Below are 72,089 nucleotides of genomic sequence, written 5' to 3'. Positions count from 1 at the left end.
CTGATTGATTTTATCGCGGAATATCAGGATATACCAATAATCTACAATTTTATGAATTCTGGATAAATACTGGGATTTTAACTTTCAAGGCCCAGCAGTTTTTAGGCTGGAAATGTTTTGCGAATATGAGTATCTGGAGAACCTTCTTTCAACAAAAATTAGTAAAAAATGGGATGCGTGTTTCTCCGCCTTTTTTCCCAGAAATAGCGTCTCAAGAGGAGCATCGCATTCATCTTAACAGTTTCAAGTTTAACTTTGTGGAATTCCTTCATGATTAAAGTAAAAAAGGAAAATTTGCACTTCCACACAGAGATTTAATATTTTACGACAATGATTACGATGAAGCGCATCGTCATCAGCTGATCAGCATCGAAACCATGGTCGTGAAATATTAAACCTTTATATGGAAGTGAAAAGTTTCCTTTTTTACCCTCATCGCAGTTATCGTCTTGTTAAAATACTTAAAGCGAAATATTGTTATTGAGGACCTTGGTAAAAATTACCCAGTCACGTGGTTGGCGCAAGTCATTAGCTGCGAGAAAAGGGAAATCGCCTGGAGACGAGAGAATTTCAATTCCGCGCAGATGGACACCTCCAATTGATAAATGATGACTACCGACGAAGCCAAGCAGTGATGTCTTACTTCTCTTACTCACCGGATCGTTGGTATACTCTGACCATCAAAGCAGTATCGACTACCGAAGATTATCAAGTTTATTTCCTTTTAATCGGCGCATGCTTGTTCCAGCATGTCTCGGAAACCCAAGGATAACGGCGGACTGGATGCAGGTTTTCAGACAAGAGTTGTAACTATCCAATATAAGGCGTTTCAAAAACTAACGAGTTTTCATTGATGACTCCATAAAGCCTTCAAATGATGAAAAATTACTATACAAGTTTCATGGGATCTTCCGTCGCTTTTAAAGTGTAAATTCTCTTTAAAAACGTCGTTGAACATTTTCCTCTCTTAAAAACAAACATATCATGCTCATCTACATCTTACCTTTCAAGCTGTCTAGAGGATTTCAGCAACATGCCAGGTTTTGAAATTATGGGAAAAAATTTATGAAAGACCTTGAAAATTTCCATTAATTTACGCGAAATTCCTGGTCTTTTTCCGATCGAGGCAATTACCCAGACTTTCTCCGCCTCTCGGTTTTACCGGACGCTGTCTGCCTTGACTTCACGCCTGAAGCGGAACATTTAGCAATAGAGCACAAAAAAGATAAAGGGCGCATTCAAATATTGATAACTAATGATTAATACAAATTTCAATTAAATTATATGAATGAAAATTCCAGAATGTAATTTAAATATATATATGCACCTATGTATGTATGCATGTGTGTGTGTGTATGTAGTAAATATATATATATATATATAACAAAGATACAAGACATTTTTTCTGAAATTTTTGAGGATATATATATATATATATATATATATATATATATATATATATATATATATATATATATATATATATATATCCTCAAAAATTTCAGAAAAAATGTCTTGTATCTTTGTTAGGTCAGAAACTATTCAGTATTTATACTCAAATATACACACATGGGTGGTCTGAAAAGTGTCCGACCTAAAAAATATACAAGACATTTTTTCTGAAATTTTTGAGGTCGGAAACTTTTAAGACCACCCTCGTATTGCATATGTATATATGTTTTTATGTATATATGTATATATATATATATATATGTATATATATATATATATATATATATATATATATATATATGCATCTTATATCATCAGAAAAAACTTAGGTGTGTCATTAAAAAATTTTCCCACATAAAAAAACGTCAAATCACTATTTTTCTGTATTTCATTATAACCCATGGAAAATATCTACAAAAGTCCACATCTGCATGCCAATTCTATTAAAGTGAACTTGAAAACGTTGTTCTTATAGTTGAGTTGATTTTCTAAAGGCATCTACACTAGATAACAACTGAAGAACCGAGCGATGGACTACCATTTGAAAAATTGAAATGTAATTCACTTTAATTTCAATACACGATCAATGAATTCATATATCCATTCATATTATTCATATTATACTCATACAATTCATATAACAATGAATTTTATGAAATAATTATCTTTCCTACTATCGTCCCATGGAATTTTAGATTTAGTTGCTTTATTTCAAAGCACAACGATTGAATAAGATCAATGATTATCGAAAAAAAGATATTTGGTAATCACCCGTATCTTGCGCTCGGTCCTTCAGTTAGTCATCACAGCCAACGTGGCAATAATCCATTGTATGTTGAACAAAGTGTTGATTAGGAAAATGACGCTCAGAAAACTGCTGTAATCACTGGCGGGGCGAAATTAATAATAAAATCAGGAAATTATCGGCAACCAGGCAGTGAACATCGTTCCCCGGAACCGTTCCATTAGCCCGAGGCAGAATTTCCCCTTGAATTACTCTTTTAATCCCCTCAGTGCTCCCGAGGCCGTGGTCTCCGGCACCCTCAGTGTCCTTCTCATTTCTCTGAATTGAGTAATGCCGTAAGTGGAGATTCTGTTCTCGTCAGAGCCATGAGTGGCATTAACTACTCTCGGGTTTGATGTTAGAAAAAGGCATTCTCATGGCAACATGGTGACTACAGAATGCCTAGTTATGATTAATGCTATGTTAAATGCAAATAACTTTCACATTAGCTGCTAAAGTTATATTTTAAGGTTTGTTGAGGCATTTGAAACCAATAAAAAACACTAAAACTTTTACTTATGACACCTGTGACGATGAAACTCCCGCATCATTATTTATATGTCACGCATATTTTTTCAATGTAATCAATTCGACCTTAACTTAAATAACAGGCATTAAGAATTCAGAGCTTTGTGTATTTTCAAAATTTTGAACAATTTTGCAAATTGCACTCGAATTTTGTTTGAATTCTGTTTTTTCGAATCAATTCAGTTGGTTTATCCTTAATTCCACCTCCAAAAAACAAAAAAATCAACCCGAACTTTGGTTGTATATGTTAGTGCTAAGCCCAATAGCTTCTGAAATTCACACATCAGGATAGGGGGTAAATGTTTTTCCCCCATCCTGCCTATGGTTTCCCAGGAAGATCTGGTACGTGAAAACTCACATTACGCTTGCGTGAAGCTGAGGGTACCCAAAGAGGTCACCTGGAATCAAAACCGGGTTTTCCGGTCGGTAGACTTCCGCTCTACCTACTGCATTACCTCATCGTCTACCTTCGAGTCCTACCCGGTCAAATGCTGCTGAAAATACTATTTCCCTATTGGCAATCTAATCAGATCTCGGCTAATGAGCATCGAAATACTAATTACCATCTGAAGATCATCGGACCAAAAAATGTTTTTAGCTTGGTTCGGGACATCATTTGGATTCGAGTACGGGATTTATGATTCAGCAATGGAGTGTTTCTCCTAATTCTATCATTCCACGGCTCCTGCTATTGGTAAATATTCGTGATTCATCATACATGAGTCAAACCTCAGCAAACGCCTAGTAGCAGTTTATGAAAATTGAGAGAATTGAAACTAAAATTCTAGAAATGAGAGGAAGAAGAAGGTCCTAGTACAGAAGAAAGAAGATGTAAACAGATGGGGATCGGGATGGTGCGGGAGCTAACGTACTGGCTTCTCACCTAGAGGGCCCGAATACGAATCTCTGTGACGGCAGATATTTTTCAGTGGTTTCCCGATCCCTACTTGAGGTCCTTTGTGGAGGGCACTTTGAGTGAGTACGCCGTCCGTCGGATGGGACGTTAAGCTGCGGGCCCCTTTGCGCCTTTCCTTGATAGTAGGCTAATGCCGACGCCGGGTTTCTTTCCTCCTTTCATCCATTCCTGTACATCCCCTCAGCTGCCATATTGCTACTATGAAAGCAGATATTGGGGAAAGAAATCACAGCAATCAGATCCATTTATCTGCCCAAGAATTAATATAAGATGGGATGGATAACGAATTCAACGAAAAGTTAAACGAATATGAAAACCGATGAAACTTTCGTAAATAAGCCATCTACCACGCAGGATCTCTTTCATAATAGAAGAAGATAATCTTAAGTGGGAGGAAGAGCAGACCAAAGCAGAACCTAAACCTTAAACCCGTGGTTGTGGACGAGGATTCTAAAAATCAAATGGACGGTTAAAACGAAAAATTAGGAAGTATACAGTAGAATAGTAGGGAGAGAGAAAAGGAACGAATACGTTCTTAAAAAGAATTATTAAATACTTTGAATACACAATAATTAGTTACTAGGAATATACTATATGGCGGGAAACAGTAGAAAAGGTCCCATTTGGAAAGCTACGAGACGAAAATGCTTACATAGTAAAGAGGAATTTGAGTTGAGCTGTTGGAGAGTAAGAGAATTTGAATTACGAGTAAGACAAAAAATAAAGCAGAAAGTGGAAGGCTGCAGTCAAACAATTTCTGGATGAAATTCATATATATCAAATGAAAGCGGATGATCATCATGTATTTTAAAATTTGATGCGTTTAACATATAATGTCCATAGAGCGTGTAACGTGAGTTACGTCTGGAGTTACCGCATTGAGCGCCATCGCGATCTGAACTCACATCTCGGAGCTGAGCGGATCCAAAGACATCCAGATTTGACTCCGGGACCTTCGGTCAGCAGCCAAAAAGTAGCCCAGCGCTCTAACCACTGGGCTACCATGTCCCTTAATACCCTGATTGCTGCGATAAAAACATTAACTTAGTCTCATTTTATTATGAAACAACCCTCTTACAAACTTATTCAGGTTATAAGTTTTAAGAGTTTTTCTTACTAAATTGGGCGAAAAATGACAAAGTTTACTAATTCAGTAAACTCCTTTTCCTTCGCAAAAAAGGAGCAGTGGCTATTGTTTGCTTCAAAGTTGATGGTCAAATTTTTATAAAATTAACAAATTATAACGATTCTGTTGCCGTTATTGAAGTTCTCCAGTGATTTTATTTTCAACAAAATATCAAATTAAGACCAAACATAAATTTTGATGCAAAAAGTACACCCAGATCTTTTAATAAAGAAGGAAATAGAAAAAATCTGCATTATTAAAATTAATACGTTATTAAAATATTGACATCTTTGGTTGATAAAAATAATGGTTTTAATGGGAAGATTTGACAAATTTCAAAATTACATAACATTGCGTTAAAAATTAGACTCCTGAAGTCTGCCATGATACTCGTAACACACCATCCACCAAATAATCAGTTTATCCCAAAAAAATTCCCCCAAAATACTGAATTACTTAAGCAAAGCTGAGGTTGTTGCGTCCAATGAAGATTTCAGTATCTTTTAATGCACAAAAAATGTCATTGGAGCCTGAACGTGCGTAGTCTTTCCTGGTCAATTACGTTAACATGGATTTCAAATTCAAGGGTTTAAATACGGTCAGGGATAAATAAAAAAATACACGCACCGAAGTAGTAGGTAAAAACTGCTTGCATTTAAGTGAGGCACCAGTGTATTCAATCTACGAATTCAATGTCTACAATGAATACTTAATTCTCTCGGTGCATATTAGATTTTGTTTGAGCAAAGAGAAATTGTGCCTTTATAAAGTCATACATGACCATAATTTTAACAACGCAGATGATCTCAGCTCTTACAATATCTTACAATCACTGGATTAGTTTAGATGGTATGAAATCACGCATCTGTGTACCTAACCATCGATTGAATAACACGATTGGTCTCGGATGTTTCACGATTCTCACAATGACTAAAATCGCACCCCTGAATGTCCATTTCCATTATAATCTTTTTAGAGATCATTTTCTTCCCACACCTTTTTTATATGACCATCCTCATTTTCTTCGATTCACTTTCAGTTGCGTATATAATGACCCAAGTACAGCTTTTTTCCGGTCAATTGGAGGATGATGAGCAATGATTCCTAGCGGTTTCACGACATTGGTCTCATGCCTTAACCCTACATTTCTTTTGCTCCTCCATGGATGAGAGATGTGGAAACAGTCAAGGCCGTCACCTGTGACCATTTTTTCAACGCCTGGAAACGGTATAACACTGTTACCGCTTCGCCAGCCATCGACGAGGCTTCGTAATCTTAATTTACGTCCATTCACCCGCGGGGCCTCAACTGTTCATTCATCTTTCTCCTGCCGTGTTGAGAAATGCAACACCATCCGTGCTGCGACTAACAAGGACCAAACACACAAGGTCAAGAAGTGATTACGATTCTGGTTAGACGTGCGAGTTTTGATAGCTTTCAATTTCCCTTCAGATAAATAATGACAGAAAAACTCTTCCTTTGATTTCGCCACATTGATACCATGCGAGAAATTTTCCATGGGAAAATCTCTCTATATAATCAGAGCCAATGGTAGCAGATAGGGAAAAGGGAAAATTATTGCTTTCATGATAAAAAATCGGTTACGGGATTTTACGGAAATTCAAATTTCGATGTCCTCTGAACAGGTTTTGGGTTTTTTTCGAAGTATATGTGTCAGTGATAATTATTGTTTTTCCTTACACTGGCTCAAAAACTATTAACTTCGGTATCTCGACACATATATAGTTTCCATATTCTGATTAGATTTTTGCCAACATTGGCTGCATCTAACTTTCCGTACATTTTAGCAATAACGGCCACATAAATTTATGAACTAAAGATATCAATGCGTAAATTTATCATCACCTGCAACTAACTCAGTGTTACGTTATTTGACTCGTCGTACACAAGAGAAATACTGCTGCTTTTGTCCTCTTCAAGCTAATTCTCCCATCCCATTTAAAGCTTTTTCGAGGCGAATCTGCTCAATGTTCACCAAATTATGCCTCCGGTGATGAATATTTCTCCCGAACTGATTCTCATTTTACTAAAAAATCGTTTGTCATTTGTCTTACGAAATGTTTCTTATTTTATTTTTTTCTCGTTGATTCACTTAATTTGTTTTTTTGCTAATAAGGATGGCAATGCAAAGCATGAAAGTAGACATAATGAACATTTCGTTATACATGTCGGCTTGGGTCAAAGGGAAGTTATGAATCTTCCCATCATTTCACGGATAATAACGTCTAAAACAGTCAGACCACGTATGCCACCACGTATGACCGCACTCACATCTCATAAGTAACCGTTTACTAGATGCTATTATATTGGACAAATTTCTATGTGTAATATCTCAACAAAAAAAACACGAAGGCGATTGAAAGGTCTTCTTCTAACCGTTATGCTAATTATTTAAAAATATTAAAAAAATGCATAAATTTTGAAATTCACTATCATTGTAAATCAAAATCGTCGCTATTCATACAGTCTTGAGACCGTCGAGTTAATGAGCAAAATCCATTACATCCTCCCAATTCATTATTTAAGACCGATGTTGTTGCCAAGTGAAAGACTATTTCTGAAAGTAAAATCAATTTCATTCTTCCACACATTTTTTATAAAACCATCATACTTATATAAGGAATGCAAACCTAAAAAGGACAGTAAAATTGATATATCAGTGAAGTTTTCTTATCTAAGTCTTAAATCCATGTCCATAAATCAGTTACGACACTTGCTACATACTTACATACCTGAAAGACTCTCCATTCTCGGGATATCACCGCGTAGGTTGTTTTTCTGACAACAGTTTCACCCGTGTTTCAACGAGTGTCTTCAGGTCGAAGACGCTCGTTGAAACACGGGCGAAACTTGTCAGAAAAACAACCTACGTGGTGACATCCCGAGAATGGAGAGTCTTTAATCTGAACGCCGCGAAAATCTACGGTCCCATATTACTTACATACCTGTATTTCATAGAATGTTATAAAAAATATTTCCCAATATTATATGACAAAATTGTTGCCAATGACTATGATACATGAACTCGTAACAGTAGCAGACTAGTTTGTGCTAATTAATCACAATGAAAAAGCATGTAAATATTCGACAGCTAATTATTTCGCACGACGCGTTTCAACGCTCAGGAATCATTATTGGGAAAAATATAAGTTTTTAAGTACAGATATATGAGGTCTGTACAGAAGGTATCCAGCCATGCAATATGTTAATAAAAATAGTCTACCTAGAACAACGAGGTCTTAGTCCCTTCAAAGCACTCCCCTTAGGACCTCACACACTTATCCCAGCGTATCTTCCACTATTCAAAACAATCGGCGAAGTCCTTTTCTGGAGTGGTCATCAGCTGCCTCGTCGCATTCTCTTTAATCTCGTTAAGGTCAAGACTTTCGGGCAGCAGTTGCAGGGGAATTGCTCAAAGCCGCAAACGATGACCCAGGTCTTACAAAAAAAAGGTCATAACTGGAGATGAGTCAGGGACCTACGGCTATGACCCTGAAACACACGCCCAGTCTTCCCAACAGTCGGTTGACGAGATAAAGGAGAATACGACGATGCAGCTGATGATCATTCCGAAAAAGGACTTTGGCGATTGTTTTGAAGAATGGAAGGGACGCCGGGATAAGTGTGTGAGGTCCCAAGGGGAGTACGACTTCGATGGGGAGTAAGGCATCATTGTTTTAGGTAGGTTATTTTTCTCAAAATATTGCATGGCTGGATACCGTCTGGGCAGTTATAGTCATTTTCCAGCATATGCAAGGGTGCATGCAATAGATACGAGAATAAAGGAAGACCAAGATTACAGGATGGCATAAGACTCATCAGAGTTCATCTACTTGGGAATACATGTACACAGACTCGTATACCTCTCCGTTAAATTAAAATATCAAGGTAGGGGGGTCAGATGCTTTCCCTATGCCACCTGTGGTTTCCCAGGAAGTTCTAGAATCCGAAAAATAACACAGCTCGGGTGAAGCTGAAGGTGCCCAGTGACGTGTCTGAGAATGGAACTCAGACCCTCCGGTCAGTAGTATAAAGCTCTACTCCCTGGACTATCACTTCCTCCTATTTAAAAATATAGCATAAAATAAAGATAAACAATAAATCATGCCACTAAAAAAATATGAGCGCTATTTATTATACAGCTCTCGTCTGCACATAGTGCCAAGTCACACAAAGTAATAAACAACAGTCATGTAACGAATGAAATAACAACTTAATTTAATTTAGCCAACATAATTCGGTATTCGACGCCCTTGCAGGATCATCGAAATGATATTGGCTGAATTCTGACATGAAATGAATTTAATTATTTGACCCTAGGGTGCAAAGTGACCCTAATTGTCAGAGTATCTTAAAAACTAAATCACTTCTACTGTTTTATTACCATTGCTTCGATTATCCAAGTCATTTCCTTGAATCTTCGAATACGGACTCTGTTGATCAATACTCCTTCGCATACGTGCTAGAGAGAAACCCCTTCTTTCTGAGAGAGTTTATGTCAAGGGCTTAACCTCCCTGGCCAGTGCGGTGTCTCGGTTTACCACAGCAGGCCACAGAGCAAGGATGAAGGCCGTTCTTGATAGGCATTTCTCCGGGGTGACTTGCGTTTCACACTAGCTTCATATCGTACTTTAACGTGTTACTTCGAACACAATGCATATTTCAATGAGTTTTCTCGGAGTGGCAGTAATGTGAGATGTGAGTCTTCCGAGGTCATTTGCGGCAAGAAAATACGTCAACAATTAGGACAAGGTAATAAATACGAAGAGGAGGAAAGGAGAAGAGAAACCCGGCGCGAGGATAATTCCACGAAACGAGCGAGGAGATTAAGTATCTCTTTCAAAGCGTTGTGGATGTTTAATGTCTCAAGAGTTTTCCCCACTCGACAGTCAAATGGGGAGAGGAATAGCGTGGTAAATTAACAGGCCATTTTAGGGAAACAAACCTTGGGAAGCTGTAATAGATATAGTCCAGCCCACTACCACTAGCAATTAAATCGTATTCTTTCGCAGTACAGTTTGCAATCAGGTGACTTATGAACCAGCTCCAATGATTCCCATTGATCCCATTTACCAAAGGTACTAGTCAGTATTCTAGTCCTCGTAGTTCACTCGCACAAGAACTAATGATGGAAGCGATTAAGTTCCAACACTTATCATAAGAAAGCTCAAGAAATAGTCTCTAAAATTAACCAAGATTCGCTTAAAGAGTCTCCACTTTCAGCAAAATACGTCGAAAAAATAGTCGCGAGTTTGAAAAAAAATAGTATGTTCCCGTAGAGAAAATATATACGTATATTTCACCACTTCCTCGATACACATTTTCAAAAATTGTCAATGGAGGCTGAAGTATGACATATTTGCCGTGTAATATAGAGGGTACATTTAACTGTCCTCACAATCATACATAATTTGTCACTTGCACCTAGTTGTTCATAACTATGTTAATTTTGATATTATTAATCATGGAGCTCGTTCAGCGTTCGGTGGGCTCGGTCTTCTTCAAAGAAAAAGGCTGTCTTACATCGCAGGACGTGAGCTGCGCGTACTTAAACAGGAATATTTCGTTCAAAGGGATATTTTCTATAATGAAGTCCTACCGTTCTACGCGCTCAACAGCTACATGGGCTAATGGAAATGTAAGACCGTTTTCTTATATTTAGATATTGGCGGGTCAGAACAAAGTTGTACGAATGCAGACCCATCTATTGATTGTTTTAGAAGTCGCTTAAGTTATTGTTTTGATTCATTAACCTTTGGACTGTCGGTGAATGCACATAACAGTGTCCGCGAAAATGTTCACGCCAGTTGAGAACTGCGTGTTGTGCTTCGATTTTTGTGTTCAAGAGAGATCATCAGATACCCATATTCATCGGTAGATGTACGTAGTTAATTCAACAATAGTGATTAAAGGACGGGTTAGGCAATAGTATCGAGACCTCAAAAATGACCGCATAGTTGTTAGTGATGAAAAGCTGAGTGTCAGGCCCAGTTTCCAGACCGTGGATTTTTTTTAAGGTAATCTACCGGTTAAGGTAGGTTTTTGGATGAAACAACTACCAAACAAATATTTTATTACTCCTAAGAAAACACAAAATCCATCATCCTACTCTATATCAGGTCCCTCTTCATCTCTGAGTACTTTCTTCCTCCCTTCATCCCGTCCAACATCCCTATCCTGTTCCTTCCCTTTCCTCTTTTGCCCAACATTCTACCCTCTATCACAGTCTTCAACATCCCACTGCCGGTCAATACCCCCTTCATCCACTTTCCTGCCTCCACAGGATTTCTCCCAACAAACCCCTCTCTTCTCCCACCATACCAAGTACTTCCTCATTTGTTTTCTTCTCTGTCCATTTCACCTTCTCCATTCTTCTCCACACCCACATTTCAAAAGCCTCCAATCTACGTCTATCCTCCTGCTTCAATGACCACGTTTCCGCACCGTACATAGCTACGCTCCATATCAAAGTTTTTACGAGTCTTTTCTTAACATCCTTACTCAAAGTCCCTGTCATCAACTCCCTCCTCCTTGTGAAAGCCGGATATCATTCAAGAAATGGACTACGAATTGCGGTATGAACGTTAATTGACGATAATTGCTCTGGCTGATGAATTTCCTCTTGAACGCAAAATTTTTTGTTGTTATGGCAAAACTCGGGTATCGCAAATAATGTGAAATGTGGATAGCGGAAATGCTTACCGATCAGCACAAAGATCGATGAACGTTGAATGGACGAGTGTTTTTGGACCACGTTCGACAAGACGGTGATGACTAGAGACGATTAATTTCTCCTATTGCACTGGCTTGGTGGATAAAAGTTTGAAGGCAATGAGGAATTCCAGTCCGCCATTTTCAATTGGTCCTATTCCCAGACGGCGAACTTTAATGAAAGCGATTTAAGAAGCTGGTGCACCGTTACCAAAAGTGCTTAGAAGTGAACGGCGATTATATAGAAAAGTGAAGTAGATTTTTAGTAAACTAAAAACTTCAATTGAATAACTTTCTTACGAATGTGTTTTTTATGGCAAAACAGCCCTCACTTTTCGAATATGCCTCGTAATTATTGAATAAATATTGTGTTATTAAAACAGGAGAGACAGGGGTGATTTATGAATAAAGGTGGATCGGATGCACCTCTCTTGGACAAGTACTCATCATACCCGTATGTATCATCATACCCCTACCTCGGGGGCAATGGGGTCTCATACCCGCCCGTTAACCACGAGATCGCGGATTAGATTACCACCTAGTTTGGTTTTCCATCATCTAGGGATTGGGTATTTGTGATTGACCTTTTTACTCTTTTTTTAATAATTTTCCGTTAAATGGTAAAATTAGTTTTATTTGAGATAAGTTCCCTTCAAAAAAGCTGTAGAATAAAATATGAATTGGGGTTTTTATGACCAAACGGTCCTAGCTTAAAAAATAACCCTTGTAATATCGAAAGAAGACACTTGGCTTTTCCACATAATATAGTTTCATTATGACCCAGGTTTCATCACATCGAAACATCTTCAGGTCGGTTCAAACACAGAAATGATCTTAGTGCAATTGGCGCCGTTGAATTAAATATCTTTGAGAAAATTCACGGAACAACTGATGATTTGTTGCCGACATATTTGTGAGAGAGGGAGGAGGTTAAAATTATAAAAATAAAGATGTTTTTGAAGCGTATCTGAGACACGTATGCGCTGTCAGTTTAGAGAAGCTAATTGTTATTCGATGATACATTTGTTTAAATATTGAGATAAGGCTTTGTTGTCTCAGGCCTAACTTGATGGAATTTACATAACGTATTGAAATGAAATAATTTACTTTGTAATTCCACACACTTTATTTTAAAAAAAACACGACCGAGGTTTCGACGTTGAACGTCATCATCAGGTGACCTGATATGGTGGCATTACAAAGTAAATTATTTCATTCCATTTCAATTGAGATAGCATGTTTTTATTTGGTTTAAATATTTCCATTTACTATTTGTCCACAAAAAAAGTATTTATTCAGTTCGAATAATTTTCTTCTTTCGTCAATTTTTTATTTACTAATGCAGACCTTTAAAAATCTTTAGACCATATGTGACATTAATACCGGGAAGATCATCTCCAAATATGGCCAGGGAAAGATACGCTGGGAAAACTGGGAGGGATTTGCAATTTAGACAATGGGATGGGCACTAGCAATGGAAGAAGCATATGGATTACGATAAGCACAACTGGAATGGTCAAGGAAGGCTTTTTATTAAAAGAAGCTATTGCTAATGGCAAATAGTAATAATACGGACAAAAGATAACGAGCGATTCGATTCAACTTAAATATGGTATCCACTCTTCCACAGATGTGAGATATGGACAATAGGGACAGCGATGAAAAGATTATCCTGGGCATATGGCGGTAAAGAAGGATAACATAAATATAAGGGATAGCTAGAATGACAAATGGAGACGCATGTACTTCGACTAGCGGGTGAAGAGAGTAACCTATGGAAGAGACTCACAGGAAAAGAGAAATTAATTGGACACATCCTGAGGCACAATATTTTACTTGACATAATTGAAGGAAAGAAAGGAATAATTACATAGTAGGGTCAAGGATGAATGGCAAGAAATGGGCTAAGGAAGGCATTAGCGCAAGGAACTAAGAAAAAAGACAAGATTGAGGGCTTAGGAAAGAGCTTAGAGCGGTGTTATAAACCAATTGTCGCATTAATATCCCATGATGATGATGTTTTAGATCATATGCTGTAATGGCGAAAGGTATTCATTGCCGACTTCGGACAGTATATCATGCATCTCACCGATCTCACTATGCCGACATCTTTGCCACCTTGATATTCTCTTTATTTATTACTATTAAATGGGAACAAGCCCATCGCAAATGACTTGAGGAGTTTATGTGTATTTTATTTTGCCCATATTTTTATCATTCGTTTTATATCTTTATTTATTCATTAATATGTCCTCACAAGACGTCAATCGGCTTGGTGACAAAAGTCAAAAGAATGCACCCTCGAAATGAAAAAAAATTAGTACTTCAGAACTGTTTTCACTTCCGCTTATTATTCCATTGTCATATGAAGTTATTGCCTTTATTATTTAAAAAAATAAGAAAAACATTAATTTGTTTTATTTTAATTTATTTATGCATAAGAAGAGGTTAAAAATATGCCAGGAAACTTACTCCATGCCTTGATTCGATGATTTATTGAGGAATTTTTCGATGAAACCTTTTTCTTAAGTCTACGTCTTATTTTGTACGCATGCTATTTTATTAATTCGGAAAATGCCTTTCATACTGGAGATTGAAAACTTATGCTTCAAGCCATGAGGAGAAAAGGGATAGACTACAAAGACAGGAAGTTTATATTTCAGCTCTATCAGAACCAAAGCACTTTTATAGAAGTAAAGGGAAGTAAAAGGAGCAAGACAAGGATGTCCACTTTCGCCTTATCTATTCAACTTATATTTTGAAGAGGCCATAGAGGCAATGAAGGAGAAGAAGAAGAATATTTTAAAGATGAATGGAAGAAAGATACACTGCATTATGTTTGCTGTTGATTTTGTGACCCTGGTAGAACCAACCAAATATATGAATAGAATGCTCAAAACTCTGTTCACACCTTTGAAAAAATGGAAACTGAAGATAAATGTGGACAAACCCAAAGCTATTTCTAGAAATAAGACAAAACCCCGGTTAAGTTAATGATAGGGGAATCAATGATAGGCCATATAGAAGAGTTCTGCTACCTTGGGAGTGTTATTACAAGACACAACAGATGCACCTCTACAGTGAAAAGAAGGGTAGCCTTGGCAAAGAAGGCATATGAAAATTAAAAAAATCTTTTTGGCAATAAAAACGTGAAATTATTAATTAGAAAATTCTTTTCAAAAACGTTTATTTCAAGTACAATATTATATGACAGACAAGAAAAGTTGCACAGAAGTATTGAGAGAAATCAAAGAGGAAAGGAATCTAATAAAAGAGATGGAGAGAAGGAAAATTAAATTTGTTGGGCATGTTCTCAGACATAACAACTTCCTGGAAAATATAATGGAGGGGAAAATAAATGAAAAAAAAGGAAAAGGAATGTCAAGAAAGAAATTTATAGATGATATAAAAATTACGATGAGAGTAACAGCATACAAGGAACTGAAAATAACGGAAATGGAGAGAGACCAATGGCTGCAACGGCAAGGCTCAGCCTTTAGAAGATAATGATGATGCTATTTCCATCCTTTGTGATTTGAATTTCCTAGTTTTTCAGCCAATTCCTTCAGAGCCTTTTTTTACCATTTTAAAAATACTACTCAAGTCATTCATCTTCTTTCTCCGCTGGAGAGTTTCCCGTCATAAGGACTACAGCATAGCTGCTACACTAACTGTCCTTTCATGTTTGCCTAAAAAATCCCAGAGCACTTCCCTTTGAACTTTCTCCATTTTTTTCAATTGACATTTTAATTGTGATTCCGATTTCCGATCGAATCTCGGATTTCACATCAAAAAGCGATAATGAATGTGGAATATCTCACAGCTAAACCACGGAGTTAGGAAATGCTCTGTGTGTATTGCTCTCCGGTACCAAAGAAGCCAATCTTGAATAGTTGGTGTAGTAATAAGCTTTTAATGTGCGTCCGAGTGCAGCATACAGCACCGGAAACTCATCAATATAAAATCCATTTCAGCAGTACAACATCCATTCTAATAGGCTAGGATAAGACTTTCGACCTTTGTGCCTTCTAGTTTTATCGGATTTGATTCGTTTATAAAATAAGTCACGATTATTTTCCCATTATCAAACTGCTTCTTAATACATAGTCACGCAACTTAACGGTAGAACGAGCTCTAAGCTAAAACCTTAGAGATAAATATGATTCGCATTTTGTACAACAGTCTCTTTAAAAGGAGACTGGAAGAGTAACTGTGAATAATTTTATTTGATTTTCTGATTTTTCTTCACCTCCTAGGAAATGTGAGAACTTCATTTTATTTCAGCACTTAACAAAAAACTAAGACCAATACCCCTAGTAATATGGAAACATATAGATCATACTTTGAACCTCTGCGCTGGTAAATTTTAGGGTGAATCCTTTTAATCCGCGCTAGTTCTAAACATTAAGAAGTTTGTTTGAAGTGAATTGATATGAATATTACTATCGGTAAACGATGCCGAATTAAAAGATTATGGCCCTCATGATTAATCAGAAATATAGTATAATTTTATGTTTTAGGCAAAAATATAGATGAAAAAGTGGAATTAATAGGGAAGTAGATTGATCTATTGTTTAACTCATCCGCCATAACGCTTCGTCCGTTAGATTTTTTTTAAAAAAACCTAGTACTGCCGATGAAATAATCCTGTGATAAACCATTGTTTCCTCGGACAGAGGCATTGGCGGTCTCTAGGATTATATTTGCCAAACTTCATACAAATTCGTGCACATGCATAATTCAGCTCATTACTGTTAAACATGAAGCACTGCCTTAGTACGACGACTCAAAGTTGCTAAATGTGCAACCGTAATGGAGCCCGCTAGACTTTTGCTAATGGTTTGATTACAGGAACAATTTCAACAAATGCAAAACTACCTCAAGAGAAAAATATGCGGAACGGGATTGGGGTGAAACCATTGTAACCTTTCGGCCTAACTGGCCATTTTTAGTGTCTTTTTAAACGTCTTCAATTACAGAACCAGCCAAAAAGACGGAAAACGACGGGAATTTATTTGGTTTTGTAGCATCTACTTAGCTGATAACCAAACTCCTCCCGCACCTTCTTGAGGGAGTGCTGAGCAAGCTGAAAAAATACACTATTCCTCCTCTCAGGCCAGTGACATCATTTCTGATAAGTCTTACGAAGAGAACTGTCCGAGTTCAGAATGGAGAAGGAGAAATGAATGAGGGAATGGTTCTTTGAATGAGTCAATGCGTCATGTCGTCACAGAGTGTCACGCTGAGACATATATCCTATCTCCTCTTATGGACATTTTCTCAGCATGGTATTTCTGGACGCTCCTTACCCAAAGAACTACCCGATTGCACAATGAGTTAGGGAGGAGAGATGAATGAGCGAATAAGTTGCCGCTGGCTTCCATCGACTGGGAGGAGGGGAAGGAGTGGGGGGCAACGAAGAAAGGTCGGCTCGCCTTGAACCCACCTCCACGGTGCGTTTACCCGTGAGTAATTTTCCGCCGCGTTTCGTTGAGCGCACCTCGCCCCACCGAAGCCGCACCTTTTCTCCTTCCCTCAATAAGACGCTGCGTCGATAGCCACATTGACACGGCGGCGCTAATGAACTCCCTGCCATCACTGCACAGCTTCTTCTACTTCCGCCCCGTGGGATGCTGCAGACGGATCTAGCGCGAGACCGGCCAGTTGGCAGAACAAAGGTTTTGTGAATGTGCCGAATAAATTAACTCAATATATAGCCATGCTGATGGGAGGATGCTTTCACTACCAATACATTAATGCCAAAATAATCAACTCGGAAATATAAAAAAAATTTTTATAAGTGTCGGGAGAGTTCGCCCATATGGCGTGAAAAATTCTGTTGCATTCTTGAGCAAGAGGGGGAGCAGGTTCTTTCCCTGTACCATTCTCGGATTCTCATTTAGTATTGGTATCCGGAAAAATCAACAGCGAGGATAATCAGTGGAGTTTGTCCTGAAATATCAAGGGGTATTAGAAGACGGGGCCAAACAGATAGCGGTCGATATTTTAATACCCAAGCTTCTTGTATCACCCCACTTTGTTTTTTCACATATTTATCAATATAGATTTTAAGTCTACTAATGTTTAATTCATGAGGTTTTGAAAAGTACAATATCGGGAGTAATATAGAATTATTAATTTTGGTAATTTGTTCGGATTTATTTCTTACTGATGGTTGTTTGCACAAAATTATTCATTTTTTCATAGTCCATGAATGTGGATTCCGAGTTCGATTAGAGATGCTATGGTATGTAGTGGGCAGGCAGTTTGGCTACCTACCGGGCGCTCTAGGATGGTGATCAAGGTGGTCAAAAATATTCCCACTACGTCTTTTTGTGTCTTTTTCACCTGAAAGTTGTTCTTTTCGGGTCATATCCTGATAAATTTCATTCAAGGAATTCTATATGTTTAAATGTAGGTTTTGAAAGGATCCAAACGACTATTCACTACTAAGTTTCGAGAGAACTCCCTCTTTCTTTTCACCACATCATTTTTTCTTCATTTCTTCGTAACTTTTGCCTGCATTCGTCCTGTCTAAAAAGTCCACTCTATTCCTTCCTCTACCTCATATGAAGGTACCTCCTGTACCCAAGTTTTCCCTCCTATCACGACCTTCAACATACTCGTAACACTATATTTCAGTATTTCCCTCCATCTCCTTCCTCTGTATTTTTCGGATTTCCCCCAGTAGCTTCTTCCATTCGCCCATCCGATTTAAAACCTCTGAACTTGTCTTCCTCACCGGTCCAAGATATTCCCTCCATCCTCTGCCACACCTTCGTCTCAAAAGCCTCCAATCTACACCCATCCTCTTGCCTCGTATACTAGGCCTTACATCCGTCAAGCACGATACTATCATTTTTTGATTTATTTGTTCATTTTCATGATATGAATGACACGTTTATAATCAATATTATACCAACCAACTACTAAAATCAAAGAATATCAGATGGAAGTGGAACTTAACCTTTCGGGCATGAGGATTCACACGAGTGGGCGGTGGAGGGGTTTTTTTCCTGGGAAAAACTAGGGCCCGTTTCTCAAAGCTATAAGTCGATTTTAAAATCCTCTGAAAACTCTTAAATGTAATAAAACTTTAAAATTCGTGACCACTGTGCAATTTAGGTATGTTTAAACTGTTCCACTCTCAAATACCGATAGTACGTGTAAATTAAAAAAACTTATAAACTGATTTATTGCTGTGAGAAATGAGTCCCTTGTTACCGAAAATTCTTCCAGTTCGGGTGAATGAGGTAATGGCGCTTGCAGGTGCCAACCGAGATCGAAATAGGACCCTCCAGTCAGTAGCCAAGCACTCTGCCTTTTGGACTACCTCGCCCATAATCTTTTACATTTTATATTTTAAACAATTAGGCACTCATCAAATGTCTAAGTAATGCCTTTCTTCGTTTTGTATTGGAATCCTCCTTCAGAGACCATGTAACACACACTATTTAGGGGAAAATTAAACATAAAATAACGTTAAAACCACCATTAATAAAATTTCCAATGAATGAAACCTAATTCAGAATTTTTGTTTGAAATTTGAGAATTTTTGAACTGATTTACTCGGCAAAACCGCCATAAAGACTGCGAATACGCAGAAAGGCGCGGGCTTCTTCCAGCAACAACTAAGTGACCATAGAGTTTCTTCAAAACTGTTTTCATTTTCTTATTAACTTGCTTGCTTGCTTTATTCCATAATATAAGGATTGATTCAAGACGATCGATACCCGAAGAATCCGACCTCCTGTTCCTCGACAACTCGATAGTACTTAGGATAACATGTAGGAGACACCATTATGAAATTGCGTTTACGAGAAATGTTCGATAGAGAGTGATCATATGTTTATCCGCATGATTCACAGTTCAAATATTTCATTTTATGCTTCATTGTTAGCTTAATGTACAATGTATATGTGGTATACGTTTTATTGACTAGACTACAGAGCTGCGTCAGCGGCAGCCGTTGCAAGTTGCGACATGTTTAGTTCACATACGCCTGCTACTGATAAAAACTGCTTTCCTTGAAGGTGATTCTGCCCATTGGAGAACAGAAAAGAGAGTCACGTGGGGGTAGTTCTGGGCTATAGTGAGGACGAAGAACACACTTCATATTGATTTTCGCGGAATATTCACGATTTCCCAGAATAAACCTCTCACAAACACGTCTCATGTCTATCGCCAACGTGTAAATGTCACCTCAAAAGTTTTATTTCTTCTGATAGTGCTTTTCACATTATTTGACGACCTGCTCTCACAATGGCATCAGTGGTGTCACTCTTTAGGTACTTCCTGACTGGAACTCCAGGTCCACCTCTCTCTTTAAACATTTAAAACAATCTTTTAGCTGTTCTCCAGGGAAGAAAGGACGCTCCATAACCCTGCTGTATTATTTAACAGGCCTCGACTGAGGATTTGTTCAGGCGAAAGCAAAATCTTAACGCACAGTCGCGTGTTAACTCCAACGTTGCCGTAGGCTAACCAAATACGTTTTAACTTGCGGTGACAGCCACTGATGCAATAATGGAATCTCATAAATAAACCTAATGCTACATACACATAACGCCTTAAGCTAATAATACATGTATAACATAAATTTAACTATCCGCGCAAAGAATTACGGAAACAAAATGGTGTGAGCATTATTCATTGTACAGTCCTCATTCAAATACGGGGTGATGTTCTTCCTTTTCTCGAAGATTTTTTTTTGCGCCCTGATTAACGCTTATCACTAGAATTAGTTTTCTTTGTTCTTCCTAACTCAGAGAGTAATTAATATGAGCGTAGAAATTTGTAAAGAAAAGCCGCTCCATAGGCGAATATTATTGACATATAAATATTGCCATCAATTTTATTTAAAAGGCTTTCCGGTTCATATTCAAAGCTTAAATAGAGATGAAGAATGTGGCTTAGATATGGAAGCTTTGATTTAGGATAACTATATCGAGCAATAAGCGAAATGAAGTCGAAAAAAAGACAATATGATTGATAATATCCCCGCAAAATAACTGAAGAATTCAGAATAATATGGAAGGAAAAGTTTCTTTGAACTTATACGTAGTTCTTATGTGGCAGGAATTTGGCCTGACGATCTCCTTGATCATTTTTAATCAACATCGAAAAATATAAGGCGTCAGGATGTGAAGGCTGAAGCGAAATTAGTTTAATTGCAATTACAGCAAAGGTCTGAGTATCATTAAGTTCAGTACAGTCGTTCTGAGTATCATTGAAAGAAGATAACAAAATTATAATCCATGAAAGCAGCTACCTATGCGAAGATCATTTTAGAATAAGGAAGGGAAGAGGAATACATGTGACCATCGTAGCGTTCAGAACATTTGCAGAGTGGAGCAATTGAATATAATCCGGATGTCCTTGTGTGCCTCACGGATTTTGAGGAGTTCGACCGTGTAGAATCGGTATAGTTGATGGAAGTACTAAAAGATACGTATTCCACTCGGTTTAGTGGTGTTAAAGGGCTCCAAATTAATTTGGCTGAAGGCCGAAAATTTGCACTTACGATAATGTGCTTTGCTAACAATACTGCCCATCCTCCTAAGTATGTTAATGAAGGGTGGGATTTTATTGACAGTTTTAGATCAATGTTTTATATCAATAGATCGTTTTCCATTCAAGACTCAATGATTCCCTCATTAATCGAGCCCTATCCATAGAGTTGGGCCTTGAAATTTCGAAGGAGAGTCAACGGCGATTTTGATTTTTATTTTGCTTCCTTTCGTGCTTCAGGAGAGTCCTTGAACCCAGACAGCGATTGCTGACTCACGAGTGAATGGAACAGGCTTGATTTTTACATCTTTTTCACGACCAAAAATAAAAGTGCCGAACTAAAAATAATTTCACACCATCTCTGAGGCAGAGGGGAAGAATTTCCGAGGGAGGCCACGCGTCCAAGCAATCAATGCTTGCACATTTCAAGCATGAGGTCGCTGGGGATTATCTTTCGTTGAATTTCCTCGCCGTCCTTTCTTTTAGTCTATGGAATCAAGGCGGTTGAGGGAGGGGAGAGAGAGAGAAGTGCCAACCTAGCGGATTGTGGACAGCCGAGACTTAATTTAGCATCACATCCAGCTCCTAGTTACGTGATAATCGATGTATTCTCACCCAGCAGAGAGAGTAATTTCGATTTATTAGCATGCATAGGCGAAATTCCAAACCCATGGAGTGATCCAAGAGAGTCAACTGCTGTAAGGACGACCTGCGTGATGTTCCCGAACAAATGCGGGTTTAGCTATTGCTAGCATCTCTTAATGAGATGCCTTTAGCAAAGGAGTTACCAAAAATATTTTCCTGAGACCATACATTCGAAGAAGGCAGGACACAAGTGGGTGCGAGAGATACTGGGAGGCAATGAGATGCGAAAGAAGATAATGCGATTGGTGGGGGAGAATTCCTGGAAGGTGAGGTAGAGGGAGGAAACTAATGCCTATTTTAGGTTGAATAAAGGGAAATAGGAAATATGCAGACGTAAATAGTGAAAATGAAATTTGTAAGGTAGGTGAAAGGATATTTTGTACCATGTTATTCAAGGTTTTGGAGTGATTTAGTGTGTAGTTCCGAGCTCCATCAAAAACCAATTAGCTAATCCTTCAGCATGAAAAATATTTTTCATCCGCAAAGTATCACTCAAGAAAAATAATCTTCAACCTTAAGGACTTAATCACTCTTAAAATTAAAGTATACATTTGAAAGTTCAATATTATTTCGGCTAAGTACGCTTTAATCAGCCAATAAGTTTGATTATAGAAAATAAAACCACACTAGCCAAATATTCATCTGGTTATATTTCAAGGGAGTTTCGTTTAGGGATTTCCCACAGTGTTGAATTGTTTCTTGATAATGATAGTTTCCCTGATCAACCTGCTGGGATCTTCGGGTCAAACTTCGACATTTAATCATCTGAAGATACTAGAAGGATGGAAAGAGAACCTGATCGTCGTCATCAGAAGACAAATAAACACAGAATGAAACACGAAAACGAAGCAGTCTCACATTTCAAAACGCCGAGGAAACCTGAGAATCAACTTTGGAGCATATCATTATCCTCATACGTAGTCCTCCGATTAGAGGTAGATATTGGACGGTCTCTAACGCCTACTTATGTATCACCGTGGACGCCCTCCGACCTAAATTCTTGCTTGTCCTACATTATCTTATTCTTCAGTTCCTCGTACTTTCTACCTTCGTTCAAGAAGTCCAAAACGTACGGCACTATACCTTTCCTTCCTCTTCCCCGCTTTCCCAAGATTCTGCCTTCTATCGTGACCTTCGACATCCCTCCACCTCTCAATAATTCCTTCTTGCACCTATTTCCCCTCCGCAGGCTTTCATTAAATAACTTCTTCTCTTCTCTCACCTCCAACAAGAAGAAGTCCGGCGGTGCCTCATCGGGGCTGTAGGGCGGCTGGGGCAGCGTTTCCGCCTTATGCTTAGCCAGGTACATAATATGAAGGCGCCGTGGGACGTAGCGTTGTCTTCGTGCAGCCTTCAGTTGGAAAATACTATATGTCCTCCCTGACCCGCTGCACTCTTTTCCCCCCACCTTCAGAGGACTTCCACGTAACATTTACTGGTCACTGCCTGTTCTTAGCCACAAACCCTTTCTGGATAACGCCTTTTGAGTGGAAAAATGCGACGGAAAGGTACTACCTATTTTTTGGTATAGATCCTGTGTGAAGGGACGAAAAGGTTGGCAGATAACAGGAGAGTTCGGAGAGCTGCCACAAACAAATCATCGGAATGTAACCAATGGTAATGAGATTATTAAAGAAACTGAAATCCAAAAAAACAATAGTGATTAAGGTATTAATAGGTGGAAAAAAATTAAAATTCAAACGCACATTCTTTGCAAGTTAATCTTGCTAAAATCATGATCATGGATGACGAAACTCAAAAACCAGAAAAATCATACTTTCAGGGACAAAATATTCTGCTGGCAACTCCTAAATTTCTAAATGGAAGGTATTTAGCCACATTTATGACTATATAGGTGTCTAACTCGAAACTGTCGACGTGGCTCTTAGGACGAAAAGGGCGTCCATGGTCGAATTTCGCACCTTATGGACTAGCTCGTTGAGGATAGCAGTGAAATTTGGCGATGATGGATGCGTGACACCAGGATTATTAACTGTAAGCCAGGATTTCAATTTTGGAGTAACAAATTGGTTGATAGGGGCAGCCAAGGATATCTTGCGTCTGCGAATGTTGTGTGTACTGCGGAAATCCTTGAGAGGAACTCGTGTTTTTATAATTTTAATTGAGGGGAGAAAAGACATTTATTTGTTTTCTGGAGAAATAGTCTCCAAAGTTATAGATTTTTCGAATCGGTAAATACGAGGGTCATCCGGAAAGTAGTACCCGTTCGTGAAATAAAGACACAAAAGTAAATATTAACAAACATAAAAAATTTTATTTGAAAGAGGATACTTTAAACTACTTCTCAACATAATCTCCAAGCAAATTAAGGCATTTGTCATAACGTGTGACAAGTTTCTGTATTCCTGCTGCATAGTCCTTCGCCGCCAGCTCATTGAGATACGCGAGGGACCCATCTTGCACAAATTTTTGCATAATGCAGATGGTGTTTAACAATTTCATGAACAATTGTTCGAGAAACATTGGGAAAATGCTCACAGATGTCATCAATTGTGACGCGCCGATCGTTCCTCACGAATTCGTCAACTGAGCTCACCAGTTGGTCTGTAATGACAGACGGTCTCTCCGAACGCTCATCGTCGTGTGTGTTCCCCCTCCCCATGTTGAAGTTGCGACACCACCGCCGAACAGACGACTCGTCCATTACATTGTCTCCATACACCTCCTTTAATTGGCGATGAATATCACATGGGCGAACGTTTCTTGCATTGAGGAATTTAATCACTGCCCTCACTTCACAACTGGCGGCGTTCTCAATTTTTTTAAACATTGTAAACAATCACAGAAACAACACAGGCAATGCTAGCGTCACGCAACTTGGCTCAGAGAAGGCAGACAAGCCACTGAAGCTATCTGACCTCGTCCAGCGGCTACTCACGTCGTCAGCACTTCATGCGGCACGAACGGGTACTACTTTCCGGATGACCCTCGTATAACGGTAGAAAGTCCGCATACACAATATGCTATCTTATTCCTCTACCAGCCTTTGGTAACCTCATCGCCTGAGTCACGGTATGCCTAATTTCGAACTCCATGATACATGGCGCGTTCCCAAAGTAATGCAATTAAATTTCCCGCGCCGCTCCTATTGGTTGGAGTGGGATCAAACCCCTTGAAGTAGGTGGGAGGGACGCTAAGCTTTGCCGCAAAACCAGTCTTAGTGCTCTCCAAGCTTTGGAAGTGGCAGGAAGTTAGTTAATGTAAACCTATGCGCGCCGACCGTGTCAGGAAAGACCAACCGAGCGCAAATTTCAAGTGAACTTTTGCATCATATTGAAAATGAACCTGCTTATTTGGACAACTTCATCACTGGTGATGAAACCTGGGTTCTTGAATACGACCCAGAAAAAAAAACGCCAAACTCTGAGTAGCACACGGACCAGTCCCCTAAGCTCCAAAAGGCAATAATGAGCAAATCAAAAGTGAAAACAATGCTCATTGTCTTTTTCGACAGTAAAGGAGCAGTCCACTAGGAGTTTGTTCCTCAAGGATAGACAGTTAACGATGTCTACTACGTGGATGTACTGGAAAGACTCCGAAAAAGGGTCATCAGGACAAGAAAAAGACATCTCCGCTGGCTGGCAACCCCATCACGACAACGCGCCTTGCTACAACGCGCTACGAGTCCACGAGTTCCTGGCCAAACACCAGGTTCCAACGCTGCCCCACCCCCCCTATAGTCCTGACGTCACCCTAGAAGACTTCTTTTTGTTCCCTCGGATTAAGGCAGCCCTGAAAGGAACCTGTTTTTCATCCATAGAAGAGATCCGATCAGCCGTGACGAAGACCTTACGAGAGGTCCCCAGAGACGCCTTCCAGGGCGCGTAGCGGTTATGACAGAGTCGCTGGAAAAAATGTGTATAGGCCCAAGGACAGTACTTTGAGGAATTTTAAGTGTTTGTACAAATCTGCTCAATAAATTACTTTTTAAAAATTATTGCGTCACTTTTGGAACGCGTTTTGTATAAGTATGGTTTAATTTATTTTTCTCTGTTTTTGTATCCCTCAGATGCAAGATCATAGTGCATAACTACTTAGAATTACTATCGTTTTCAAATGCCTTTGGTGCTGACCCAAGTTTTTTTAATGGCAAACGGGACAGGCGGATAGCGGGAGGAATTACGCGTTTTGGGGATCCTGTTATAAGAAGTCCATTGAACGGATCATTTCGTGATACCTAAATAGGCCGAAGTAAAGAGTTCCTAGGGCTCTAGTTTCCCCTCAAAGGTGGCGACTAACAGAGAGGAATGCATAGTTTTATCTGCTCGAAAGCACATGTCCTAACTGCTAATTCAATCTGTCTGCACCGATGCATTTAGTGTCACGATAGCACATCCCTGGGGGGAGGAGGGATGTGCCCTCATAGTGTCGTACCATGTGGCCAATAATTACCAGGGTAATCCCAAAATTAAGGTCTTTGCTTTTTTTTAAACAGAAGGAAACGTTTATTTTCAACAATGGATGCATAATATCAAATTAAAAGGATTCTTCCATATTGCTACATAATTGCTATTTCAGTCAATGCATTTTTATAGGCGCCGGGACAGTTTTTTTTAAAGCCATGGCATACCAGCTCGTCGCCATGTCGTTGAGGAGCCTCATCCTGGACGGGATACGAGGGCAGTTTGAAAGGTTCTCGGAATCACTACCAGATATCAGCGTTAGCGCGACGAATTCCCCGCGTAGTAATAGGTTATTCTATATTAGTAAACACGTAACGCATCAGTGCTCTGGGAAGAGATCTGCGGTGCGGACGCTTCTCTGTTGCTGTTCCCGTGTAGTGATTTTTTGACCTAGTAGGAAAAAACTGAGATTCAAGCAGTGATTAAATACTTCGTTAAGAAATATATCAAAGTAAAGAAAATTCATGCCGACTTTCAGAACACTCTGGGGGGGCTCTGTTCTTTCATACTCAACTGTTGCCAGGTGGAAAAACGACTGTAAGTTTGGTCGGGACGGCTTAGATAATGATCCACGGAGTGGCCGGCCAAAATGTGCCACTTCCATAGAAATTATTGCAAAATTGCATAAAATAGTCATGGGGGATCGCCGACTGAAAGTTCGAGAAATTGCTGAAGCTGTTGGGAAGTCATATGAACGGGCATCTCACATTTTAATGGTGGAATTGGATATTAGAAAGTTATCTGCTAGTTGGATGCCACGACTCTTTACGCAGGATCACAAACGCATCAGAATGGAAATTTCCAAACAATGTTAGACCCGTTTTAAGAGCAACCAACACGACTTTCTGCGGCGGTTTGTGACTACGGATGTAACATGGGTCCACGGGGAGGAAAAGGCAGGAATAGTAGAATAGGGATGTTGGACGGGATGAAGGAAGGAAAGAAGTATATAGAGATGAAGAGGGATTTGTTGTAGCATGGGATGCTGTGTTGTGTTTTGTTTGGAGATATTTAGTTGGTAGTTGTGTCCATCCAAAACCTACCTTAACCGGTAGATTACCTAAAAAATTCTTGAAATTTAGCATTCCGAGATTCAATATAGCATTACTTCTGATGCTACCCTGAATCATTGAAATTAGGTGGCAATATCCACGATCGCATACCTACTAATCTAAGGAGGAAAATCGAGTTAATAATTGCGGTAATGATAACACTCAAAAGTATTTCCATTATCGCGGCTCATGTTTTCAAGGTTCAGAATTCGTTTTTCAAATTTTTTTGCTTCTATATTCATTGCATATTTCCCCCATTGCATTCTAACGGATACAAAAAATATGGATTAATAGAAATTTTTTAAAGTCTGATGGCTCACCCAATAAAAATCCCGTGTATGGTGAAGATATTGCCTTTCTTGTAGTTACGGAACGCTACGTTTAAATTTTATAAATATCTAAATTAATTTAAACCACGTCATGATACCGTCTTGCGCTTTTTACTGCTAGCATTCCGGCAATATGAATTTGTAAACTAGATATGATACTGGAAAAAACTATAGGTGGTGAAAAAAACCATTCCTATTATTGAGTATTTATCAACCGTGCTATTCTCGTCCAAAGAGGTAATTAACTTTTATTTTTCAGTTGAAGTCCGGCGGAAGGTACAGCCAGTCAGTTGTATCAAAGGGCGGAATCAACCTGATTAACTGCACGACTGCTCCATCGAAGCACATACCTGTACCAGCACTCATATGAGAAGCACAATTGTTTACCTACTTGCAGATTACATACCGCCCTGAAAACCTCTACCTCTACAAAAGTCGCTAGCATTGTCATTTGCATTAAATCTAAGTGAAAAAATACATCGGTAATTTTTCCTTCTACTGTCTATTATCCAATAAAAATAAAACTCCAAAATTCAAGGTTTTACTGCTAACTTCCAGATTTTTCTAGGGTTTCTCATTCCAAGTTTCCAAGATTTATGGATGGCTGATAACACAAGGCAGATAGTTGTAGACCCTTACTCCTGGACAGGGTTCAGTTACCCCCCAAAATTATATTTTATCAATTCATACTTGGCTTACATTCCCATGATCTCAGTGCACACTTGGCTACATTTCTCCTTGGTAATACTTCAGGAAAATATTATTCTTTCGCGTATGGTGATATTTTCGTTATTAGGCGGTCAATGTCTCTTACTTACCTTAGATTTTCTCGGAGCACTTATGGCCAAGCTCACACAACACGCCTAGTTAGAGAATTGAGAAATTAAATGAGGAAAGGAAGGAATGACAATTAAATAGGAAGGAGAAAGAAGAAACGCAATGAAAAACGTATACAGGATCTAATAAATTACTACAAAACATTTGAAAGATAGATCCAGATGGAAGGGGGAGAGTAAAATGGTGCCTACGTGTATGTCACCACACCCTGCGGTAGAGTACTTGAAGATTTCGGAAGCAGAATTTCGGTTTCCCTAAAGATGAATAAAAATTAATAAAGATATTCAACACAAGAAAAAGCGCATGATAATAGGGGCTACGATTACGCCTAGGACTTCGGTAGCCAAGGCAAGAAGAGGGACAAAAACAATGTCGTCTTCCTCCTCCCGTCCCGTGAAAGCCAGAGAATCATTTGCAATTTTTTCTGTTTATCTCAAATTCGTGCCACGAGTGCTCGTGTAGTCTCACGATGGGTATTATCCTTGGTTGTCTCATCAAATAACGCAAAGGTATATTCCTCAAGAATAATATTATTCTTAGGTGGAGTCGTTTTAACAGTTCGCAAAAAATTAGCGGATGCACAGGACGCGAAAATGTAACTAAGAAATAGATTCTATTTCATGATAATGTTACACATGTCATTGCAATATAGGAATACGACTCTCTATCGTGACAATACGGCTTCAATCACTCGTAAAGATAGCAATGACTGTTAACGTTGGCAGACATTATGGACACAGCGAATCAAGTAATCGGAGCGAGGAGGGAGTAAGTAAATATTCTGAGTATACTTCCTGGCAAGAAAAGAAAATTGTCGCTGCTATTCAAGAACTAAAGACCTAGAGCTACTTAGTTAAGGAAAGGTGCAATAGACGCATGCACGTGAGGCGTATGAGAACTAGTGTTGGAACACCTGGAATACTTATTATTACACATTTTACACGCCGATGAACCGTTTATTAGATCGCCAATATTTTCACACAAATACATAAATGTCTCATGGAATCAGTTCTTACAACTTCTAAATGCATTTATCCTACTCTTTCCGCAGACTAATACGTTTACCTGGAAATATTAGTACTCACTACAGTCCGAATAACTATTTACGGACAACATTAAGACTTTTGTTAAACCAGTATTTGAAACGAATAAATTGCATAATGGTCGCAATTTAAACTCATATAGTGAGCCAGCTTCTGTCATATTTGAAATGAAGCAATGAAGGGCGTTCCAAACTTTTCTGCTACCGGTGGTTTCCGAATTTTGAAGATGGTGCATATCTGCTTTCTTTTGTCTTGTTAGTTATTAATTTTGATTAAAGAGGACAAGGACTTCCAACATGCCAAAATGCAGAACTTGTCTGTCGTAAATTGTTTGTATAGCGAAAGTAGAACTAAATAGCATATCAGGTGAGTAATTGTCATGGCATTCCATGGTTTATTTTTCTTGGCTTCTATTTCTTACATGTGCGAAGTATTATTTATCTTCAAAATAATGCGGCTTGTTGCAGGAGGCGACAATCTAAAGATATCGCCTTTAGTTTTACACATATTGTTTTTGTTAGTTTCGAGGCTAGTTCTTTAAAGCATACTGTCATAAAATACACACAATGAGCATCCTAATAGAATTATGACTAATGCCTAATAGTATCTGCCAATCCAAGTGGCATCTGGCTAGATTCTTCTTGTTTTCTTGAAGTATTTACATTCCGTTTTCCCCACATCGCTATTACTCCTTACCATCTTCGGTAGATCCTAATGTTATCAGTTTCAATAGGTACATTGAATTTCACTTTTTTTTGTAAGCCGAATTTGGTATGTTGCCACGTCGGCGCACCTCAGAAATATGTCCTGATAAGGGGTGAACAATTAAAGAATGTATGAAAAATTGTAATAGCCTATTTTTTTGGAATTTCGTTGTTTGGTCTTGATTATCTATTCAGTTGTATAAACTTGGAAACTATGTTGATTTTACATTAAAGGTACCTTTAAATTTTTTTTCAGTATATCATCTAATTTTTACTTTCAAATTCACTTCAGCGCGCATGTTTTTGTTTATAATCTCTTGTATTTCATTGTTTTACACTTGTTTGTCCTCTTGGGGGCATGGACAACTTCAATGTTTTAATCCAAATAGAATAAGTAATTCACTGTGAAAGTTCATTCAAACAAATAGTGGAAAAAGTATGATATAGAATTGACAGCATGAAAGTATTATTATTAAGGACCTAGTAGCTAACGGTCTGTTAGTGTTGTCTTATATTTTAAAATACACTCTTAGTTTTATACGGGGTATTCTTCTTTGAAATCTTATGCGTTTTGTCAAGTTCTCTGTTAAATGACTTATGTTAAAATCTGGCAATTTTTCTGGTGGTCAAATTTTCATTATTTATATTTTTTTAGCGTTAATAATTTTTATTAAAGTGAAAGTAAAATATGATGTGCACCCTAAACAGGGGAGATACTTTATTATATTTCGTGCCAATTCTTGTACAATGATCTCGGAAAACAACGCCAATTGTACTGATTGGATTGTTATCAGAGTGGTGTGTATTTCCGATTTACTTTCCAACAGATTTCAGCTTTTGCGGGAAATAGCATTGTGTACCTGGTTGTCTATGAGAAACTGTAAGTTGTGCATTCATGCTGTACAGAAAAATGTGTTGGAGTAATTTTATCAGAATATAGCTTTCAAAAATATTGCATAAAATATTAAGCAATAGTACTGATTATATGCCTACAGGATTTTACCTCATGAAACTCCTGTGCTTTACAATTTTGGCTCCTCCGATGGCTTTTAAAATCAAAATGGTTAATAAAATGTCGTGAATGTATCATGGATAATCCTATTGATATTATTGGTGGTGTTGCCGTACTCTTTGTTAACCAAAGAGGACCAGTTTATATCTTAAAATAATATTAATTAAAATGGTCATACTAGATGTTTGTCATGCTATGGTTAGATACGAATGATGTCCTTCCACACATTATAGCATAATCATTAGTTGATTGATTTTTTTACATGTTCATGAATTTTTTTCCCTTTCACTGAGATTTATTTAATTCTTCATCAATGTGTTCATTTCTGACCATTTTAAATGGCTTTATAATGACCAATTTCACAACACATTACATTTGTTATTCAGCTTAAACATTAAACCTTAAGATCATGTAAATTTTAGTGTAGGCTTTCCCTTCATTCATTTAACCATGCTGACAATCCAAATTATAACCAGCGGTAAATATTTAAAGAAATATTCCTTTAAGTGAAGCCTGAAAGTGTAATGTATATTAGCAGTAATCAAATTCAGTTTCTGGAGGGATCAGTATTACATTTGAATGCAGCAATCGGCAATTATGCCTAAAAATCCAGATTTAAGGCACACCTAACTTCATTTTTTATGAGTCTATGAAAATTCTTTGGCGATAATTTATTGGGTGAAGATCCAAAAGAGTCTTCAATTCATCCTTATTACTTTAGTTTTTGATGATTGAGTCCTTGACCTTGTAATATGGTGAATAGTGATTTCTATATAATTTTCAGTTAATACTCTGCACCTGCCTTTATGTATTCATGTATATGACTTCACTTTGGGTAGTTGATTACTAAAGAAACATAACTTTGTTAAAATAACGTCACATACCACTACTTACTTTTGAATGTTTTGCTTATCATTCTTTAATGGACACATTTTTTTGCAGTATCTCTAAGTTTAGTTAGTGCATACAAGTAATTGGCAGAGTATTAATTGAAAATGATGACTATTTTTAGTGTAGGGTATGGTCATTTCACAGTGTACAGAAATACCTTTACAGTGGACCATATAGTCACATTATCAGTGAAGATTGATAGATCTAAAATACAGTTGAATGATATGTGTTCAAATTATATTTTTGTGGCCAAAGTCACCACTGCTTTAGGTGTTTATTTAAAAGATTTTTGTGGGAATTATTGCAACATAAGTATTACACATGGTGTCTAGAAAATTTGTCAATAGTTTTTCTGATTTAATTAATGAAAATGTTCCTAATAGTAGTTATTCTATGTCGAATTGTTATGATAAATGGGCTTCCTCATGTCATTCATATCATAGACCAGGTGCTAAAGCAACTTGGGCTGTGCTAAATAGGTTTTTAAGAGAAATTTGGTCATAAAGATGTGTTTTTCTATAGCTATTACAGTAAAATTAATCTTGTTTGGCTTTATCTGGTCCTCAATTCTTAAAATTGAAACAATAGGATACATAGAAATATTCAATACAATGTTAAATTTGATTAATGAATTCAAAGAAACTGTGAAAGATGTGCGACAGTAATGTTTAATGGAGTCATCCGCTAAATTTGGCGCTTTGCGCATGACTGTGATATTGTAAATATGTATTTAGTAACAACATCTTGTTCCTTTAAAGCCCCCAAAATTTTGGAGTGTAAGACAATACCTTTTTAGCTTAACTAGCTAAAGCTCTCGACCAGATATTGAGGGATCCAGCTTGAAGTTTAACTATACTGCTAACTCATATATTCAATGCAGTCAACTTAATTATCTGCAATAATGAGTGGTTAAAATACTATGGATTTTTGATTCACAAAGGTGAAGGCAAAATCAAAGTATAGGGAATATATTAAATAATATTGTATTTTTTCAATAATACATTTACCTTTCTGTTACGTATTTAATGATGATGAGTCATTATTGTTATTATGATTTATATTCTACCTGTTAAGGCAGGTTTTGGAGTGATGCAAGCCATACAACTATGCATACATTTCCTTGCTTCTCCTAGCAAGAGACAACCTGTCATCCCACACTACTGTAAACCCCTATTCAACTCCATACCTGTATACTTTGTTCCTCCCTTCATTCCATCCAACATGCCTACTCTATTCATAACCCATCCTTGCTTGCCTAGCATTCTACCCTTTACCACTGTCTTCAACATTCCATTCCCATTTATGCATATCTGCGTCCACTTTTCCTGCTTCCTCAAAATTTATACCAAAAACTGTCTCCTCCCCCAGTATGCCTAGTACATCCATGTTTGCCTAATGCCTTCACTTCCTTTCCATCCATTTCACCTTCTCCATCCTCAAAACCCACGAGTAGTCATGAGATATATAGAAGTATATTGAAAAGGAATAGAAATATGATAGAACTTTTGTTTTATATTTATTTCACTTTGCGGACACTGGTATTCTTCTCCAGGTGAATGGGGAATTGACTGTTTATTTCAATAGATCTTAAAGATTCTTTTGCATTTGTCTATACCTATGTGTCTATTAGGAAAAGTTTTAAGCCACTTGGCTTCGTGACAAATGTCATAATTTTTTCTTCGGCTCGAGGAGCAGATCAGGTGGCAATACAGCTACAATAAATGCTCTTTCAATTTCCTGCAGTGAAAGCATTCAATGGGTTTCTTTGCCCCAATGGAAATTGGGGTGTGTAAAGAGTGGAGGACCATTGTGAGCATTGGTCGGGTACCAATATTGCTTTTTCTGTGCTTGCAGGCTGCTGTACCTGGGGAGCAAGCGTCGCCGGAGGGCGGGGATGGAGGAAGGCACTTGTGATGCATCAACGGGATCTGAGAAGAAGGAGGATTCTCCAACTCCTCCTAGAAAATCATGGCTGGAGCTTAAATCAGTTGTTTGCGAACTAAGGAGACAGTTGTCGTCTCTTTCTTCGTCCGTTCCTGGTTCAATTGCATTTCGTACGCTCGACTCCAATTGCTCTGGGGTACCCACCACAAGAGTATACTTTTTGGCCACACCTCCTGGTTTCTGGGAGTCTACCCTCCTCTACGTTGACATTACTCCGGAAGGTTTGTCAAATTTCTTCCCATTCAATAGGAATAGGCATCTGCAGAGTATCACAAATTTTTACATCTTGTGGATATGGTGAACCTATGAGAGGGGGCCATTTTCATTTATGAACTAAAATATTTTTTGTTAACTTTTTCCTATGACGAAAGTTGAAATTCATGTTAAATTTGAAACTTTTTGCTCTAATTTAGAGACCACGATGCATTATGTGGTAGATAATTTCTGCTCAGGGGAGATAATTTTCTGAACAGTTCTTCTGAGTTTGTGTCAAACATACAATTTATATTAATTTTGAAATTTATTAAAGCCAAAATATACTACAAGGGGTGGGATATTGCCCTCTCTGTCCTCCCTCCACCTCACTTGGTTGCCACTGGCTGCATCATAATTTTCATTCAGTAGTGGTCACTTCTCTTTGTCTATTTTCATGCATGTTTTCTTGTATTTTTGTTTATATATTGCATTCAAAATTGTCAATACGTATTCAATATCATATATTATTTCCATTTGTATGAATTTTCAAAATGCAGCATATAACTTATGTGCTTTGGAAACTATGTGAAAGTCTTCCATTTTAATGACTTTAAGTGGGGTTGTTAACTTTTTAAAGCTTTGATAACAAAGGAAAAGCTAGGAAGGTCTTTCCCTTCGAGTCTCTTTGGTTCTTGATTCGAATCAAGTAGCAATTTTTGAACTTTCACAAAGTGGAGTCTGAAATCATCAAATTCAAATTGTTTTCAAATATTTGGCATTGAATGGTGCCATTTCATGTGCATAAATGGTGGGTATTTCAGGCTTATATCTCCGCTTCAATGCAATTGGATTTTAATTTGTCCTTATACTAAATTCCAATCTCTTTTTCCTTCCTTCCCAGGATGTGTCCCCCTGAATCCAAATGGGAGGTTACAGTGGCACCCTCTTATAGAGGGCAGCTTTCACTCTGTGAGCATTGGCAACCTGATATCGGGCAGTGGGTGTCAGTCAGGGGGCAGCGGTAGCACCACGGCTCGGGGTGGTGGGGCCAAGGAAGGAGGAAGCGATGGGCGGACTGGGGCCACCAGGTGGTCGAGAGAGGAGCAGTTGCAGTGGGAGCGACGGAGGGTCGCCACTTGGGGAATAGCCTCGTATGAGTTACACCCACAGTCGGGTCTTGTGGTGTTCCCATCTGCCGGCAGTCTGTTCCAGTGCCGGGACCTGGGTCTCACGGACAAGGCAAGTAAAAGTGTCTCAGATGGTATTTTGGAATAAATCAATTCCGTGGATAGTAGTAACATGAGGGGGTACAAGTGGCTGCTGATGATCTTCATGAATGTAGAAAGCATGAAAAACCGACTGTGAGTGAAGTAAACTTCACGCCTTTGGATAACTCGGGTAATTTTATCGATGTCCTGTAGAAGTCAAATAGAATGTATTTTAGGATGGAGTTTTCACTTATGTTTTGAACTACATAACACCATAGAAACCTGTTCACCTCATGAAACTTAATTCCTTGGAATCTCCATTGAAAATGAGGATTCGTAGCTTCATTTCCCACATTTCAGGTTCCTAAGGTATTCCCATCACCTTTGCCCTTTGTACAAGTCACCCAGGAGTGTAAATTATTATACTGTCTCCCACCCTAATAACAAGGCCTTGGGGGAAATTTTCATCATAGTTCCTGTAATCATCACTGACCAGTTTTTGCTCCGCTGACATCATCTTCTGTTACTTATAGTCATATTTTAGTGTATTTTCATGCTGAAGTTATCCAAGAGGGAAAAACATTTTTTTGCTGCTACAGCAGCATGGTTGTCTGAAGATGCATGATTATGATATGTTCACAAGGAATAAATGGACTGCCTGCAGAAACTTACCTATTTACTAAAATTAACAGTTGTAGGGGTTATAAGAGGGACGTGGCAGTTCAGTGGGTAGAGCACTGGGCTATTGACCAGAGTTATGGGGTTTGATTCTGGCTAATGTATCTGGGTATCCTCAGCTTCATCCAAGCTGTGCAAAGTTACAGATGCCAAATCTTCCTGGGAAACCATTGGCTGTACAGGAAAAGGAGCTACTTTATCCTAATGTGTGAATTTTGCACGTCATTGGGCTTAGTATTATTAGATGAGTTCTAACTTCACCTGTAAAACCAACATTTGGGTTGTAAACTTTGGTGTTGGAAGAGTTTATGAGCTAGATGCTATCTTCTGCATTAAAATCAATTTGTCTAAAAATGTACAGATGTAGTCATCTATCATAAAATAATTTTTAAGGAGGCATGAAAGATGATGATATAAATATTATGTTGATGATGTAATATACCTAATTTTACCTAAAAATTCAATTTTAGCTGTCACAAGTGTTTAAATAATATTTCATTAAAATTATCATTTTTGTCTATGCACAAATATTTTGTCAGTTCTTCCTTCATTTGTATGCTCATAAGCAGGGTGAGTGCATCTTATGTGTGTGTGTGCTACATGAGTGTAATAGAAATGACTAATAAGTTTCCAAACACTCAAGAGAAATATTGGGAGAAGGCATGGCATGTTTTTTGGGAACGTCTGAAAAAAGTTGGGAATGGGAATTGAGAAGATGAGTGACTAATGGTTAGGTTCCTCAATCCATTCAGTACACAGAAACAAATTTCCTGTGCTTTTGCACTGAAGGATTTCTGTCATTGTCTTATACTGCTACATTCTTAATTGATTCAAGTAGTTCCTTCTTCCTCCACCAATTTAATCATTTTTTTGTCAAGAGTATGGGGAAAACTGAAAAAATTCTTATCAAAAACACAGAAAACTAAGTGAATTTATTTATGGCTAGATTAACTATATGCTGTTATGCATGCTGCAAAGTCAGCTCTGCATTAATTCCCGGAAATGGAATAGGCAAGTTTTAGTTATTTAAATGTTTAAGTGATGTTTCTTTGTCCTGTAACTGTGGGCCTCTCAATTTTCAGTGGATGATATGTTTTCTCAATGTCTTACTTTAAATTATCCACTCAGACATACAGACCAGTAGTTTTTTCTTAAAGATTTCATCCAAAACATTTTACAATCCTTACTTAGTCTGCATTTGATATTTTTTATGGTATGTATGAATTTTTTCTCTCATAGTGGATAGTTTTTATTAGAATAATCTTTTTTTTCCATGTAGCCTGGACCACTTTTTCCCACCGAATTTGACCAAGTGATACAGGGTGTGTGTCATGAAGCGATGCTAAACCCTGAAATATGCCCTTGGGATCCAGATATGGTGGCATTTGTCTCGGAAAGTGACATCTGGGTGACACATTTACCAACTGGTTTGTAGATTATAAAAATTATTTATTTATTGTATTTTGTGCAAAGAGAGTGAGAGTCAGACTTTTGACTATTCATATGAACCTATTTATTTCCCTGCAAGGTATCACAAGGACATTTAGTAGGAATTGTAAAATTGTCATTCATTACGGTAATTTTTGATTTAATCATGCAGGATTCTTAGCTATTGGTAATTTTACTTATTATCAAATACTTAAACCAATTTTTACATGTAAATTATACTAATATATTAGCATAATATCGCCAGACCTGGTGGGGGTGGGGTAATGTCCTCGTCTGCCAACCCAATGTTCGCAGGTGCGATTACCACATGTGTGGGGTTTTCCTCCACCCAGGGCTTGTGCTTATATCCATTGTTATCATTGTTAATAGTTGGAAGTAAAGGCCAAAAAGTGCTGTTTTTGGAATATTACTTAACAAATATGGTCAAACGAAATGCTAAATCCATTTACTCATTATTATTTATCTAAATTATACTCATATTAAGTTCAAATATAAAGCTAAATCCATTAGAAGTTATGAAGAGTCATTATAAGTACTGATGTATTCAGGCTATTTTGATATGAGTAAATTAATTGATTTTGAGTATTAAATTGATATGATTAAATTTTGAAAAATTCAAGCATTATTTAAATTGTATAGCAGCATTGCAGCAATGAGGGAACTATCTTTTCAGTAAGTGTAAGTGATATCAGACTTTTTCAGAATGAAAATTGCAAGAAGGTCCACGGACTTCAACTTACCATGTCATTGTTTTCAGTGAGTAAATACACTCGTTCAGATTGTGATTCAGTCATTACAGTTTGAACTTTCAAATTAAATCAATGTAAAAAATGTACAATGGTTTTGTAAAATATGTTTACAAAAAAACAGAAATGGTTTCAGCGTTAATTTTTTGTGTGTTTTGCAGTTTCTACTGTTCGGATGACACATTCATATCGAGGATGTGGCCGTTCTCTGGCAGATGACCCTCTTTCCTCCGGCATTCCATCATATGTAACACAGGAAGAGTTCAGCCGCTACCAGGGTTTTTGGTGGCAGCCTGAATCATATGGTATGTTTGGAAATAAAATGCATCATTTTAAATTTATGCAACATGATAATTTTAGTCTTATTTCAATCATAAATGTTGTTGGAAATTGTTAGTGTTGTTGCAAAAATTGAATCCAGCTTAAAATATAACTCTGTATCCAGGGATTGTGGGCATACAAAATATTTGAAAATATCTGGCAGTTTAAAAAGTGATCCTATCCTGATTACTCCATTGTAAATTATGCTTATTTTTATTGTGATTCATTGCATTAACACATGATCTATTTGTTTTCTCCGGTGTAACTTTATGGGATTTGCATAATGTATTAAAATGAAATGACATTATTGACTTTGTAATTCCACACACTTTATTTTAAAAAACACGACCCAGGTTTCAATGTTGAGCACTTGATGATAGCGTTCAACGTCGAAATCTGGGTCATGTTTTTAAATAAAGTGTCTGGAATTACAAAGCCAATAATTTCATTTCAATGCAAATGATTTTTGCATAATTTAGCGGTGATGCTTCCCATTGCTCCCAGATGAAAGTAGTGAAAGGTAAACCTTTTCATTTCTGTTATTTTTCTTTTAAAAAGGTGGAGTCATGATGACTAATTACCTACTCATGGACTTCCTAGAAATATTTTGGCCTCCAGTCCCTGAATTGATTCACTTTTATGAAGTCAGAAAGAATTGGAACTCCTTGATGGTGATAATGTTTACCTCCCAGTTTTGATCTTACACAGTAATAAGCTTTACAACTAATACAATATTCATTCAAGCATTGACCCAAAGCCACGGACAATGTGATATAAGCATTAAGCCCACCATTCTTAACAATGCACATCTGTGATTGTTTACTGGAATTGACTTTTCATTTTTTCCTGGAAACGTAATTCCAGTAAATGACTGGTTGTGTTCCTGTGTGTATTTGGCGTGTTTGCTAACTATATGACTTGATCTGTGATTTGGTATTTATTTTCCATTCATTTTCGTGTAAATTTGGGTTGATACTTTTAATGAATACAGTTTTAACTATTCATTTTATTTTTTATTGTGTAAGGTCAAGTTGTTGGCAAATATTATTTTGGAAAATTAGTTTCCTCCTCATGTTGTAATCATCTAGAACCCCACCCCCCCATGTTAAGATTCATTTTGACAATTCTATTGCATTATCAAGCACAAAAACCTGGCACATACCCTCTCTTCCTTTCTCTCTTTTGTTCCGTCCATGTCTTGTTGCAATATCCCATACTTCCATTGTAATTTAAAGTCCTGTACTCAAAGGTCATGCAACCTATGGTTGCTTATGTTTTCATCCGATTGAATGCAATGCTCCTCATATATTGGATCTTTTCCATCGATGCTTTTATGCATCTCTTCTTTGCATTTCACCTACATTTTCACCGAGTTCGATCCTTTATGAAGAGAAAAATGAAATTGTTTCATAAAATAATTTGTTACTAGGGGCTATGTTTCTGGAATATATTTACATTGGTTGGCAAAAAAATCTCAGTAAATATTTTATAAAATTGTTTTAATAAATTTCTGTGTTTACCTATCTATAAAGTCTTTTGCTTTTAAAGACCTTCATAAAAGTGAGGCTTATTAATCAAATAAAATGGTATGGGAATAATCACAATGCCTCAGCAGACGAAATTCATGTTATATGGTGGGATTAGTTTGATACAGACGTTGATTTAACAGAAATAAAATAGGAATGAAATTCTTTATGAGTTTCTCTAAAAAGTCTTCTCGAGTTTCTATCTTTGTATGGTTGAAAAGTGTATTCAAGTGTGTTTATCACTGTCCCATCTTAATCTCCCTTCATCTCCCCAATTAATTTATATGACAATTCTGCAATAGGTGAAAGAAAAGTTCTGTTTCTGCCATTTGGTACTTCATGGTACAGTAGTGAATTATATTTTTGGTATTGCCTAATGACTGAAGATTTGTCAAAAAAACTCTATATATCTTTGCAGATGGAACTTATCGTATCCTGTATGAAGAGGTGGATGAGAGTTCAGTGAATATCTGTCACTTTCCCACTTTCTCTTTTGCTGATTCTGGGGCAAATGATGTGGAAGAATTCAGGTTAGTATTAGGACATGCATGCACTGACTGGAATTTTTTATATTAAACAATCTTTATGTCATAATTGACATCTGATTTTATTTTATAACTGATTATTTTCTTTGTTGCTGAGCAGCTTTATCAAAAGTCCCTGTATTTGTCGTTGGATATTTTTCCACAATCATTTTTCTTGTTTGCCTGAGAAGTGCTCCCTGCTAACCTAGAGGTCGTAGCATTGTGTCCATTGGGGATATGATTTAATTGGGCATATTGGTGTTAAGTGCACCTGGTCAAGTGTACTTCGTATCATGCTAAGATCCACACCATGTGTTGTGTCTGTGAAAAAAATATTAGAACAGGTTGACAAGGCTGCTGTGATAATATGGCTGCTTAATTGTTAAAATTTTGTATTAAATTTAGAAAATGGGGATTGGGATGGTGCACTGGCTAATGTACTTCCCACCCAGAGGGCCCAGGTTTGAATCTTTTGGGCAGTTATTTTTTTTCAGTTGTATCCCTATCCCTACTTGAGGTGCTATGTGGAGAGCATTTTGAGTGAGTATGCTATCCCTTGGATGGGATGTTAAACCGTGGACCCCTTGGCACCTTTTGTTAAGAGTAGGCTAATGCCAAAGCTGGGTTTCTCACCGCCCTTCCTCTATTCCCATCCATCTGTATTGGTGCAAATGCTCTCCGCTGTCAGTCCTCTCCCCAAAGAATTACTCATGCTTATCTTGAAAGAGTCAGATTCTTTGTCTCATTTACATATTCTTCCAGTGTGAACTTATTTATTATTACTTGTTAACAATCAGGTTTCCACGTGCTGGGACTCCCAATGCAAAGTGGACTCTGAAGATGGTGGAATTCCATCATGGTCCTCGAAGAATATGGGAACTAAAGCATTCCCTGGCCGAACTTTTCCCTTGGGCAGAGTACTTGGTTCGTGCTGGTTGGCTGCCTGGAGGTCTTGGGTATGTTATTTTTCTTAAATTCAGATCGTCTATTACTCTCCAGTGTTAATCCATGATCGTAGTTGTGTTATGAATATTGTGGTTGAGATTTAAGGCATGTATAGACACCTATCATATGGAAAAAAGGAAAATGCATAAGGCTAATTTGGTGTTTTTCATTTCAAAATGCCTACTTGTGATTTATCAACTTGCCCCCAAGAAATATATTTGTGTCCCTGAGACAACTAAGCATGCCATGTTCAGGAAAAATGACTATCCCATTGATTAGCGTGATGATAGGGCAAATGGTCATTCAACTTAAAGCACAAGTGATATTTCATAAATAATGCTCCACTAATTTCATTTAGTTATGATAAAATTTTTAGACCAGATAAATGATTAAAATTCAACTTTTATTAGAATATCTCAGTGATACTGTCCTCACTCTGAATATGCCTGGATTAAAATGCATGCACTCTAATTTCTCCATTTAGGACCCAGAATCGAGGGATCATATTGTCCCAAGATTTCTTGAAACAAGATTCTGTACTCTATCAATAACTAATAGCATCAAAGATAAAAAGACCACTCTTTCTCTACTCAGGTTTATCAGCATTTTAATGTACTTTTTGTCTCGTATTGTATGGGCAGAGTTTGGGTTCAGCTCTTAGATCGAAGGCAGCAACGTCTTGAGGTAGTGATCATCCCTCTTTCATGCTTCACTCACCTATGTCCGGAGGTACCAGCGTTGTCACCCCTGGCTGGCCAGAAGGTGACTTCCCCAAACTGCGATGATAATCAGTTTGGAGCTGGTGGGCCTGGACTTGCAAAGGCTGAGTTAGCGGCTGGAGGTATTTTGGCACCAGTGCCCCAAGTTGTCCATGTACAGCACTCCAGCACGTGGGTGAATGTAAGTTGGTTTTATGCCACTCATATTCTTTGCACTTGTGGCTATTGTTAACCTGATTCTGGCAGCAAAAATGGTATTATGCAGAAGTGATGGATCACTAATCTCACGAACACCCAGATATTCAGTACTGAAAGGATTCTTTCTATGTCATCATGCACTAAATAGTGTATTGATATTTGGTTGTCTAGTCAGTTTTTTTCTAAATAATTTTCAGAAATGCATTAAGTAGTGACTCTTCTTTTTTAAAAATTCTTCTGAAGAAAACAATAATAAGATAATTAGTTAAAGAAGAAGCATATGCAGTCACTCTTTCAGGTTGAACTAATATGCATATACGAGGGTCATCCGGAAAGTAGTACCCGTTCGTGCCGCATGAAGTGCTGACGACGCGAGTAGCCGCTGGACGAGGTCAGATAGCTTCAGTGGCTTGTCTGCCTTCTCTGAGCCAAGTTGCGTGACGCTAGCATTGCCTGTGTTGTTTCTGTGATTGTTTACAATGTTTAAAAAAATTGAGAACGCCGCCAGTTGTGAAGTGAGGGCAGTGATTAAATTCCTCAATGCAAGAAACGTTCGCCCATGTGATATTCATCGCCAATTAAAGGAGGTGTATGGAGACAATGTAATGGACGAGTCGTCTGTTCGGCGGTGGTGTCGCAACTTCAACATGGGGAGGGGGAACACACACGACGATGAGCGTTCGGAGAGACCGTCTGTCATTACAGACCAACTGGTGAGCTCAGTTGACGAATTCGTGAGGAACGATCGGCGCGTCACAATTGATGACATCTGTGAGCATTTTCCCAATGTTTCTCGAACAATTGTTCATGAAATTGTTAAACACCATCTGCATTATGCAAAAATTTGTGCAAGATGGGTCCCTCGCGTATCTCAATGAGCTGGCGGCGAAGGACTATGCAGCAGGAATACAGAAACTTGTCACACGTTATGACAAATGCCTTAATTTGCTTGGAGATTATGTTGAGAAGTAGTTTGAAGTATCCTCTTTCAAATAAAATTTTTTATGTTTGTTAATATTTACTTTTGTGTCTTTATTTCACGAACGGGTACTACTTTCCGGATGACCCTCGTATGTACAAGAATGTGCTGTTCACTGTATGTGAAGTCAATAAGAGGTCTAGAGACACAATTTGGTGTCCCATAGTGTGATCACGACCGAAATACTCTTAAATAAGGCCTAAAATTAGTTGTTGATGATTATGTTGTCATTTATTAATCATGTGACATGGCAGTTATTATTATTCCATTAAAATCTATGTAGGTTCATGGGAAGGGCTGGATTTTGGACTGAAAGTAGGTGGTGAACTCTTCAAATTGGTTAGATTTGCGGATGATCAAGTGTTAGTTAGCCAGTCAGCCAGAGTGTTAGAGTCATTACTTGGTACATTGCTGAATCAGTGTGATATCTATGGGATGAGAAATAATCATAAAATTATGAAAGGAATGAAATTCTTTAGAATTAGGAAGGTGGAGATAAACATTGAAGTTGGTGGACATAAACTGGAAGAGGTGAAATAGTTCAGCTTTTTGAGAAGTGCTTTGGATGAGGTTGCACAAATTGGTGGGAACATTAGAAGAATGATTGAGTTTGGTATAGAAGATGTACGAAGAGGCAGGTGTTGATGATGGGCACCTTTTCAAACTAAAGAAAAGACTCGGGAAAAATTAAATGTGGAGTGCAGTTTTGAATGTTTGAGGAATTTGGTCATTGAGGCCGAAGAATAAGCATAGATTGAAGGCCTTGGGAATTAAGTAAAGAAGAATGGAAAAAATAAAATAGATGGTTGGTAAAACAAATGGTGAAGTTTTGGGCATGGTAGGGGAAGAGGGAAGGTTGTTGGAAGAAATTCAAAGAAGGCTGAACAGGATGGCGAAGGAAATACTGAGAGACAATAGGATGCTGAAAACAGTAAGAGAAGGGAGAATACTGGGAAATTGAGGGGGGAAATGACTTGGTATTTCAGATGGAATTAAGGGAGGTAGAAAGTGCGCAGAGCTAAGGAATAAGTTATTGTAATAAGTAGGATTGAATAAAAGGATATTATGTGTCAATTGAGTTAGGGCTAAGGATACCGTCGTGTGTAGTCACAGGCTCCATCAAAAATGTACCTCAAGCTGGTAGACTACTACTAATACATAATAACAATCCATGTTCTTGTCTCTGCCCAACTACTTGCTGATTCTGTTACTCTTGATATCTTCTTTGGGTAAGTTATCTATGACTTTGCTTGAAGCTATCCACATGATTTGGAGTTATATTCAGAGAGCAATGCATGGTCAGTACAAGATGTCTCTATATTAGAAGAACATTATGAAAAGAAATAATCGCTATTTATGGAAGCATTTTCTTTGGGGCTCCATTTGAATGTTGACCCTAATATATTGTCTAGCAGATGAGAAGAGACGTCATAGGCCTGATATTAACGTGGAACTCATGAAAATTCCTGTCCTGCGTGATTGTTTCATGAAATTAACCTATAAGTTTAAAGAAAAAAACTATAATCAATTGGTAAAATATAAAATCATTGTCTCCACCATGTTTTTAAATTTTTAGATTGTAAATGAACAAGTTTTTTATGCAATACTGTATTTTAATTTGTTTTATTTCCTCTTGATCCAACAGGTCTGTGACCTCCTCTATTTTTTTGAGGGAAGTGGTGAAAAACTGGGGCACGCTCCATCTCATATTGGAAAAGTGGGAAGGACACAGTGTTTCATCATTGCCAGTGAGGAATCTGGTTTTCGCCATTTGTACCTTGTCAAAGTTATCTTAGCTACAGAATCCAGAGCTGAACTTAACTATGGAAGATTTCACCATGTTAGGTGAGTCAGCATTTAAAATTCTCATTCAAACAAATGTGATTAAAAACGTGGGGAATAACTCTTTCGTGATGAAATCTCAGGGATTTTACTGGAAAAAGGTCTTTTAAAAAATGAATATTCCATATGAAATTCCTATCGAATTGAGTTTAATCTTGGGATTAGTGCAATATTCAATTGTGTACCACCTGTGTCAATTGTGTTCAATTGTGTTTCTTTCCTGAAACTGGCACCAAAACGAGGGCGTTTAATATGAGTACGAGTTCATTGGTTATCTCCGACCTTCTTGAAAGTTCTCTGTGCTATGGGTCATTCTTGGGACCCCCTCCTCTGCTGCCAAGTACCACACCATACATCTTGTTCATCATTATTCAAGATCGTCAAGTATCAGGTTTAGCTCTCTCTTTCTTCCCTTCTCCTGTTAGTGAGGGGAGTTGGATGATGAGGTGGCTAATGTACTTGCTTCCCACCATGAGGCCCCACGTTCGAATCCCAAAGGTGGCAGGATTTGTTAGTGGTATTCCTATTCCTACTTGGGGATGCTTTGCAGAGAATACTTTAAGTGAGGATGCCATCCGTCAGATGGGATTTAAAATTGTGGACTCCTTGGTGCTGTAGTAGGATAATGCCAACTCCGCAAATTATCAATGAAAGTTCAAATAAACTCAGTTGTTGGTTGTCTCCCATAATAGCTAATACCGATGCTGTTAGCAATGCATTTTGCTTCTTTCATGTACATGGTGCACTCCCAAAAACACATCCTAATATGGTCAGTTGCCTTAAGTTCAGTCTTTCATTCTGTAACCTCATTTAAAATTGGTGTCAGCTTCCTGAAGAAAAATCCGTTGGAAGAAAGTCATAGGAGAATAAAAATAACAGTAGAAATAAAAAGTAAAATCATTGAAAGTCTGGAACAAGGTGTGAGCGTGGCTGATCTAGTATGCATGTCAACCATCAGTCGACATCAACGAATGGCCTTTTCTTCAGGAACATGAACAAGACGAAGAAAGAAATAGGTACTTAAAATAGAGTGACAAGAATATCTATGCAATGGTTACACATTCTCAACAATGTTGAAAGGTTGCTTCTTATATGCAAAAACGAAAATCAATTGCAATGCTACACCATTAACAGGAATACAATTTATGAGAAGAGGAAAGTGATTTCTGCCAGTCTCATTAATAAGATGTCTAGATCATCAATCGCCGAACAAGTATTTAAGGAGAGCCGTGCGTGGTTTGAGAAGAAGAGAACTGTCATCCATGGTATTATGAGGCACGGTAAATCAGCAAGCTCTGGGTCAAAGGCAGTAGATTTTAAAAAGCTTGTAGGTTATGAGGTTACCTGCCACAACATTTTTTAATAGTGGTGAGACGGTTCTCTTCAGGAAGAAGATGCTAAAGCGAACTTATATTTTTGCACATAAAAGTAAAGAAAATGCATTGCCCCACCACAAGGCAATGAAAGGCCTTTTCATGCTGCTATTTTGCACATATGCGAGTGGTAATTTGAAAATCAAACCCCTGCGTGTTTACCATTCAGAAACTCCACGAGCCTCCAAGAAGTTTAGAGTCCAAAACAGTGGGCTAAATGAGATGTGAAGGTCATGGGAAATTTTTGCATTCTACCATGCGCACAAGGCATCACCCTAATAAGGTAGTGGCGATGCACACCAATTATTTATTTTACGATCATTAAGAGGCGTTTCCTCATTTTGAAGCATCGACAAATGTCTGTAGACAGTTTTCTAGTAAAAAGCAATTAGGTATGTATCATAAATAATTAAAAATATATTTTATCTTTTTTACTTCTAAAAATCGAGTTTGCATTTGTAGTTGCTTCATTCCATGATAGAAGAAATGGTGAACGTGAACCACAATCCTATATAATATATGCATAATTATCTTTGAATATACCTTGTACATAAATTTTTTCTGGCATGGACTGCATTATCGTTCTTTGCATTAATTTATATGCAAAAAGTTGTTTCACTAAACGAGTGTTTTGTTTTACAAGAAAGATTGTGGAATGGATTATGGTCGTATTATGAGGTTCTATTGTATAATGTTGCTGAAACTTCACACTGGCATCTGCCACAAGTTATATACAATGGAAGATACCATCCCTAAACCAATTTAGGACAAGGAAATCTATCTATAGATTTTTCAAATAATCTAATTCATTCACCATAGTTCTTTACTAATTTCAGATTTTTAGGTAAGGGCTGAGAAATCTTTTAGTGAATGGGTATAAAATAGATTTATAAAATATATGTACATGTTAGGGACATAGTTGTCCAGTGAGTAGGCTACTGACCAGCCAGAAAAGTTTGTTTCCTGGGAATGCCACTGGGCACCCTCAGCTTCACCCAAGTCGTGTGGTTTTTTGGCTTCAGGATCTTCCTGGTAAACCATAGGCGGCACCGGAGAAAAAACTGGACCTCTTATCCTTATGTGGGAATTTCAGATGCTGTACATAGCATTTTATTGAGTAAGCTCTACCCAAGCCCATCAAACCAACCTAAAAGTTGATAACTATGGTGGTTATGCTCATGCTTAATGACACTCATGAAAATTTAACATGCATGAAGCCTTGCATTTCTTGTAAATGACAGCTACTGTATATTTATTGTATTTTATTGTTTTTTTCTGTTGAATTTAAAAAAGGTATTACTAAGTTGATGCTGATCATATCCAAATGGTTTTGTGACTTGTTAAATCATCTTATTTGTTCTTCATATTTTAATTTAATAGAGGTCCTGCTTTTTAAAAACTTGTTTTGCAACATCATCTTTGAAGTTTTGTTGTGAGGTATTTGTTACATTTTTCTTTTTTAATGTTTTCATAATACTTAATTTGGATCGATAGGCATATAATTCCTGAGAGTAATGGCTCGAAAGGACCTCTATCCCCATCATCCAATCCTGGAGATATAGAGGAGGATGAAGAGAGTTTGAAAAGGCCCTCACAGGGCCCTTGTGAGATATGGGTGCCCAATGGTATTGGCCTTGATTACAGGAATACAGAGGAGGAGGCGGACAAGGAGGATTCAATGAATGGTGAGGGTAAGTCTGTGAGTTTTCCAGTAGTCTTTGCCTGACTTCTAGTAATAAAACAGGCTCATGAATTGGTATGATGAATTTATTAAGGTTAGAATTTAAGACTTTCACAAAAACAATTAAGTTCAAGAAGTAAATTCCAAGCCAAGAAGTTTTTTTTAGAAAAATGACTAATAAATATGTGTAGGGATTCAAGTAACATCCTATCCTAGGGTTGCATATTGTGTTGGGGCTATTTGTCTTTGATTGTGATTTATTTCAGTCTTCCTTGACCTTTCAATTGAGTTCATTATGTGCACATTTTATAGGTACATGGTGCAGTTAATACTAAAGCTCTTGTCTTGTCGTGGGAAATAAATTAAATTACTTCAGCTGCTAATCATGCATTACGTTTTCACTCGTGCCATTGATAATTTTATTTTTTTAGAAGTTATAATTGTAAATGTGTGTTTGTAGGTGAGCCTTCTATTTTCAGCGTGTATATAGTTCCAACGGTGTTGTGAAAATAGTTTTATTTTCACCATTATTGTTAGTATTGCACTGGGGTATGGCTTCATGACTAATAGTACTCACTTCCCGCAGGATCTCATGTGGGTGAGGAAAGGGGCTGTCACATCTGGCCTCTGACAATGGGTGAATGGGAAGTGGTTGGAGGAGGGTCTGCAGGCTGTGGTGGGGGAGGAGGGAGTGACCGAGGTAAGGGAGCATTTAAATTTATTGCAAAATTCAAATACTATGCAAAGTTGTTTTGTTCATGATATATCAGGGTTCAGTCTGCCATTTTATAAATTTGGAATTGGAGGAAGAGTTATTAGGATACTGGAGTGTAAGTTCAGTAAATATTATAATGTAGTAATAGGTTTGATTGATACCCCATGTTTGTTAATATTGTCCATTCTTTTTAAGGAATATTCACATAATCTTGTTCATCTCATGCTTTTGTGCTGGTAGTTCCATAATGATTTTAATTTTCTTTCAAATTCCACTTTTAAAGTTTTTGCTACCCTTCTCCCCTTAATGTATGATAATTTCTGTGTGAAAATATGTATCAGTATTTGAAAGAGGTCTGTTCGATCAAAAACAATCATACATTGATTAAAGTTACCTTGGATCTAGTTGTACATATATTCATGTCAATTGCAATGGTTGAGATTAGTTGGCATGGCTCAAATTCTAATCTTTGGCATCAACATTTCTTGAAAGAAACAACTTGATTTACACTTGCAATGGCAGATTACCTCTAGTTCTTGTTTATATGGATGAGGTTTTTTCTGAATAAGAATGAACAGTGGCCAGGAATCTGGCTCAGGCTTAATCAAAAGATGCACAACATTGAATTAGTGGGTTTAACCAATTTTGATATGCCTTATAAGGCTTTCTTTTGATTAAATACATATTTGTTTTTTGAGTGTAAAGACTTTCTGGCTCCATTTGAAACCAAAGCATGTTTGCAGTAGTAAAAATATCCCAGGAATGCTTTCCTCAATGCATTTCATGCTGGGAATAAGATGGTAGGCATGTGGTGACTTGGCATCATTTCAAGTTAAGCAAATAAGAGGGAACATGCGCTCAGTCTCCTGTATCTTCCTTGGGGGTTAATAAAATTTTCTTACCTGTGTACAATGAACACATGAATATAAGAATGAAAGGAATTTAAGAATGTCCAATGATTGTAACTGCTCAATGTCAAGTCTAATGAAAAGAGATGTTTCAGGCGTGATATGGTGGAATATCATTATTAATTAAAACGATGATGTAGTTACATTGAAACCGGTTGCATTACATTTTATTTTGTGGAAAATGGCCAATTTTTAATTAGTCAAGTAGAATCTTTGTTTTTATTTTTATCATTTGTTATGTGCTCTTCTTCCTCTTACAGCAACTTTTATCAAAAGCTTTGATTTCATGTTGCCACAAATGTATTTTGCATTAAATTTTGACCTCAATGGACTTACATTAATGTAGAGAATACCTATCAGTGTAGCATTTACATGTGGAAAGTTGATTACACCTGACCATTTATTTTTTTTTTCAAGTAAACCCATTTGAAAGGCCTCAAGTGTGTCTTGACTTAATATTTTGGCTTCATATTATAGGAGGGGGTGGAGGAATGAGGAAACCTCCACTTTGGGTGGATGAAGCACGGGGACTCGTATACTTTGTTGGCCTCAGGGAGTCGGCCCTGGAATGTCACCTGTATGCTGTGTCCATCCATCACCCAGGTCACGTGAGGCTCCTCTCGCAGCTGGGACATTCGCACTCTGCAGAATTCAATAAGGTATGCACTCGCTTGATGATTCTATGAATTTTGATTCCCATGCCTCTTGCATCACAAGCCTTTTTTAGTAGTCAGGATGGTGCAGTATAGCTCTCTAAAAATTGAGGCCAAATGATGATGCCTTAAAATAACTTGATCTTTTTTATTCCATTCATCGTTGGCTTTGCTACAATGTTATGACAACAGTTTTTTAAGCCTGTTGGCTTTCTAAGTATCCAGTTTCCAGAAAAAAATGCCTGTATATTTGTTTTCTCAGTTGTTGATTGGCACTCGTAGGTTTCTTGTTTAACATTTAGGATTACAGCTAGTAAAATGCTAAAATTATCATGTTATGCAAGGTAATTAATCAGTTATATTCACATCCATTGCAAATCTGTTAATGGTATTTGCAGTGATTGTTTTGACAGTATTTTCAATATTGCAGGATTGTTCTTTGGTTGCTGTAGTGTTCAGCAGCATTCACCGTCCACCAGCTTGTCAGCTATTTCGAGTATCACATGTAGGTGATACTCCTTCTGTTGAAGGATTCATGCTCACTTCCCTTGGCTTCCTTCTAGAACCCTCCGGTAAGAAATCCCATTTATTTATTTATTATAGCACCAAAAGCAGTACCAAGGCTTTGTACATTGGCTGATTTAGCACACAAATAACAACAAGAATTAACAAAAAACAAAGTGAAAGAAATCATTGACAGACAGTTTATATCCCGGTGGTGTTGAAGGAAGGATTTGGGCTGAGAAGGTCAAGCGAGGAATTTTTTACTGCCAGGGAATTAAACAAGGAGGGGATTCTGTAGAAGAGGGGAAGTTTGGACGTAGGGAGGCAGAATTTCAGAATGTTTGCATGGTTGGTTTGATAGGAGAAAAAAGGGTAGAATGTAGATTGAAAAGAATGATATCAGGTCATTATTTTGAAAATAACCATTGAAAATATTGTGTAGTAACTTCAAGTCAGCTATCACGCGGCACTGATGTAGGTCACAAATGCCTAGGGTGGAAATATTTTGTGTTCTCAAGATAAATTTCTGAAGTAAGGGTTATGGTGACACATAGCAGCAAGAAAGAAAGTGATGGGACAATAGGGGAGTTTCTTTGCCGTGGGCCAGCAGTAGATCAAATGGGAGAGCAATATTATTGGGAAGTTTGATGTTCAAAATGTACAATTGGCTCAAATATGTTTCAGATGTTTCTTTTCTTAAGCATAAGTATTTGAGTGGAGTTGAATTTACAGTTAGGGTATGTAAAATGTCTAATTTTTAAAGCTTAGCAGTTATTTCATGTACTAAAATGATACATTAAACTTTTTATGTAGCATAAAAAATGGAAAGATCATTTATAGCTATTGTATGTAGGTTTTAGATTAATTTTGAAGCAACTTGCAACTGAGTGAGTTATATCCACGGCTAGTTGGATAGAATAATTCTTGGTAATAAGATAAAGAGGTTTAAAAATATCATGGAGTACCACCATCAGAGAAAGGAAAGGATGAATCAATTATTTATTTATTTTCATCTCCTGGGAAGTATAAGTTGTGGTATTTATGCCTTCACAATTTTTGTGTACGTCCATTAATCTTGTTCAACCCAAATTCTCAGCAACCTCTAGATCCGGAAAATCTGAAAGACTATTATTCTCTTTGAAAATATTTAATTGTACTATATATTAGCCTCTTCTGATTCAATATTGATACTGTAGAAACATTATATGATGGTTTAACCTGTGAATCTAATAAATATATATCCAGGGTATTTCATAAGACTAATCTCATCACAAATTGTACCTTTCAAATAAAGTGCCAGTAACTATAGAATATGAGGAAAATATAATTTGATTATCTTTATATTATATAGTTACTGGCACTTAATTTTAATGGTACAATATTGGTCTGCAGAGACTCTACTGGATTTGACTTGTAATAATTGAAATAATTTTGAATTAGTGTCATAAAATAGAATAGGTGTGTGGTTTTAATTTTTGATGCTGTCTTGCTTACCCATCACCTGCCAGTGAGTTTGTGGCTCATTTCCTCACTTGTTTCTTTCCAGCTCCTGTTTCTGAGGAGTTGTGTCCAGATCTCTATGCACATCGCATCTCCTCCGGTGATACTCTTCATGCAATGGTCTTCAAACCACATTCGTTCCGCCCAGGGAAGCGCTATCCAACCGTTCTCTATGTTTATGGTGGTCCTGAAGTTCAACTCGTTTCCAATGTCTTTAAGGTAAAACTTTTCTGGCCTCAGAAAAAGTTTCTTGAAGGAAAAAAATTGGATTAAATGTTTTAATTTTGCATATTTATGTATAAATAGCATTATAATTTTGTGTATTTACCCAGGGAATGCGCTCTCTAAGAATGCACATGCTGGCAGCCCTAGGGTACTGTGTTGTTGTGATTGATTCTCGAGGATCTCAGCATAGAGGTGTACAGTTTGAAAGTCATCTGAGATGTCGTATGGTAAGTAGGTCATCCTAGCTGGTGTAGCTCTCTTAAAAAACCTACTTTGGTGTACTGAACTACTCTTTTGATGCTATGTTGTGAGGTATTCATTTTGATTAGTGCATGATCTCATGAAGCTGTCAACCCAGTATGGTGTTCCTCAGTTTAAGACCTTATGCTATCAATTAATATTTTAAATGACTGTTGTACAGACATGTGAAAAGCTATTTGTCATGCCTTTTTGGTTTTATGGAGTAAAAAAGTTCAGTTGTTCTTACCGAGCTAGTTCTTTCCTTAATAGTCTTCAGACTGATTAAGAGATGTAGTTGTCATTAATAAACAATTTTCTTCCTAAATAAAAGCATTTAATGTGAATGTTTTATGGCAAAAACACATTATCAAGGTAAATTTTACAATGTTATATACTTCCTATCATCAAATCTGTTCGACTAGTGTTGCATTTCTGGAGAATACATGTATAGATTCACTGCTCAGGTGCTAAAATGTAAAAGGTGTATTGTCAGCCTGAAATTATTACAATGATTCTATGGGCTCAGAAAAGTCTAACCTGGTCAGTTAATTTAATTTGGAAACACTTTATTTTATTGTCCTCTCTCTCTCTCTCTCTCTCTCTCTCTATATATATATATATATATATATATATATATATATATATATATATATATATATATATATATATATATATATATATATATATATATATATATATATATATATATATATATACATATACATATATATATATATACATATACATATATATACATATATATATATATATACATATATATATATATATATATATATATACATATATATATATACATATATATATATATATATATATATATATATATATATATATATATATATATATATATATATGTATATATATGTATATATATATATATATATATATATATATATGTATATATATATATATATATATATATATATATATATATATAGATAATTAGTTAAAGAAGAAGCATATGCAGTCACTCTTTCAGGTTGAACTAATATGCATATACGAGGGTCATCCGGAAAGTAGTACCCGTTCGTGCCGCATGAAGTGCTGACGACGCGAGTAGCCGCTGGACGAGGTCAGATAGCTTCAGTGGCTTGTCTGCCTTCTCTGAGCCAAGTTGCGTGACGCTAGCATTGCCTGTGTTGTTTCTGTGATTGTTTACAATGTTTAAAAAAATTGAGAACGCCGCCAGTTGTGAAGTGAGGGCAGTGATTAAATTCCTCAATGCAAGAAACGTTCGCCCATGTGATATTCATCGCCAATTAAAGGAGGTGTATGGAGACAATGTAATGGACGAGTCGTCTGTTCGGCGGTGGTGTCGCAACTTCAACATGGGGAGGGGGAACACACACGACGATGAGCGTTCGGGGAGACCGTCTGTCATTACAGACCAACTGGTGAGCTCAGTTGACGAATTCGTGAGGAACGATCGGTGCGTCACAATTGATGACATCTGTGAGCATTTTCCCAATGTTTCTCGAACAATTGTTCATGAAATTGTTAAACACCATCTGCATTATGCAAAAATTTGTGCAAGATGGGTCCCTCGCGTATCTCAATGAGCTGGCGGCGAAGGACTATGCAGCAGGAATACAGAAACTTGTCACACGTTATGACAAATGCCTTAATTTGCTTGGAGATTATGTTGAGAAGTAGTTTGAAGTATCCTCTTTCAAATAAAATTTTTTATGTTTGTTAATATTTACTTTTGTGTCTTTATTTCACGAACGGGTACTACTTTCCGGATGACCCTCGTATATGTATATATATATATGTATATATTTAAGGGTAATCCCAATAGTAAGGTCTTCATTTTTAAAGCTTAAACATTCCCTTATTTTTCTACATAATTGCCAATTTGATCGATAACTTTTGTTGGCACTGGAGTGGTTTTTGTATGTCCAAGTCATACTAGTTCGCCGTATTATTGAAAGCATTGGACCTAATCTTTCACCTGGTCATCATTAATGCTGTGGCACCTGCTGATGAAATGTTCTTTCAACTTAGGAAACAAGTGGTAGTCATTTGGTGACAAGTGCAGACTATAGGTAGGGTGGGTCTTGCAATAACTGTCTACATTTATTGCGGTCCCAGAAGCCATGAAATCCACCAACAATATCCCATTTTGATTCCTAAGCACAGTGGCCATGATGCATACTGTGTTTGTTTGAATTTTCGTGGCTTGGGTTAAGAGGAATACCGCCACTCCTATGATCGCTGTTTAATCTCAGATGTGTAGTGCTACAACCAGGTTTTGTCACCCAGGACGAGCAATAATGACAAGGTGAAAGTCGAGTGGTCCAACTCTTCTTCAACAACATGATGGCATGCTGAAATGACATGGACATACAAAAACTTCCCCAGCACCAAAATTCACCAACCAAAATGGCAATTATCTAGAAAAATATAAGACTGTTCAAGCTTTAAAATAATTGTTTTTGAAAATAAAAATTTCTTTCTGTTTCTGAAAAATTGGAGACCTTACTTTTTGGATTGCACTCATAATTTAAGATTGAATTCGAAGAGCTGCGGGAGATGATGTGACAGTTACTTCAATGGAGTCATTCACTGATTTGAAATTACTGCTTTATAAGATTTACATTACTTGAAAATTAATGTAATGAAATAAGTAAATGTTTTAACCCTCTTGCTACACCTCTAGGGAACAGTTGAGCTATCTGATCAGGTGGAAGTTCTTCAGTGGTTGAGCTCACGCCTGGGATTTATAAATCCGGAGCGAATTGCCATCCATGGCTGGTCATATGGTGGATACCTTTCCTTATTGGCCTTGGTGCATCACTCAGATGTGTTTAAGGTAAGATAACATTCTCATAATCTTATGAATGTATTCTGCATGAGTGCTTGGATGACTCAAATATGTAAAGTACTTTATACTATTTTATGCAAAATGAGATATTTATCAAATACTCATCAGATGCTGTTTTACAATATGGTTAAAATGTTGTTAAAATTTTTGTGTAAACACATGAAACAATCGATTTCAAGCAGTAATTTTTCCTGAAAGGACCTTTGAAACTATGGAATACATCTTTGAATCGGTATCATAAAAAGTATTTAACCCTTTGTTGCCTGAGTACAGGAGATGCAAGTTCAAGTATATGACTGAATTCTAAAATTTTCTGTTCTTGAATATCTTTTAAAAGTATTTGCCTAAAAGTTTTCTTGGAAGAAGTTACGCTCGCTTAAAGCAATGAAGACATTTTTTTCATGTTTATGTGCAAGAATATGTAAACTATACATAGAGCACAATGTAAAACTTTTTGAGTTTGTAATAAGTAAAGAATATAGTTCAGCATTATGCAAAATGCAGCTTCTAGTAACAAATTATGTACCTATATAAATAGATAAACTAGCGACGGAACTGAATCTAATGTTTAAATTCCCTCAATTCCATATAAATTTACATATTTGTGTTCTGAAATTATTTTTGTTGTTTTTCACATCAACTTTTTTGGAGTGACTACTTTGCCAGTAAAAATAATAATGTCAAATCACCACCGTCCACCAATTCATCTCCTAAGCAGGTCTAATTCACTTTAGATCAGTTGAAATTACTTCTAAATGCAGTGGTCTTCTCGGTGGATCATTTGTGGTTAACCTGTATTCCATCCAATAGGTGGCTGTAGCTGGGGCTCCAGTAACATCATGGCACTTATATGACACTGGCTACACGGAGCGATACATGGACTTGCCAACCCTCAACCCTGATGGGTACAAAGAAGGTTCTGTGCTCTCTCATGCTCACATGTTCCCGGAAGAGTAAGTTGAATTGTTTTCTGGGATGCTCATGAAGAAAATGTATGCATATCCAATTATATAGAAAATTTTGGAATAAAATGAGCATGACCACTGTTGATAGCAATGTTAAATCTATGTTGGCAATCTGGTAGGAGTCCTTTCTTATGTGGGTATTTCTAGTAATCCCTGATGAACTTAATGAATGAATAATATGCAAAGTTTAGGCCTAGTTGGGGGGCAAGGGTAGACCAGAAATAGCGTATCTGCTTGAACTGGAGGTCACTGGTTCGATTCCCGTGACTGGCAAAATATTTTCTGCTTAGGAAAAATTTATTAATGGTTATTTGGAATGAGACAGACAACCACACATTAACAAAAAAAACACAATAATGGTATTTCGGAACGAGACAATGAGAAAAATAGAATCCCACTAAAAAGCTACCCTGAACCCATGGCGAAAGGCTGCAGTTTCACCATTAGGGACTGGAGGCATAGACCAAGTGGCCTGGCATCACCTGCCACAGCTTCGGGCAAGAGTGACATTCACGGTATCGGCCACAGTGCTGCGGTGTGGAAGGCAATGGGAGACCACCAAATTACTCTCCCTAGAATATGCAGCCTTACCTTGCATTCTACTAATAGTAGAATGTAGCAGCGGCAGTAAACCAATCCTAGGATTGAAATACAGATGATGATGATAGGTCAAGTTAGATTGTTTTTTTTAAGATTTCCTGCCTCATGTTTAGCATATGTTAAAAAAGTCAGCATTATTCCAATAATTAATGTAAAACAATTATTCCAGGAAACAAAAGTAATTTAGTTAGTAATCTAACCTCAGCTGTATGATTACTACATATTTGTGTAAGAAACAAAAGTTTTTGGCCACCCTTGGAAATTGTGAATCTATCAAAGAATATCTTGCATCCCAAAACATCATTTCACACATTTGAATATCATAGAACTGTAGATTTCAAACTAACATAAAATGTGGATAAGTGACAAAAAATAATTCGCTATCAATCACCATTTTTTAGCCTTTTTTATCAGAAATGTGCCATAGCATATATCATGTATAATTGAAACAGATACTTTTGGAACTTCTAAGTGTAGCAAATGATCATCATAATAGTTGTGCCAAGAGAATTTTCATTAAAATGAATTTTTAAGTTGATGTATTTATTCAGATTAAAAATATTTCAGCCGCTTATAGAAGTCTTGAAAGAAAGGTAAATTTGATGAAAATTTGAAAGGTAAAATTGAAGAAAAATTTGCTTTGAATATGAGAATAGCAATTGAAATGCATGCATCATGAGACCATTTTGGTCATTGGGCCACTGTATGATTTATTCCCTTGAATATATAGAGGCACTTTAACATTTTGACAGTTGATGCTCTCATACACCTTAAGTCCTAAGGGGTGCTACATTATTGAGTGCTTGTTTGGTTTGTTAATGATTGTAACTTGAGGACATTTCCATATTAGTTAACAGTTGGCATTGGTGTACCATTCTAATCCTTCTTTGTCTTTAATTGATGCATTACTTTTCTTTCTAGAGCAAATCGTCTCCTTGTTATCCATGGCTTAATGGATGAGAATGTCCACTTTGTACATACTAGTGAGTTAATTGGAGCTCTCGTCCGTGCAGGGAAGCCATATCAGTTGCAGGTCAGTCTTCTTTCTCTCCTCATGTTCTTCAGCTTTTCTTTGTTTAGTAAATAAATCAGGACTATTATAGTTAAGTGAAATATATATATGCTTGTGCTGTGAAAAGCTGTTTTCTTTTAAACCTGGGTGGATGTGTTTTAAAAATCATAAGTACCCACTTAGGGATGATATCATAGAGCTGTAGATTTTTCCATTCTACTGCATTCATGAGTATTTAGAAATCCAAAAACACCAAACCCATCTGTCCAACCAGGTGCCCAGATCCACCACCCATATCTCCTCTCCACTTCCTAGGAGAGGAGAGGGGGATCCAATTCCAAATTTGCAAAACTCACTTAGGACACTTAAGTGTTTTCATCTGCATTAAAATATGCTGAATGCTTTTAACACATTTTATTGGGAAACAGTATTCTTGAATCAGAGACTTTTAACTAATCTTGACATGTAATTACCTAGACAATTATTTTCAGCTCTTCTTCACTCAAGAGCGAGTACTAGATTATTCAGTTTTTCATTGTTTATTTTTTTTAACCATGCCAAAAATAATGATAGGTAACTGCATTTAATACTGATAAAGCACGTGTGCAGAATAAAATTTCCCACTTTCAAAACATTGCATGATATACAGGCCTGAAATTAGTTATAATAATAACCTTTATTCATTCTTATGATCATACACTGATGTAGGATAAGTCAAGATTGTACAAATATGAATGCCATGGTAACAATTATACTTAGAACTCCTTTAATTTAGGCTCTTATAAACAGATTAATACAATTTTGTTTTCAGGAAAAGGTGTAACTTCTTTCTAAATGAAGAAGGGCCATTGGCCATTTTAATATCCATAGATATTCTGTTTTATAATTTTGTTCTTATTTTTTTGGATCCAAGAATACTGGTGAGGTGAAAGAAAGAGAAAAAACAACTTTGCACTTCCACACACTTTTTTAATATAACACGACCATGGTTTCGATGCTGCGCATCATCTTCAGGTACAACATAACAAAATTATTCAACTTATATAGCCAGGAGCCAGGTAGGGGAAGTCAGGGAGAGGGGTGGTAGCAATCATTGGTGGGTGAAGGGAAAGGGAAAGTGAGGGGGAACTAATGGATGCAGACGGTACAAAGGGGGGTGGTTGTTTGCCACGGTTGACCCTCATTAACGGAGGGTCGGTGACTGTCACTGCCTTGGTGGGGGAGGGGATGGTGTGGGGTGGTATTCAAGAAATTAAGGAGAGGGGAACGCGAGAGGTAAAGGATATCGTTGACCACCTCAAGATTACCGGACTGAAGGGATTCCCAAATTTCCAACTCCTCCAGAGCGTTCAGCCGCCGACCTTTCGTTTCTGTGTGTAAAATGTCTGCTGTGAAATTGCTGGAATGATTGTAGTCTAAGAGGTGTTTGGCGAATTGTGATCTGTTGTCTTTCTTCCTGAAGCATGAACGGTGTTCCTTAATCCTAATGTCGAAAGTCCTCCCAGTCTGTCCAATGTAGATGGCGTTGCAGTCTGTACAATTGAGTCTATAAACTCCGCTGTGTTGCATGACGTCAATTTTGTCTTTAGTGGAACCTATTATATTTTTTAAAGTACGTGAATTGTAAAAAGCGGCTTTGATATGGTTTTTTGCGAGTATTTGTTGTGTCCTGAGTGAGAGATGGCCAAGGAAAGGAATTCTTCGCCATTGGTGCGTGTCCGGTTTGGGTGTGTGATATATGGAATTCCGAGCTATTTGCGTTTGTTTTCTGTTGTACATGTTGTCAATCAATGTTTCAGGGTAGCCGTTGTTGACTGCAATCTGTTTTATAATGCGGAGTTCTCTGTGTTTGTCTTGACGTCATGCAACACAGCGGAGTTTATAGACTCAATTGTACAGACTGCAACGCCATCTACATTGGACAGACTGGGAGGACTTTCGACATTAGGATTAAGGAACACCGTTCATGCTTCAGGAAGAAAGACAACAGATCACAATTCGCCAAACACCTCTTAGACTACAATCATTCCAGCAATTTCACAGCAGACATTTTACACACAGAAACGAAAGGTCGGCGGCTGAACGCTCTGGAGGAGTTGGAAATTTGGGAATCCCTTCAGTCCGGTAATCTTGAGGTGGTCAACGATATCCTTTACCTCTCGCGTTCCCCTCTCCTTAATTTCTTGAATACCACCCCACACCATCCCCTCCCCCACCAAGGCAGTGACAGTCACCGACCCTCCGTTAATGAGGGTCAACCGTGGCAAACAACCACCCCCCTTTGTACCGTCTGCATCCATTAGTTCCCCCTCACTTTCCCTTTCCCTTCACCCACCAATGATTGCTACCACCCCTCTCCCTGACTTCCCCTACCTGGCTCCTGGCTATATAAGTTGAATAATTTTGTTATGTTGTACCTGAAGATGATGCGCAGCATCGAAACCATGGTCGTGTTATATTAAAAAAGTGTGTGGAAGTGCAAAGTTGTTTTTTCTCTTTCTTTCACCTCACCATGAAAGAATTCCACCAAGTTAAGCCTGAAACTGTTAGATTCCAAGAATACTGTTCTAAAACATTTCATGTGGAAGTTATTACAACTTCACATTCGGCAAAACAAAAATTAAATGTTTGTTAGTATATTATTGCCAAAACTTATCACTAAGGAGACCTGGATCATGAGGTGGCTTACGTATTGGCTTCCCACCCTGAGGGTCCTGGTCCAAATTTCTGGTCCCCTTGGTACTTTTTTTTAAGATTAGGCTAATGCTGAAGCCAAGTTTCCTGTCTCCTGTTGCCTTCCCATGTATGATAACCACTGCCACTTGTAATTGAATAGTGCAAAGTGCACGCTGACATATTTTTGCTCATTCTGCAAGAGGCAATGACTTATCTGTAGTTTCTGTTTTGCACCTTTGTTTGTCCCGTGATTTTTGCATGATGGCTTTCTTTTCTCATTGTAAATTATTTTATAGCACCAAAGAACATCTTTGTCTGAATAAATAAAACCCTAGATACCTTTTCGAACTACTCAATGTATGGCTCCTCAGCCTCTTAATCTGCTATTGTGCTATCCATCACCTGAAAGCATTCCATCCTCTTTAGAGTCTGGAGCATTTTCAGGGTCTTCCTCTTCTGTCCCAGAAACTTTGCCTCCCAGCTCACCGAAACAGTCATTTCACTATTCCTTGGAATCAGGTTGTATTAATTCAATGAAATCATTTGCTTCAAAATTTTTATGTTCTGCCTATTATCACAAGTCCATTGATTACACTTTCCTCTCTCTTCATGTCTCTTGAAGTCTCTAAATATGTCATGATACAACAGCAACTTGTCAGTTTGGCATAATTTGCACCTTCAGCTGAGTAGCCAATTAAATATGCCTATAACCTGCACAAGAAGGTCAAACTACAATTTAACATTTAAATATGGATGGACTAAACAATATTAAGTTTAAATCATTTTCATAATTCTTTAGTGATGCCTTACTGATGCAAATCTTTGGGTGTGGTGTGTCAGAAAACTATGAAGGTGTTTAGTCTTTAGTTTGTTTCATTATTATCTTGGTAGCCATGATGAGAGATGTCTCCATGCTTCCAGCTGATGTATCTTTCATTCATTTAATGGTTCTTACAGATCTATCCAAATGAAAGGCACAGCCTTAGACACCTGGATGCCAGCAAGCATTACGAGATGACATTGCTGTCCTTCTTGGAAAACCATCTGTAAAATAAAAGAAAATTGAGGCATCCAGATCTTGCAACCTTTAATAGGTTCTCCCAGGCTAAGTTCCAGGTTGGTTGCAATTCAGCTATTTAAATACGAGTTAGAGATGATATTCTGGAATTGCCAAACACATGGGCGATTTCCGGAAAATTTTTGGATAATAATATCATAGAAATCATTTATTAAAAACATCTTGTTCCTCATGATCCACTCATGTAAAATGTCTATATTATTAATGTGTATAAGTGTTTGAAAGCAGTTTATTGCTGCTAATATATAAAATCTTTGCATGGGTTGGACTAAAGTCAACAAAAGCATGCATTACCATGCTGTTTTGAATATGATGTATGTTTATTTATTATGGGAAAGTATTTCTCTCTTGCAAATGTCAATACTTGTTGTCAAAGTTGTGACTCACTCAATTTATTTTAAAACTCCCATATATGTCAAGGAAAGGGTCCTAATTGTTTCAAGAAGTCAGTAATATATGGTCAGGAATTTTCAAAGAGAAGTATGCTCTTTTTTTAATTTGGAGGGCCTTAGGGAATCTTTTGCTCAAGTGCTGGTGGGAACCGAGGTGACTCTATATATTGATGTGACTGTAGTGAAACCAGGTGCAGGAGGAAAGGAAAAACTGATCATGTTTCTGGTAATGATTCTGATCTTGAGTTTTCAGTAATTTCATTTCACCTTTTTAAGTATAATATTTAAGGATCAGACATATGGTTTTAAAGGAATCACAAGGGCTGCCCAGATAGTTGACTTCATTATGCTATAAAAAATACCCTGGAATAGATACAGAAAATTTGTTGTAATCTCAAACTACTTATCTCTGCTATTTATATATATATATATATTCGCCAAACAGATTTAAACGTATTTAGTAGCTTCAGGCATGATGTGGTGGAAGTCGAACATAATGAATAACTGATTGTAGCACTTTTCCATTGCATAAAATTTTATTTTACAACCAGGTTTCGATGTATTACTCATCATCAGGTGATGATGATGTGATACATCCAAACCTGGTCTTAAAAAAAAATTTTATCAAGCGGAAAAGTGCTACGATCAGTTATTCATTAGATTTAAACATTTTTCATATCTCTTCACTAGTTTTCAATTCCTTCAGCATAAAATTCCACAGCCAACCGATGGGTTGCATTTTGAAGTTCCTCTTGGATCTGAGCATAAAACATGTAGTAATCAAAACTTTCTAAAGATTTCAGATATGGTAAAATGATGGTTTTCGCAAAATTTTCGTCAATTTCAGGTGCAGTTCATCGTTTGCCACAGGCAGGTGTCCGCTTCTGCAATGTCGTGGGCATTTGTGTTCACTCTTAAATGAACGGGGACACTGACTCACAACTCATGTCATTCATCACATTTGGTCGGTACAGAGCACAAATTTCCTGATGAATGTCAGCAGATTTGAAGTTTTTCATCAGTAAAAACCTTATAACTGAATGATAATCACGTTTAGCCGGACTTTCAAGGTATTGTTCATTTTGACTTGCTATTGTAAACAAACCACAAGCAATGCAACCTTCCAACCACTACAGATCGAGGTGTTCTGACCTACTGTGTGCATCAATACAATGATCATTCGACTCCCCCCACTCAAGCTACTTACTGGACAGCCCTTGTACTTTCAAAGCATTTTCATGTTTCCAGTTAACCGCATTAATTATAGTATCTAACATTTCAATTACCCTTTAAGACCAAAACCTTTCAAAGAATAATTTGATCAAAATTAGGATGATATTTGGAAATGAAATCCACCTAATTAGTCCACTGACAATCCACTTTGTGAATTCATGTCGTGATCTACACTAATGACTAGAAGCATCGTCCACAAAGCATAACAAATGTGAATTTCATCATTTTTTTCCAGTTCCGAAATGCACTTCTTGTTGTGATGGTAGATCGCCATGAATATATGCTAACTATGCTCAGTGATAAGTCCATTTGTTCATTATACAGTGGTGGAAAGTTGATTGGTCCCAAGATTAATAGATCCTTTGTGTAAAGTCTAAATATAACAATCCTCAATACCTGAGATATATGTATGTGGTCATTGGTATCTACTCTCCAAATTAAGTTGATTCTTTTTTCTCTCTTAGCAGGAAATAGTAACATGAATAGTTTATAAACGTTTCATGTCTGAATGTAAAAGAGGACAGAAAAAATTGCAAGTTTTTCTGTATTGAAATGTTTTCTGAACTCCTATCCATTCCTTGTGCATGTTTTCTTTTCATGGGTCTTCATTACTTATGAGTCCAAATATCTCTTCCTTTTTTATTCCTTAGGTATGGCATGTGATCCAGAGCACATGCTGTAAAATTACTGGACTTCAGAAGGGTGTTGAGCACTGTTTGCAGTCCCTCAGATGAGACGATTCACATCGAGTTGGTGAACTCCTAAAAAATTGGATTAAGTCGCATTGACGTCTCTCCCCCCCCCGCTCTGAAAACATGCAAAACACTACTGGAGCATTTAGGGGAGGAATTTGAATGTTTTTGCTTCTTCAATTCCCTGCATGTGTTCTGCTCCCGATTCCCATTTTTCATCCATTCTCAGTATTTTATTCTTCAGCCAATTTCTTTTTACTCATCCAGATACCACACTTTATATTAGATCCAATAACCCAGAGGTGTAAAGTGATTGTAAAAGAATCAGCTCCTTCTGTTTTGATTTGAAGCATTTTCTCTTTGAGAGCTCATTGTGATTTGGTCATTGACATGACTGACTGATTGTCCCTGTCTCCCTTGGTGTTTGCCAAGTGCTGTGAACATGCATTAATGGATGGAACTGGTGCTCAAATACCACCCCAATGGAGGTGGTTCACTATGGTGTTGCTAGTCGAATGAAGTTATACGTAATGAAGATTTCATCGGGGATGACAAATCCGTAGAATGTGGTTGAAGTGATTGCAGGTACATAAATCATGCTCTAATGTTTTCTGGGTAGGGTATTTGTGACTTGATCTTGTTTGTGGTTCCTTTTTTTGCATCATGTTGTGTGCATATGTCATCTCTCTTGTATTTGCTTTGTTGGCCAGCCTCATTTGATCCATCTGGTAATATGTAGGATATTTATGGCCTTGTTCACTGTTGGTAAATCGGCTAGATTTTTTTGTATTTCCTCCATGGCACCCTTCATATGATGGACATTATGCATTGCATTGCTCCTCCAATAGACATACTTCCTTGAAATGGTCGTTATTCAATAGAATTTCAGTGGTAAACATTTATATACATTTTTTCATTCTAGGTTAGTACACTATCAAGAGAATAACATTCTTTAATGACTATGCAACTGACTCCTTTTAATTTTTATGCCCATTTTATCACGTTGGTTTATCTATTTATCTTTCTGGTTTGCTTGGATAGGAAACATTTTAAGGTTCTCTTATTCAGTATTAACACTTTTATCCTGCATTTAAAAGGACTCGAAAGAAATTATTATTATCAAGAACAAGGATATCTTTTATAAGAAAAATTGATTGAATTAAATTACTAACTTCTTCAATGAGTAATAATGATGCAATTACTAAATATTATTTTTAGAAGTGTTGATTCCTTATGTACGATACAGTATTCAGGAAAACATGCTCTCGCAGTTCTATCATTTGTTTCAACCTTATTCTCTCATTAAAAGTATTTAAGAAACTGCAAGAAATTCATGCTTAGGAAATTACTCTCCAAGTTCACCTGGAATGTCAATGACCTGGATCATCATTCTTATAACTGTAATTCATTGTTTACAATTTAAAAGTTAAGCACAAGTGATCAGGCATATTCTATCAGCAAATTTCAGTTTACGTTTTGTGATAATGCGTGTTTAAAACTCATTGACATAATTTTTGTTATACGTCATTCAAAATGAGTGGTGTAATAGTCTAGTGGATAGAGCATTCAGCTAATGACTTAAGGTCCCTGAATTCAAATTCAGAAGATGCATCTGGACTCAAAATGTCAAGATTTCTGAGCATTAGAACGTTCTGGGAAACAGCAGGTAGTTCGGGAAAAGGAACTATAATCCTACTCTTAAAATATGAATATCTGATGCTGCAGGGTAAGGTACTGAGCTCTATCTCACATCATTCCAATCTTCTGGTTAATTACTGCGGCATTAGATTCAAATATCTTTGCAAGTGAAGCATGCAAAGTTGATAGTTTCCAAAATCCTAAAATTCAGGAAAGCAGTAGAAGATTTGGAATTGAGTCCTGTCAGTAGAATTTTTATCTGGTGACAGAGTAATTTTGTGTCTCCTTTTAGCGAAGTGAAACCCATTATTATTTCATTTTTGGGCTTTTTTTGGTTGTATATGAAGAAAGAATAAGTCTTAAGAGACCTTTTTCCGTTGATTTATAATCATGGCTACGCAATAGCAGTTCCTTTGCCCGGAGGGGTTTTCCTCTGCATATGGATGTGTTTACACAGCAACAAAAAGAAACTTAATTTTTCTTAACAAAAGTTGAACCTAATAACTTTGCTGCCACATGGTATAATCCAGGATGGGTTGAGATTTAGGTTCCTTAAACAGTTATATTCTCTCATTTATTTTTATTTGTTTGGTAAGGTGAATTGAATTAAGTTAATTAAAAAGATAAATGGAAAAGAGTGAATTATGAAAATTATGAATCATAAAAAATTATGGTTATCATTTGTCATTTACTCTTTAAACTGCGATAAATAAATGCTGTCATAGAATTCTAATAGTTGTGTCAGTGATGGAGAAACAGCGAGTAAAATTTATTCAAAATTCACTTTGCATTGCGTAGAGTTAATATTATTGTGAATACTCCTTTCATAATAATAGCATATTATAACTTTTATTAGCATTATTAATTTATCCATTTTTGTGTTTATTATTATGCCTGTGTTCCCTACTAACATGAATCCTGTGATAGACTACTTGTATTGCCATTCAACAAGTTTGAATGCTTTTTAGTGGGTGTTATAAATATTTTCTTAATGAAAGGGGGGCAAGAATGAATCATTAATTTGTTCTGGATGGTTATAGTCATATGGGGGTTTGGTAGTCTGAGCTCTGGGCTCCTGACTGAAATTTGCTCCCCAACTGTTATGGGTGTATTACCCAATCAATATGAGACTTAAAACGACGACATGAGCCCCACCCTCATCTATCATGCCTATCATTTGGTTGATTATTGTGATTGTTTAATGATTACAGTTCCATATGTTCCTCAAATTCCAAAAATCTTTCTTTTCTTGTATTGATGTCAGTCAGTTTCTCACCCATTTCAGATGTTATCCACAAATGTTTGTCATCTATATGAGCATTGTAGGCATGCATTTTACCCACCTGACTTATCTGGAGAGCTCATTCCAATGATTCAAGTGAACAGAATGTGAAGAGTCTGTTTACGGGATGATGAAAATAATTAAATTTGAATTTTAAATCATGAAGAATATTAATAGCTTACTATTCTGACATCAATATTGAAAGCCATCAGAACTGTTGTAGACAAGTGAATATTAAAATTTGGTTTTTTGTTATCGGAAGTGGTAATAATGAGAATTTTTGATGTTGGAAGGATGCGAAACAAATTTTCTCTGTCATCCATCCTTGCATTTAGGGTTGATTCGTTTACTGCTGGCATATGCATTTAATTTTTCTGAATGAGTAGATTGTTACTGCAATCAACATTGTTTCTGGTGTGTGTTATTGTCTCAACAAAAATTCACATCTTTTATGTTTCTAATTTGATAAGTTTTGTTGTCAAACCAGAGCAGATTTCTTCAGTGTGCCTTTTCCAGAAAAACCATTTTGGTCCCTCATACATGAACAGTTTTACACGCCAGTACCTACAAGGAATATGTTTATTTGAGCAGTGGTGGAATGGCCATATTGTTTCTTTTATAATGTTGTTTTAGTGGTCTAATCAGAAAAATTAAACTTTTTTAAATTCTGTTTACCATAATGTAGCCGGTGATAATCAGTGGTAGGCGATACCATTAGGCCATTTTGCATTGTTTTCCTGGATAATTTGGAAACAAAGGTTAACCTTATTGAGTTGGTTTACTTTGTATCTGAAATCCGAAACGTTCTAACTGATTTTCCAATTTTTTTACATTGTCTTCCAATCTTTACAATTCTTTTACTGGTAATATTTCTGGTGGCTAAAAAGTGAGAGAATTGTCTTGTATGTAGTCTATTCAGCCCACTGTAAGATGGTGTTAATGTTATGTCTCAAAATATCTATATATTTTGGCATAAAAAGGTATAGAAGAAGAAAAGAAAAATAGCATCTCAATCATGAATTTAATTAAATTTCTCCAGTATCTCCTTTTTTGAGACTATTAATCATGTTTTTTGATAATATCTGCTTGGAAAATTGTATTTTATAAGAAATTGCAAATCCTTTTATACTGTTAGAATTCAATCGACATCTATCGTATCCGTTAATTTATCTCTTGCTTGTGTGTGAGTGATATGTATTTATTGTGTTTTTGACTATTTAATGAGTGAATACAGGATTGAAGTATATTTATTGCTGAGAAAACATTCTAAGATTTCCACTAATAGTCCAGAAAACGTGAGCACTTGGCAGCTATTTATATGTTGTTCCTAAAATTCATGTACAGGTTAACCAATTTAAAAAAAATGATATATCATTCAATGTCTTGTTCTCTCTTGGAATAGCCTTTGGAAATTGTCGTTCACCGTTAAATGGCTGGCAAATGCTAAATAGAATTTTTCTCATCTGATTGCTGTTTTCATGGTCTTTTCCAAGACTGCCATGCAATATTGCTATTTTTATTCGGTAGTATTCATTCTCTTGTAGTCCGCACAATACATGATTTTTTTCCACATAATTATTCAAACCACTATTCTTTGACTTTCTTATTTTATTTTAATTACTCATATTTATGTACTGCGCTGCATTTAGATATACTTTGATTTAGTGGGTGGGTTTTACAATTGAAATTAATGAATTTAAAAATCACCCTAATATTTTCTGCCACAATTTTTTTTCCACAAATTCATGTGCTCTATTTGGTTTATTTGTTTGAAAGTAAATGACAGTTTCGTAATTTTTTTCAATTTGTCCTATTAATAACTGAGACTTTATGGGGTCTCCTATTTTTCAGGTAAAAAGTGGCATTTGTAAATGAAAAACTCACCCCATTTTTTTATCTGTAGGGAATTTTCTCAAAGTGCACCCCTACATAAATGGTAATATCTGTTTTGATGTCTTCATTTAATTTGCAGACTTGAGAGATTAATGGAATCACATATTATTTTATCAAGAAATGTTTCTGTTCAATTTCATCCAATTTGAAGGTGTGGCAGTCCTGTTGATACCCAGTGCATTAATAATCTGGAACATTTTTTAAACATATTTTTTGGTAAAATCAGCCAGGCATAATTTTAAAATATTTAGTCTCTTAACTGCGTACTTAACTTTGGAATTTCAGCTGCCTATTATCTAAAATATTATTTACATTAAATAATAAATATATACCCAAAATATTTCAGCTTTAGTGGATTAGGACCGCAGAAGTGTCACACAACTGATGCAGTGTTAGTTGTGTGACACTCATGATAACGTTTCTGTGACATAGCGTCACAAAAATGTCATTATGACAATATTACATTGGCTATTTCAATAATTTTTATTGCTTAATAATATGAGGAATAATAATTGCATGATAATTTATAACATTTTGATGTTGAAAATCCATTCATTAAAACATCCATTTTATTGTACTTGTATATCAATGCATATTTTGCTTTTCAAATGAGAATATGTCACAGATTTGACCAATATCCATCTAACAAGAACTTTCAGTACAATTTATTATCCTCTCTCCTTCATGCGTAATTGGCTGTACTTCCATGTATTCTTGAGCAAAACTGCCAGTTGAGCGCTTGTGCAATTTGAAATTTTATATTTTGAAAAAGCAGGTTACGATGATCATTACTCAAATGTGTGATCTCACGTCTCAGAACAACGAAATTGCCATCTAACATGATGCTGTGCTAGGTAGGCTTTATCATAATAGTGAATAATAATGTCTCTGATTATGGTACAACTCTGCATCTTTGGGCTATGCAGTATAAAGTAGTTGTGAATAAAAGGACACCACCACCATTGCCTGAAGATCATCTTCCTAATTGGCTCCTAAAGACTTCACTTTTGAAGCCAGACATGTACATAGCAGTTATTCTTTATTGTCCTGTAGATGTTGAGCACTTTCAGAAAAAAAATGTATTTTAATAGGTTTTAGAAGATGCTGATTGCTTTCAGCCACCCTCAGTTGCCAATCATGAATGAGCACAATTCCATTTGGACTTGTCAATGGAAATTCCCCGCCACAAACACCGAAATTGTGAACTGGAACTTGGTTGTTGCTAATAAATAATAGGTGTTGAAGTGTGTGCAGTTTGATGGAGCATTAAGAGTAACAATACCTGGACTACAAACAAAGTGATCTCACAAGACGTGTGCAATATGCTTATTTTATGAAGACATTGGTATTGAAAACCCAGAAAGAAGGCGAAATGATTTTCATGACAGTTGTACTATTGGCAAGAGGATAGATTTGCGATGAAGAATTAGCAACTATGATATTGCATATTTTTTTAACTCACGTTCTTGTACTTCATTTTTTTTCCATTTTCCTTTTTTTTAACGGCCCTGACCTATTTGCAAACTTCAGGTTTTAAAGATTTTTAAATGTTATCATTTGGAGTGAATTTATCTTCCCCTCACATAAATGGTTGTAGCTTCTAAAAAAAAAAAAAGGTGTTGCAATACTTTATTTGAACTGAATGAGTGATTTTGTGAAATGTTTTTTTGTTTACTTTTGCTGTCTTTGAACTTTGAATTGTTAGGAAATGGCAAATGGTTGCTTGTGTTTTTCGCAAGTGTCTGCTGTTAAAAGGGAAGTGAGTTGTACATCCAAGTATAGTGACACAATGCAATTTTTGTAATTTTAACAGTAATTCTGTTAGCAATGATTTAATAATAAAAGAGCTGATCAGTGTAGTTTCTTTTTCCGCTCATTTGAATCAGATTTGATTTTCTCCTGAGTGACACAACTTTGAGCATTGACTTCTCAAATATGTTTGAAATGTTCCATGGGGGTAACTCAAGAATAATCTCTCGTTGTGTGCATGGTCTGAGCTCCAGAATCTTTTCAGTTATAATTCCTAATTCTTTTGTAAAGTTTCTGTTAACATTTTTCCACCATACTTCAGTGATGACATAAACTTTTTTCAATTAGTTTTGATAGCTACATAGCTCACTTCACCTAAGAAATCTTTGGTCAAAAAGTTGCAATCTTTCTCTAGATGGATTAGAAATTGAAATTCTGGAATTGCTTTTTAGAACCTTGTTTTTCAGCTTTGTTATACATTCAGAGTGTATTTTCAAAGAATTTAATAGGTCCTCAAAAAATACCATCAATGTAATCAAATTTTGCTGGATTTCTAAATTTTTGTTTAAAACAATGGATAGTTATTTAAATTGTCATTGGCTCTTCAATGGGATGTTTAAAAATATACATCGGATTCATGATAGAATGAAAATTTGTAAATTAAAAAGATTTTGACATCTGTTAAGGTACTGTAAGGTTTTACGCTACCTGTTTAAGATGGTTTTGGACTGGCCTTAATGACTAGGTTTAGCTGCTTACCCAAAAAATTGAATACACCCGCATCCCCAGTGATGTGACAACCCCACAATCCAGTTAAATGGATGGACACAGTGCAGAGGCATACAACAGCTAGGATCTGACCACCAGATGTAGTAATGAAGACTTACTTGCCTTGATAAGTGAAGCATTGAATAAAAATTTTTTCCGTGGAAGAACAAACCCAAAGATCTTTCATATACATAGAGGTGGAACATGA

General features: G+C 36.9%; 1 protein-coding gene across 2 annotated transcripts; it reads left to right on the top strand.

The window, feature by feature from the left end:
• The first annotated feature begins 29,644 nt into the window (after positions 1 to 29,644).
• Positions 29,645 to 71,223, top strand: LOC139696163 (dipeptidyl peptidase 9). Of its 2 annotated transcripts, none has more exons than XM_071594786.1 (20): positions 29,645 to 29,744; positions 33,840 to 34,150; positions 35,026 to 35,363; positions 37,290 to 37,437; positions 38,367 to 38,510; positions 40,471 to 40,582; positions 41,374 to 41,532; positions 42,163 to 42,421; positions 45,063 to 45,262; positions 48,127 to 48,317; positions 48,900 to 49,013; positions 50,414 to 50,595; positions 51,020 to 51,161; positions 52,640 to 52,812; positions 52,926 to 53,045; positions 55,739 to 55,891; positions 56,714 to 56,856; positions 58,390 to 58,501; positions 62,114 to 62,272; positions 64,510 to 71,223. In XM_071594786.1, the coding sequence occupies exons 2-19, from the start codon at positions 33,880 to 33,882 to the stop codon at positions 62,204 to 62,206; spliced, it is 3,054 nt and encodes a 1,017-aa protein (XP_071450887.1). In that variant the 5' UTR covers positions 29,645 to 29,744; positions 33,840 to 33,879; the 3' UTR covers positions 62,207 to 62,272; positions 64,510 to 71,223. The 2 variants fall into 2 exon arrangements, with proteins under 2 accessions (XP_071450887.1, XP_071450886.1); XM_071594785.1 differs by having other exon boundaries at positions 48,127 to 48,323.
• Positions 71,224 to 72,089: the final 866 nt, after the last annotated feature.

This window comes from Hetaerina americana, unplaced genomic scaffold (assembly GCF_022747635.1).
Source record: "Hetaerina americana unplaced genomic scaffold, ioHetAmer1.1.p SCAF_7, whole genome shotgun sequence".
Lineage (NCBI taxonomy): Eukaryota > Metazoa > Arthropoda > Insecta > Odonata > Calopterygidae > Hetaerina > Hetaerina americana.
Note: the sequence above shows the minus strand (reverse complement) of the source record. Positions and strands in the feature narration are given on the sequence as shown.

Bases quoted from the DNA above. Each gene is read 5' to 3' on its own strand.
- LOC139696163 (XM_071594785.1), top strand. From the start codon at position 33,880: ATGGAGGAAGGCACTTGTGATGCATCAACGGGATCTGAGAAGAAGGAG. The intron at 41,533-42,162 runs GTATGTTATTTT...TTGTATGGGCAG, and splicing joins TGGCTGCCTGGAGGTCTTGG to AGTTTGGGTTCAGCTCTTAG. The intron at 51,162-52,639 runs GTAAGAAATCCC...GTTTCTTTCCAG, and splicing joins CTTCCTTCTAGAACCCTCCG to CTCCTGTTTCTGAGGAGTTG.